This window comes from Triticum aestivum, chromosome 3B (assembly GCF_018294505.1).
Source record: "Triticum aestivum cultivar Chinese Spring chromosome 3B, IWGSC CS RefSeq v2.1, whole genome shotgun sequence".
Classification (NCBI taxonomy): domain Eukaryota; kingdom Viridiplantae; phylum Streptophyta; class Magnoliopsida; order Poales; family Poaceae; genus Triticum; species Triticum aestivum.
In genome coordinates this window covers 144,581,020-144,653,108 of record NC_057801.1, presented here as the reverse complement: position 1 = coordinate 144,653,108, position 72,089 = coordinate 144,581,020, and the positions used below count along the sequence as shown (strand labels likewise).

Here is a 72,089-nt window from a genome sequence, read left to right as displayed (position 1 = left end):
ATCGACATGAACCAAAGCACCTAGCCTTACGCGAGGATAGGTAAGGGAGATTAGATGGCTTTGGCGGAATCGTCATGAACCAAAGCAGCTGGCCTTACTGTGGTTGCGATCCGGATCTTGGTGGTGTGGTGACTTGACCTCTTTCATTGGAGGTCATGGGCAGCAGCTAGACGGAGGGAGGGAGAGCGAGGATGCAGCAGGCGTCACCCTTGTAGATGCAGGTAGACCGGAGGCAGCCGGACCGGCGATCATGCCGGAGGAGCTCCCTGATGCAGAGATCAGTTCCTAGCCGCTGCACCCTCTTGTAAACAGGGGAAACGACTGATTTATTTATTTTTCTTTCGAAAAGGAGGAATACCCCCGGCCTCTGCATCTGGTCGATGCATACGGCCACTTTATTAATTATTAGCATAAAACCTTACAAAGTCGTACAACAGTAAGACCAAAGCCACCATCTTCGCAACCTCTGTCGCTACTCCTATCTAACTGATGAAGGGGCGCTGATGGTCCGGGCCTAATACCAAACAGACCTCGCAGCCAAACCTAACATCTAAGACCTGAGGTCCCAACCTGGACGCCTACCGGGTATGGGCACCCACCAGTCCGGCGTGCTCCTCAACCAGGCCGCCCGCCGGGTATGAGGCCGCCACAACCACCTACCACATATCCATCTTCAGAGCTGTACTGTTGTAACGGCCTTGCCCGGTCTCGCTGCCGCCGACGCCACCACGACGCCAGATAGCGTCGACCTCCTGCGCGTGTCCGTCACCACACATCTGACGCCAAGCCTCCGCTGCTCCATGCCGCCAAGAGCCGCCGCCAAGAATATGTAGAACGAAACACCGCTCCACCGAAGGGAGGCAGCACACCCCCACCCCTCACCTGCAGACCCTTCCATCCGATCCCAATGTCCTTGGCGTCGCCTCCAGGAAGGTTACGGTGCACAGGGCGCCACCGACGCCCGATCCGCATCGGATCTTGGGCTTTCACCCGGACATGGGTTGGAGAGGAGAGATGGTGCCCTCAGCAACGCCCCCAAGAAGGAAAGCGGCGCCAAAAATCGGCGTCGCCGCTGCCGGTCAGCCTAAGGCAGCCAAGGTTTCCCCCGGACACCGATCTGCTCCACCAGAACACACCGGAGGTGGATCCGGCAAGATCCAAACCGAACCGGGGACTGGGAAGGGATGCATGGAAGGGGGAGGGAGCAATACCTCCAGATCTGGCACGCCTACGGCTCGCCGTCCTCACGGCCGAACCCACAGGCACGCCGCACGCCACCAGATGCGCCGCACAAGATCGATGATGGCCAGCCTCAGCGCCGCCCCCACTCTCCCGACGAGGGAGAGGAGGAAACAACGCCGCCTCCGAGCCCGGGGCCGCCGCCCCGGCTTGCCCGTGCCTGGCCAGACGCAGCCGCCGCCGGATGCAAGCCTTCGTCCAGGGCCGAAGACTTGCGGCGCGCGACGAGGGTGCCTCGCCACCGCCGTCCGCCGAGTGGGCTTTGCTCGTCGGCCTCCTCCGGCGGTGGCGGGCGGAGCGAGGGAGGAAAGGGGAGCGGGGGCGGCGGCGGCTAGGTCGCGCGAGCCGCCCCCCAGGGAGCGACGCGAGCGATAAAAATATCAAACTTCAACGACTGATTTATTTGTGGGGAAGGGTGTTGTGATTCATTAAGACAGAGGGCTGGATCGGTTCGTTTCTTATTTATTTTTAGGGAGAAGGGGGAGGGTCCATGCTTTTACGGAGACGAAGAGATTGTTTTCGGTCCATTCCCTGCGCTGGTAACAAAACGTTAGAAGATGAAGAACAAATGAAATAAAAATGTATCCAATGATTTGTTGGAAAAAATTATGAAGTGACATGTGTGGGACATGGTGGTGATGTGGATAGCCTGCATGTCAAGAGAAATAAGATAGTGGGGATGAATTATTTATGTATTATAGATGATGTGATTGACTTGACCCATTCTGTTAGCTTAGCACTTGATTGTTTAGTATGTTGCTATTGCTTTCTTCATGACTTATACATGTTCCTATGACTATGAGATTATGCAACTCCCGTTTACCGGAGGAACACTTTGTGTGCTACCAAACGTCACAACGTAACTGGGTGATTATAAAGGAGCTCCACAGGTGTCTCCAAAGGTACATGTTGGGTTGGCGTATTTCGAGATTAGGATTTGTCACTCCGATTGTCGGAGAGGTATCTCTGGGCCCTCTCGGTAATGCACATCACTATAAGCCTTGCAAGCAATGTAGCTAATGAGTTAGTTATGGGATGATGCATTACATAACGAGTAAAGAGACTTGCCGGTAACGAGATTGAACTAGGTATTGAGATACCGACGATCGAATCTCGGGCAAGTAACATACCGATGACAAAGGGAACAACGTATGTTGTTATGCGGTTTGACCGATAAAGATCTTCATAGAATATGTAGGAGTCAATATGAGCATCCAGGTTCCGCTATTGGTTATTGACCGAAAATGGTTGTCGGTCATGTCTACATAGTTCTTAAACCCGTAGGGTCCGCACGCTTAAAGTTTCGGTGACAGTTATATTATGAATTTATGAGTTTTGATGTACCGAAGGAGTTCGGAGTCCCGAATGAGATCGGGGACATGACGAGGAGTCTCGAAATTGTCGAGACGTAAAGATCGATATATTGGACGACTATATTCGTAGTTCGGAAAGGTTCCGAGTGATTCGGATATTTTTCAGAGTACCGGAGAGTTAGGGGAATTCACCGGGGAGTATATGGGCCTTATTGGGCTTTAGGGGAAAGAGAGAGGAGAGGCTGGGCGCCCCCCCCAAGGCCTAGTCCGAATTGGACTAGAGGGAGGGGCTGCGCCCCCTCCTTCCTTCTCTTCTCTTCCCCCTTTTCTTGACTCCTACTCCTACTACTTGGAAGGGGGGAATCCTACTCCCGGCGGGAGTAGGACTCCTCCTTGGCGCACCTCCTCCTGGCCGGCCGCCCCCTCCCCCTTGATCCTTTATATACGGGGGCAGGGGGGCACCTCTAGGCACAACAACAATTGATCCCTTGGATCTCTTAGCCGTGTGCGGTGCCCCCCTCCACCATAGTCCACCTCGATAATATCGTAGCGGTGCTTAGGCGAAGCCCTGCGATGGTAGAACATCAAGATCGTCACCACGCCATCGTGCTGATGGAACTCTCCCTCGACACTCGGCCGGATCGGAGTTCAAGGGACGTCATCGAGCTGAACGTGTGCTAGAACTCGAAGGTGTCGTAATTTCGGTACTTGATCGGTCGGGCCGTGAAGACGTATGACTACATCAACCGCATTGTTCTAACGCTTCTGCTTTCGGTCTACGAGGGTACGTGGACACACTCTCCCCTCTCGTTGCTATGCATCACCATGATCTTGCATGTGCGTAGGAATTTTTTTGAAATTACTACGTTCCCCAACAGTGGCATCCGAGCCTAGGTTTTATGCGTTGATGTTATATGCACGAGTAGAACACAAGTGAGTTGTGGGTGATACAAGTCATACTGCTTACTAGCATGTCATACTTTGGTTCAGCGGTAATGTTGGATGAAGCGGCCCGGACCGACATTACGCGTACGCTTACGCGAGACTAGTTTTACCGCCGTGTTTTGCACACAGGTGACTAGCGGGTGTCTGTTTCTCCAACTTTAGTTGAACCGAGTGTGGCTACGCCCAGTCCTTGTGAAGGTTAAAACAACACTAACTTGACGAACTATCGTTGTGGTTTTGATGCGTAGGTAAGAATGGTTCTTGCTCAGCCCGTAGGAGCCACGTAAAATTTGCAACAACAAAGTAGAGGACGTCTAACTTGTTTTTGCAGGGCATGTTGTGATGTGATATGGTCAAGATGTGATGCTATATTTTATTGTATGAGATGATCATGTTTTGTAACCGAAGTTATCGGCAACTGGCAGGAGCCATATGGTTGTCGCTTTATTGTATGAAATGCAAACGCCCTGTAATTGCTTTACTTTATTATTAAGCGGTAGCTTTAGTCATAGAAGCAATAGATGGCGTAACGACAATGATGCTACGATGGAGATCAAGGTGTCGCGCCGGTGACGATGGTGATCATGGAGGTTGATGGAGATCACAAGCACAAGATGATGATGGCCATATCATATCACTTATATTGATTGCATGTGATGTTTATCCTTTATGCATCTTATATTGCTTTGATTGACGGTAGCATTTTAAGGTGATCTCTCACTAATTATCAAGAAGTGTTCTCCCTGAGTATGCACCGTTGCGAAAGTTCTTCGTGCTGAGACACTACGTGATGATCGGGTGTGATAGGCTCTATGTTCAAATACAACGGGTGCAAAACAGTTGCACACGCGGAATACTCAGGTTAAAACTTGACGAGCCTAGCATATACAGATATGGCCTCGGAACACGATGACCGAAAGGTCAAACGTGAATCATATAGTAGATATGATCAACATAGTGATGTTCACCATTGAAACTACTCCATCTCACGTGATGATCGGACATGGTTTAGTTGATTTGGATCACGTGATCATTTAGATGACTAGAGAGATGTCTGTCTAAGTGGGAGTTCTTAAGTAATATGATTAATTGAACTTAAATTTATCATGAACTTAGTCCTGGTAGTATTTTGCAAATTATGTTGTATATCAATAGCTTGCATTGTTGCTTTCATATGTTTATTTTGATAGGTTCCTAGAGAAAATTGTGTTGAAAGATGTTAGTAGCAATGATGCGGATTGGATCCGTGATCTGAGGTTTATCCTCATTGCTGCACAGAAGAATTATGTCCTTAATGCACCGCTAGGTGACAGACCTATTGCAGGAGCAGATGCAGACGTTATGAACGTTTGGCTAGCTCAATATGATGACTACTTGATAGTTTAGTGCACCATGCTTAACGGCTTAGAATCTGGACTTCAAAGACGTTTTGAACGTCATGGACCATATGAGATGTTCCAGGAGTTGAAGTTAATTTTTCAAGCAAATACCCGAGTTGAGAGATATCAAGTCTCCAACAAGTTCTATGGCTAAAAGATGGAGGAGAATCGCTCAACTAGTGAGCATGTGCTCAGATTGTCTGGGTACTACAATCGCTTGAATCAAGTGGGAGTTAATCTTCCAGATAAGATAGTGATTGACAGAATTCTCTAGTCACCATCACCAAGTTAGTAGAACTTTGTGATGAACTATAGTATGCAAGGGATGACGAAAACGATTCCCAAGCTCTTCGTGATGTTGAAATCGACGAAGGTAGAAATCAAGAAAGAGCATCAAGTGTTGATGGTTGACAAGATCACTAGTTTCAAGAAAAGGGCAAAGGGAAAGAAAGGGAACTTCAACTAGAATGACAAGCAAGTTGTCACTCCCACGAAGAAGCCCAAAGCTGAACCAAAGCCTGAAACTGAGTGCTTACACTGCAAAGGAAATGGTCACTGGAAACGGAAATACCCTGAATATTTGGTGGATAAGAAGGATGGCAAAGTGAACAAGGGTATATTTGATATACAGGTTATTGATGTGTACCTTACTAGTGTTTATAGTAGCCCCTGAGTATTTGATACTTGTTCGGTTGCTAAGATTAGTAACTCGAAACAGGAGTTACAGAATAAACAGAGACTAGTTGAGGGTGAAGTGACGATGTGTGTTGGAAGTGGTTCCAAGATTGATATGATCATCATCGCACACTCCCTATACTTTCGAGATTAGTGTTGAACCTAAATAAATGTTATTTGGCGTTTGCGTTGAGCATGAATATGATTTGATCATGTTTATTGCAATACGTTATTCTTTAAATCAGAGAATAATTGTTGTTCTGTTTACATGAATAAAACCTTTGATGGTCATACACCCAATGAAAATAGTTTGTTGGATCTCGATCGTAGTGATACACATATTCATAATATTGATGCCAAAAGATGCAAAGTTGATAATGATAGTGCAACTTATTTGTGGCACTGCCGTTTGGGTCATATCGGTGTAAAGCGCATGAAGAAACTCCATAAAGATGGATTTTTGGAATCTCTTGGTTATGAATCATTTGATGCTTGCGAACCATGCCTTTTGGGCAAGATGACTAAAACTCCATTCTCCGGAACAATGGAATGAGCTAGTGACTTATTGGAAATAATACATACCGATGTATGCGGTCCAATGAGTGTTGATGCTCGTGGCGGGTATTGTTATTTTCTGACCTTCACAAGATGAATTGAGTAGATATGAGTATATCTACTTAATGAAGCACAAGTCTGAAACATTTGAAAAGTTCAAAGAATTTCAGAGTGAAGTGGAGAATCATCGTAACAAGAAAATAAAGTTTCTGCAATTTGATCGCGGAGACAAATATTTGAGTTACGAGTTTGGTCTTCAATTAAAACAATGTGGAATAGTTTCACAAACTCATGCCACCTGGAACACCACAGCTTAATGGTGTGTCTAAACGTCATAACAATACGTTATTGGATATAGTGCAATCTATGATGTCTCTTACCGATTTACCACTATCGTTTTGGGGTTATGCATTAGAGACAACTGCATTCACGTTTAATAGGGCACCATCTAAATCCGTTGAGACGACACCGTATGAACTATGGTTTAGCAGTAAACCTAAGCTGTTGTTTCTTAAAGTTTGGAGTTGCGATGCTTATATGAAAAAGGTTTTCAACCTGATAAGCTCAAACCCAAATCGAAGAAGTGCGTCTTCATAGAATACCCAAAGGTAACTATTGGGTACACCTTCTATCACAGATCCAAAGGCAAGTTATTCGTTGCTAAGATGGATCCTTTCTAGAGAAGAAGTTTCTCTCGAAAGAAGTGAGTGGGAGGAAAGTAGAGCTTGATAAGGTAATTGTACCTTCTCCCGAATTGGAAAGTAGTTCATCACATAAATCAGTTCCAGTGACCACTACACCAATTAGTCAGGAAGCTAATGATATTGATCATGAAACTTCAGATCAAGTTACTACCGAACCTCGTAGGTCAACCAGAATAAGATCCGCACCAGAGTGGTACGGTAATCCTGTTCTGGAATTCATGTAACTAGACCATGATGAACCTACGAACTATGAGGAAGCGATGATGAGCCCAGATTCCACGAAATGGCTGGAGGCCATGAAATCTGAGATAGGATCCTTGTATGAGAACAAAGTGTGGACTTTGGTGGACTTGCCCGATGATCGGCAATCCATAGAAAATAAATGGATCTTCAAGAGGAAGACGGACATTGATAGTAGTGTTACTATCTACAAAGCTCAAATTATCGCAAAAGGTTTTTGACAAGTTCAAGGTGTTAAATACAATGAGATTTTCTCACTCGTATCGATGCTCAAAAGTCTGTCCGAATCATGTTAGAAAATTGCCGCATTTTATGAAATCTGGCAAATGGATAAATAAAACTGCATTCCTTAATGGATTTATTAAAGAAGAGTTGTATATGATACAACCATAAGGTTTTGTCAATCCTAAAGGTGCTAACAAAATATGCAAGCTCCAGCGATCCATCTATGGACTGGTGCAAGCATCTCGGAGTTGGAATATACGCTTTGATAAGTTGATCAAAGCTTATAGTTTTAATACAGACTTGGGGAAAAGCCTGTATTTACAAGAAAGTGAGTGGGAGCACTGTAGCATTTCTAATATTATATGTGGATGACATATTGTTGATTGGAAATGATATAGAAATTCTGGATAGCATGAAAGGATACTTGAATAAGAGTTCTTCAAAGCAAGACTCGGTGAAGCTGCTTACACATTGAGCATCAAGATCTATATAGATAGATCAAGACGCTTGATAAGATTTTTCAATGAGTACATACCTTGATAAATTTTTGAAATAGTTCAAAATGGAACAGTCAAAGAAGGAGTTCTTGCCTGTGATGCAAAGGTGTGAAGTTGAGTAAGACTCAAGACCCGACCATGGCAGAAAATAGAAAGAGAATGAAAAGTCATTCCCTATGCCTCAGTCATAGGTTCTATAAAGTAGGCTATGATGTGAACCAGACCTATTGTATACCTTGCTCTGAGTTTGACAAAAGAATACAATTTTGATCTAAGAGTAGATCACTGGACAGCGGTCAAGAACATCCTTAGTGAGGACTAAGGAGATGTTTCTCGATTATGGAGGTGATAAAAGAGCCCATCGTAAAAAGTTACAACGATGCAAGCTTTTACACTGATCCAGATGAGTCTAAGTCTAAATCTGGAAACATATTGAAAGTGGGAGCAATTAGCTAGAGTAGCTCCATGCGGAGCATTGAAGACATAGAATATTTGCAAAATACATACGGCTCTGAATGTGACAGACCCGTTGACTAAACTTCTCTCACAAGCAAAACATGATCATACCTTAGTACTCTTTGGGTGTTGATCACATAGCAATGTGAACTAGATTATTGACTCTAGTAAACCCTGTGGGTGTTGATCACATGACGATGTGAACTATTGGGTATTAATCACATACAGATGTGAATATTGGTGTTAAATCACATGGCCATGTGAACTAGATTATTGACTCTAGTGCAAGCGGGAGACTGAAGGAAATATGCCCTAGAGGCAATAATAAAGTTATTATTTATTTCCTTATATCATGATGAATGTTTATTATTCATGCTAGAATTGTATTAACCGGAAACATGATACATGTGTGAATACATAGACAAACTAAGTGTCACTAGTATGCCTCTACTTGACTAGCTCGTTTATCAAAGATGGTTATGTTTCCTAGCCATGGACAAAGAGTTGTCATTTGATTAACGGGATCACATCATTAGGAGAATGATGTGATTGACTTGACCCATTCCTTTAGCTTAGCACTTGATTGTTTAGTATGTTGCCATTGCTTTCTTCATGACTTATACATGTTCCTATGACTATGAGATTATGCAACTCCCGTTTCCCGGAGGAACACTTTGTTGTTGGAAATATGCCCTAGAGGCAATAATAAAATGATTATTATTATATTTCCTTGTTCATGATAATTGTATTTTATTCATGCTATAATCGTATTATCCGTAAATCGTAATACACGTGTGAATACATAGACCACAACACGTCCCTAGTGAGCCTCTAGTTGACTAGCTCGTTAATCAACAGAAAGTCATGGTTTCCTGACTATGGACATTGGATGTCATTGATAACAAGATCACATCATTAGGAGAATGATGTGATGGACAAGACCCAATCCTAAGCATAGCACAAGATCGTGTAGTTCGTTTGCTAGAGATTTTCCAATGTCAAGTATTTTTTCCTTAGACCATGAGATCGTGTAACTCCCGGATACCGTAGGAGTGCTTTGGGTGTACCAAACGTCACAACGTAACTGGGTGACTATAAAGGTATACTACGGGTATCTCTGAAAGTGTCTGTTGGATTGACACAGATCAAGACTGGGATTTGTCACTCCGTATGACAGAGAGGTATCTCTGGGCCCACTCGGTAATGCATCATCATAATGAGCTCAAAGTGACCAAGTGTCTGGTCATGGGATCATGCATTACGGTACGAGTAAAGTGATTTGCCGGTAACGATATTGAACGAGGTATTGGGATACCGACGATCGAATCTCGGGCAAGTAACATACCGATTGACGAAGGGAATTGTATACGGGGTTGCTTGAATCCTCGACATCGTGGTTCATCCGATGAGATCATCGAGGAGCATGTGGGAGCCAACATGGGTATCTAGATCCCACTATTGGTTATTGACCGGAGAGCCATCTCGGTCATGTCTACGTGTCTCCCGAACCCGTAGGGTCTACACACTTAAGGTTCGGTGACGCTAGGGTTGTAGAGATATTAGTATGCAGCAAACCGAAAGTTGTTCAGACTCCCGGATGAGATCCCGGACGTCACGAGGAGTTCCGGAATGGTCTGGAGGTAAATAATTATATATGGGAAGTTGAGTTTCGGCCATCGGGAAAGTTTCGGGGATCACCGGTATTGTACCGACACTACTAGGAAAAGGCCTACTAATGGCGCACCGGTTTTGCCTACTAATGGCGCACTACCGGTGCGCCATTAGTAGCATGCCACTAGATTTTTTTACTAATGGCGCACCACTGGTGCGCCATTAGTATCTGGTATACTAATGGCGCACCAAGCAGTGCGCCATTAGTATGTAACACCATGCGCCATTAGTATGCCTCCCGGGGGGCCATATGTAACCATGTGCTTTGTCATACTAATGGCGCACTCTGCCTTGATGCTCCATTAGTATCCTTTGGCATACTAATGGCGCACTCTGCCTTGATGCGCCATTAGTATGAATATTTGGTTTTTTTTGCTTTTCTGATTTTTTCACACGTTACAAAATATATTATTGGACAGAATATAGACAGCAGCACACAGCAACAGCAGATTCATTGAATACAATAGAAGATTAGTCTCCGAATACAATTCATCATATTAGTCTCCGAATCCAAAAGACCAGACAAAGATAAAACATTACAAGTCTCAAGACCGCGAGTATCGAGTTTATCTTCACATTACAAGTCGATATCGATCATCTAAACTACCATCACATAAAAGAGAGCTGCGGTCATCACGATGAGCATCATCGCGATCAAACTGGTCTTCATCCGGTTCCTCCAACGCTCCCTCCTCTCTCCCGCTAGATAGCGGGCGTATCTAGATTCGGCCTCCGCCCTAGTGGTGTACCCTTTGTAACTGTTACCGCTGAAACGGTGAACCTGTCTCCGACACTCCTCCCAGTCGTCGTAGACTCCGGGAACCTTACCCTTGTACACGACATACGACGACATCTCTATGCACAAGCCAAACAACAGACAACAGAAATACATAAGCAATATGTAAGTATGCAACAAAAGGATCGGAAGAGAAAAGCAAGACATTAATAGCACGATTCATGATCCTACTAATAAATAGCATCGATTACATCTAAGTTGAATGACTGTCCAAACCAAAGAGACATACGAATTCATTAAAGTTTAATTACAACATGAGCCAATCAATGTTTCAGAACTACACATCACTACTTTCGACTCGACTCATCGGACAGGAGCGTGGATGAAGCCGTCGTCTGTCGTGATGGTCATGAAATCGCGGTCGTTGTCACCCTGCATTTGTAGCGTTCCATCTATCTCATTGTTGGACGGTTGATATCTGAGGTAGAACTGCCCCGAGGTATGAAGGACATCTTGATGGATGATGTCCGCAAACTCCGACTGGATGCGAAAGAATTCTTGTCTGAGGTCCGCGTCCTGGGTTGCCGACAACCTCGCGGCCCAATCTTTGAGACTATCTGGTAGCAGAAGTTGATGATGGTCCCTTACGATCGCCCGCATGTGATGGAGGGCGTAGTAGGCATCCTTCTGACCGCCAGGCGGCTGCTTGACGCAGCAGAAATTCGTATTGTGTGAGAAGGTGTGCTTGCCGTACTTACGAACTGCCCTGGTGAAGGTGCCTCCAGATTTGGCGTAGCCGGGGAGAACATCATCAAGAACTTTCTTGACATTTGTGTAGTCTATCTTGGAGTTACGGTTCGGGTCGAAATACGTGGCCATGGAATATTTCGGGCTTAAGAGGATGAGTGTGCAATGTGTGTCACTGCACAGAACACGGAATGTTAGAAAAAAAAGAACGATCGAAATCTAAGAAATCATATGTTACGGGGCGGTTAAGGGATGACTTACTCGGGAAAGTAAGCCACAAGGAAGTTATCCTTATCTGGGTTTGCCAGAATGACGCCTTCGAGGTGTGAACTCGCAACTTGGCGGTCCCCAGCGCTGCTCAAGTGCTTGGCACGCATGTAGAAGGGGTCGACTATCACGATGTCCGGGGTCTTGTCTCTAATGATCCGCATCTCCATACTCAGCGAAAACAGCCGAACGAAGGTGTAGTGCAGCGGATGAAGGTTAAACATAGCAAAGATGTCATCAAACCGCAGGACGATCGTACCCCCGATGTCGCCATCCACAAAGCCCTTGCCCTCTGGCACCTTGGCCACGAAAACCGGGTATGCCACATCATTCTCTCTGAGACGCCGCTTCTCCAAAGAAAGAACACTGTCGTGCAGACTCCGCATAGCACCGGTTGCAGCATTCAGCATATTTGGCGGTAGCATCGCCCTACCCGCCACATGCACCCTCCTCGAGATATCCTTAGGTGAAGGTGGCCCGTCCTGAGCACGGATCGAACTCGGTGCCGGCTGGCTCGCACCGGCGCCCTTGTTAGTCTTTCGCTTCCGTCCCTTCTTCTTGATCTCCTGTAATGGGACCGAGTTCTGCTCACAGACCGCCTTCTTGAGCGTGTTGGGGCTGATAATATTTCGCGCCTCAGCTATCTGAGGCTCGGTGAAGGCGGGAGCTGGAGGCGTGTCCTGAGAACTGAACGCCAGGCGACGCCTGTTGCAATTGGATTTCTCTGCCGTACTAGCTAGACCGCGGTCGTCTTGGTTGGGTTCTTGAGAAAGAGGCCCACAGAACTCGTCAGCGTACCCATGTTCGGCAAAGTACTTATCAACTTTGGTAAATGTACCATCGTCGTTGTCGTCGCCGTCCTGATCCTGTGCCATAGGGCTATCCAGATCCTGTGCCATAGGGATGTCCGGCAGGTCCGGTAGCGTTGCGGCGTTCTTGTCATGGCTTGGCGCCGGCACGACTGGCGGTCTTGTCTGTGGGGTGGTGTCCCCCGCCCCCAAACGAATCTGGCTCTTCGGCCAAAGCAGGGGCCGGTTTACGCAGGCGCTGAGGGTCATCTCATCTTCTTCATCGGCCCCAGCGGGTCGAATCGGAGGTAACAGCTCGTCGCAGCCTGGCAGCACCCGAACCACTTCAACCCTATACACTATGGGTGCCATCGGATTACTGTGGAACATGCGGTTGCCCGGTTGAACGATTCTGCCCTTGGCGACATCGACCAACTCGGCGCCCATGAAGTGCAGAAGAGTGCAAGGAACGTCGGCGGCGCCCTGCGAAAACATGTACAGGGTGTTAGGGATGCCCAGTCAAAGGCAAGGAGATGAAGTCATCGGCCGAGAGGCTTAGTTACTGTGATGCCGTCGAGCTCAGCTAATGTCGAGGCACCGCTAACAGCGGGCGTGCAACTGACGGAGGGGGCTCTTGCTGGCGAGGTGCCGGCCGGCGTACACCCGGGTGCATTAAGCTCCAATGCCCGTGCCGGCGCCGGAGACACGAATACCGCCTCCACCGGAGACACCAATGGCGCCGCCGGAGACACCAATGGCACCGCCACCGGAGACACCAATGGCGCCGCCGGAGACATCAATGGCGCCGCCTGCATGCTGTGCGAGTTGCTGGCCGTGAAGCTGGGAACCGGGGGAGGCCCCTGTTGGCCGCCCGCAATCCACGTCGTCAGCCCATGAATCAACGTAGGAACCATGGCGTTGAGCTTAGTTCCCAGTTGTTGTTCCACTTGCTCTTGGACAAGCTCCGGAATCTGTGCCACTTGTGCCTTGAGTTCTTCAACCTCGCGCGTCTAGCTTTCCGAGCTGGTCTTTTTCTCCTTCCGCACACCAGCGGTATAGTATGACCCCCATTTTGTGGACAAGCCTTTGCCAGCCACACGACCAGCTGACGCCGGCTTAGTGAGCTTATCCTTGTTTTTCATTATGTTCAACGCCCTATTTAAAGGGTTGTCGAAAGGGGAGCTCTAAGACGACCCCGCGCTACTGCTTTCAGTGTCCTGCGAAAGGAACGTGAACCATTTAGAAATATTGGGGATTAATTAGAGTGCAACCATATGGAGCTAATTACGCGGGGGTGTATTCCTTACCAGAACAAGCTCAAGCGCCCTGGTCTTCGGATCCGTGGTAAGCTCCTTTGTTATCGGGTCCTCCTTGTACCGGGCCCTGACATAGTTCCTGGTCTGCTTGTTACCGCTGTATTTCTCGAAGCGGGGCGGTAGGCCTTGCTCGGCACGCTCCGCGTCCTCCTTGTCCCATATAGGCTCCGCCACTCTGTAACCGCCGGGACCGAGTTTGTGTTCCCCTAAGTTCAACTCCCGCATTTCTTTCCCCCACTGACTTGATTCGGAGGTTGCACTGCTCTCGCACTTGATCTTGAACTCCTTGTACTCATCTTCGCTCATCAAAGGATATTTCGCCTTGATCTTCTCATAACTATCACCTTTATCAATCATTCTCTTCACCGCGCTTCTCCAAGTAGACAGGGCCGTGCTCATCTTCGTGAGGGCGGCACTGTTCACTTTATTCCCTGAGAGGCGTGTGTTTTCAAATTCGGCGGGGAACTTGTATCGTTCGTGCAGCTTCGTGAAGAGGAGGTTGCGCAAATTCCCTCGGTCCTTATGCCTAAGGTTCTCGGTGTTGATCGAGACGGTGCTCCGGAGAATGCACCCGAGCTGAACCGAGTACCCCTTGACTATATGTTTGGGCTCCGTTGGATTCCCGTCGGAGTCCACTTGAGTGAATTCCTCCTTGAGGGTGCGGAGCGCATTCGGGCGCCGGTCCTTCCTTTGCTTCTTCGGTTGGCTGCCATCTGTGTGTGCGCCGCCATCATCAGTGGTGGCATCCTCGGCGGCACCATCAGTGGTGTCATCCCCGACGCCACTAGGGGTTGTGTAATCAGGATCGGTGTCTTCCGCGGCGTCCTCATAGCGGTGAGGTTGTTCCTCCATCTCCTGGGACAGCTCCCAGAATTGCTTGCCGCCCGAACCACCGGCCTCATCGTTGTGGGCCATGTTTCGCTCTAAATAGGAAAAAAGTTTGGTCAAAAAGTTGGTTATTGTCAAGGAACAAGATCATGGTCTCATCATTTAGGGTTTGTCGACACCGAGGCACCCTAAAAGCCTAAGCTTTCATCATTTAGGGTTTGTCGACGCCGAGGCACCCTAAAAGCCTAAGCATACATCATTTAGGTTCTCATCGACACCGAGGCATCCGGGGCAGCCAAGTTAAGTTTTCATCATTTAGGGTTTATCGATGCCGAGGCACCCTAGGTTGGGCCTAATCACTTGGCACTAATCACTTGGCTCTATTGCCACCTATGTTGGGTTTATCATCTAGGGTTTATCGATGCTAAGGAGAATTCTAAGTTGGGCCTAATCACTTGGCTCTATTGCCACCTATGGTTTAATGCAGCAAGAATAAAGGGGCAGTTGATCCTACTTAATTAAGTACTAAGATACCCCGGCCCATGCATTAGTCGCAAGTACCCCATATGTCCTATTTTTAGCAAAGTCATGCTAAAATTCACGGAAAATTTCAGCATGACCTTTGCTGAAAATAGGACATATGGAGTACCCGAATTTGCCGGAACGGAAGTTAATCAACATTCCGGCAAACTCAAGGGCCTCTCGGGGTACCTGCAAATTCATCACGACACGATGGTCGGAGACAAAACCCAGCAAACTAGCACCACAATGTGCCTCTACTTTCATATGGATGAAAAGGCCACAGACCATATGGTCCTCTGCTTTCATATGGACAAAAATCAGCTCAACTTATGTGAGCTTCCATTCCAGATCTAATAGCAGCAAGTTGTTCACTTGTAGCTGAACTTATGTGAGCTGCCTTCAAGAAAAGAAATCTGCAGTGGCACATCTGCTCTCTGAATACATTGGCAAGAAACAAAACAACACCTAGTACCATCCATCTGCTATGGCCGTATCATGCAGTTTAACTAAGCACTAACAGGTAATTATATAACTGAAAACTTGGCGCGTACGTGTCACTTAGCTTGGGCAAGCAACATACCTCGTCCTCTTGGTTAGTCCAAACAAGCTGTATGCTGAGCCTCAACTCACCACCTGCACATTTTACAGCACCCATGAAATGAAAAACTAAACATAATTGTCAACCAACAAAACCAAAACACAAACAGGACTTCAAATTTTCACGATCAGGAAGAAAAACAGGGTTTTCAACTACTATATTCAGTTTCATGGCATCAGTTGAACAGTTGAAAAAGAACAAGCTTCATTTAAATATCTTGCTGCTAACAAACATAACTAATGTCAGTACTCAAAAAATAGAGTGACCACACAGGGAACAAACAAACTATTCACTTTTTATTTCTTCAGAATTGGACCAGACAGAGAACAACTCCTTGGAAGCAAACTGAAACCATGCTGAAACTATACTGAAACCATGCTGAAACTTTACTGAAACTACTCCTTGCAATCAAACTGAAACTACTCCTTGGAAGCAAATTGTCTTGGAAGGAGTATTGTGTGCACAAATCTACTCCAACTAGTTGCTTTCACTTAGAAATTGTTAGCACAAACAGCATGAGTCATTCTTCAGACCGTTACAAATAGAAACAATGGCAACCAAGGTTAAAAACCAACAATCCTATATATTATTCTGAAACTTGATATATTGAAATCACTTAGCACTCTCTTTATGTGTTCATTCAACACTTAAAATTGAGGAAAATAATACCAACTAGGATCGGTATGACCTTCGTTTTTCATTTTCTGTATGATCAATTAAATCTTCTGCAAGCTTATATGAAAAGGTTCAGCAACTTGAAACGTAACTCTTGCTTGGTGTTCCAAATCATTTCATTTATATTTTAAATAACAGTAGGAATTATTTCATAATAGAATTTACCCGATGGGGGCGACGGGTGCATGCGACAGAGGGGGGAACGGGTGGGGGTGGAGGAGGCTCACCACTATTGCAAACCAAACAAGTAAGCAGAGCACATGTATATACCTGTATCACTGTCTTGGAGCCAACAAACGCCTCAATTTTTCTCCAACCGTGATCGAACCTGTTACGCAGAAACACAAACAGAGAGATACATGTAACTAACGAGGACAGACAGACAAGGTAACAAGAACTCCACAGCTCAATTAAGCCTATGCTTCTTCTTTCACTCTCCTGCATAAAGTTATTGTTACTACCTGGGAGGGATTATATGCTTGTTTACCACTACTAATACCATTTTTTAATATAATCTTCATTCTCCTGCTTTTTCTTTTCTTACAAGTGTTGATGCCAAAACATTGCAACCCTGTAGTTCAAGATCAGAGTCAAAATTGACCTACACGATTGTTTACCACTACTAAGACATGGATCTAATAGACATGAATTCAGAGAAGAGAGAGCTCAGATCCTAGAACAGGGATCTCTCTGGAAGATATGTGTTAACCAATTTCGGCCAGTATAACCAACACAAAGCTCCTGCTCTCTCAAATTGCAGATAAAACAACTTAATCTACAATTTGCTAACATGTTTAAACCAAAACATTTGCTCATGAAAAATATTCAACCTACAATTTGTAAACATTTGCCCTTAGAGGCATTATCACAAACACCTATCAAGCACAATCCTCTAAAATCACGCAGCAAGCAAGAAATAACTATCATTATATTCCCACAGTATCGAATCTACATCAAGTACTCATCCACTAAAAAAATCAGGAAAAAAATTGAACAGAGGATGCAAGAGGAAGGAGGGAGGGGGGATGAGGGAAGAGGGAGGAAGGACGAAGGAGTGGTGGCTACCTGCCTACGGACTGGTCGCCGGCGTAGCTCCGGGCGGCAGCGTTGCTGGGCAGGAGCGCCTGCTCCAGGGAGGGGGGCGCCGCTGGTGGGAGCGGCTGCTTGATGGGGGGAGGCGCTGCTGGGGTCCTGTACCGGAGGCGGGGCAGCGGAGGGTTCGGCCGGCTGGGCGCGCCGCGGCGGCGGGCCGGCAGCGGTGGCGGCGGCTAGGAAACCTAGCTGTCGCGCTCGGGAGGGAGGTTGACGCAGGCGGGGCCGCGGGGGGAGGGGGACGGCGAGGGCGCGGGCGCGGGCGGAGGGGGGACGGTGAGGGAGGTGGCGCTCGGCTCGAGGAGGGGGCGTTGGAAGCGAGCACGGCCGGGGACGGCGAGCACGGGGGAAGTGGTGGTCGGTGGTGGTCAGGCGCGGGTGAGATGAGGCAGGGGAGGGATTGGGGATTTTAGTGTGGGGGGAGGCTTAGCAATGGCGCACCACCCAGGGGTGCGCCATAAGTACATCCATAGCAATGGCGCACCACCGAGGGGTGCGCCATAAGTAATTTAATCTAGCCCGACTTGTCAGGTTATATACCACCTAACCCTATCTACAACAGAACCCGCCCACTAGCCCGAGTGGTCAGTACGCAGCACACACACCAGGAGGTCCTGGGTTCGATTCCCAGGCTCCCCAATATTTTTTATGCATTTTAAATCCTGTTTGATATTTATTTGTGTTTAAATATGTTCTAACTTGTTTAAATCATAACAGTAATATTTTTTTATAAAAACAGTAATATTTTTTTAAAAATATGTTCAAATTTGTTACTTGAAAATATCATCGGCGGCGGCGGAGGAGCGGGGGAGGGTGCGGGGGGGCGGGTGCTCGTCGGCGGCGGTGGAGCTAGCAGGGGAGGGTGCGGGTGGGATCGAGATCGAGATGGAGGGGGAATCGAGATCAAGATGGAGGGGGATCGAGATCAAGTGTCCTCATGAATTCAAAAAGTGCCCATGAAATTTAAAAATATTCATGATATCAAAAAGTGCCCATGAAATACAATCGAGAAATGAAGACTACGATTTAAATACAATCGATCTTAGCTAGCTATCTGTTCACAATCTTCTTGCCCTTCCTTTTCGCAAATGGAGTTCTTTTGTGGAACGGACGTCCTTTAGGTAGGGTGGTCTTGCTTCTTCTTGTGGTGTGTGCTGCTACTTCATCGTCGTCATCATGTTCGATCTTCAGGTCGCCGTACTTATCGAAGTCTTTCTCATTGGCTACTCCATCCATTCCGATGATCTTCCTTTTGCCTCTCCTCACGACAACACGACTGGGCTTTGACGGGTCGGTAATGAAGAAACATTGGTCCACTTGGGAAGCCAGTACCCATGGCTCATTTTTCGCGGTGACGTTTGCGCCCGCGGTCTTGGATTTGGCTTCGGGTATAACCATGGTGGTGAAATACCGGTATTCTTTTAGGACACTCTTGGCCCATCTGACACGGAACATCGGGACCTTCTCTCCAGCATAGCTTAGCTCCCAGATCTCCTCGATCCTTCCGTAGTATCTGTCCTTGTCGTTGCCGGTGTAGGATTCCATCGTTACCCCGGAGTTCTGATAACCATCGCTCTTCATGTCCTTGTTCTCGGTGTAGAATGTGTAGCCGTTGATATCGTACGCCTCATAGGTCATCAGGTTGTGCTCGGCGCCCTGTGACAAGGCGAATATGAGTTGTTCTTCCGCGGAAGAATCCTCATGTAAAGGGTACGACAGAAGCTTCTGCTTGAACCAACGCGTGAAACATGAGTTGTGCTCTTTGATTATATCTCCGTCCGTCCTCTGTTGGCCTCGGTCATTGTACGTCTTCTCAATAAAGGTTTTGTGCTCTACCACCCAAGGATCGACCACGTCTATGTGTTGTAGCGCGACTAGGTTTGCTCTTTCAAAGTCGGCGAGTCGACCCTCGAAGTCGACATGCATTTCGCGGCGACCCTCACGGTGACCCCATCCAGCGAGCCTGCCGAGGTGCCTGTTGACGGGCAGACCAACGGGGTTCTCGATGCCTAGATAATTCATGCAGTAGGAGATGCACTCTTCGGTCAGAAAGCCCCTGGCTATACTTCCCTCTGGACGTGACATGTTTCGAACGTATCCTTTGATGACACCATTCATCCTTTCGAACGGCATCATGCTGTGCAGGAACATCGGCCCGAGTTGGATGATATCCTCCACGATATGGACCAGCAGATGCACCATAACGTCGAAGAATGCGGGCGGGAAGTACATCTCAAGCTCGCATAGTATCACCACGATCTCTTCCTGTAGCCTTCTGAGTTGCCTCACGCCAATGGACTTCCGAGAGATGACGTCGAAAAAGTTGCATAGGCCAAATAGCGTTTCACGGACGTGCGCGTCCATGATCCCACGGATTGCAACTGGAAGTATCTGCGTCATCAGCACGTGACAGTCGTGAGACTTCATCCCGCTGAACTTCTGCTTCGCTGGGTCTAGGTATCTGCTTATCTTCCCCGCGTAACCGTAAGGAAGTTTTACTCCTAGGAGGCAGGTGAAAAACTGCTCGATCTCCTCCTGACTTAGAGTGAAGCACGCGGGAGGGTAGTCATTTCCGGTCTTCTTGGCCTTTTTGCCTTTGCGACGACTTTCTGTGTCCTGCTTCGCCTCATCATCATCATCATCATCATCATCATCATCATTAGCGTGAAGCTCCTGCCTGATGCCCATTGATTTCAAGTCTGCCCTTGCTTTCGGCCCATCTTTGGTCCTCTCTGGCATGTTGAGCAGGGTACCAAGCAGACTCTCGCACACGTTCTTCGTGATATGCATGACATCAAGGCTGTGAGGCACACGGTGGATCTTCCAGTACGGCAAGTCCCAGAAAACAGACCTCGTTTTCCATACCTTCAGCAGCGGCTCTGGCGCCTTTCGCTTCTTTCCCGGCTCTGGCGCCTTTTGCTTCTTTCCCGGCAGTGGGCAGTCTTTCCAATTTTTCAACAGCTCGTCTATTTCCTCGCCGCTCCTCGTACACGGGCGTTTTCGGGGTTCGGTTTCACCATCGAACAGATCCTTGCGTTTCCTCCACGGGTCATCGTCGCGAAGCCACCTTCGATGTCCCATGAACACGGTTTTCGAAGACCCGGGATCTCTATCTAGCTGGCGATACGTTGTGTCATCCATGCACCTTACGCATCCAGAAAATCCGTGGACTACCTGCCCCGCGAGATATCCGTAACCGAGATAGTCGTGCACCGTCGTGAGCAGTGCGGCTCTCATAGGGAAATATTCTTTCTCTGCGGCGTCCCACGTATTGGCTGGCGTTTTCCACAGCGTGTCTAGCTCCTCCTTCAGCAGCCCCAGATACAGATTGATGTCGTTCCCTGGTTGTTTCGGCCCTTCAATTAGCATACTCATGTGAATGTACTTCCTCTTCATGCACAACCAGGGGGGAAGGTTGTACATCCACACAAACACAGGCCAGGTGCTATGTGTGCTTCTCTGGCTGCCAAACGGATTGACTCCATCGGTGCTCGCGCCCAGCACGATGTTCCTTGGATCCTTCCCAAATTCTGGGTATTCGAAGTTCAACGCTTGCCACTGGCTCGCATCCTTAGGGTGACTCAGCATCTTGTCTTTTTTATTTATCTCCGGATCATTTCCGTCATCTTCCCGCTTCTTCTCCTCCCTATCCGCGTGCCAACGCAGGAGCTTTGCTACCTTAGGGTCCGCGAAATACCGCTGCAGACGAGGAGTGATCGGAAAGTACCACACCGATTTTCGAGGAGCTTTCTTCCTCTTCTTGTATCGAGTGACGCCGCACACCGGACATATGGTAGACTCCGCGTGCTCGTCCCGATAAATGATGCAATTGTTCATGCACACATGGTATTTCACGTGCGGTAAATCCAGAGGACACACGATTTTCTTCGCCTCCTCGAAACTGGTCGGGCACTTGTTCCCCTTGGGAAGACGTTCGTGCCAGAATGACATGTTCTCGTCGAAGCATGCGTCGGTCATTTTGTGTTTTACCTTCATCTCCAGAGCCATGAGCGTTACTTTCAGGCGGGTATCCTCGGGCCTGCATCCTTCATACAATGGAGTAACCGCGTCTATCTCCAGTTGATCCAGCTTGGCTTTCTCTCGGGCGGCAGCTCTTGCGTTATCCGTCTGCTTGAGAAGCAGCTCTTGAATATGAGGGTCCTGCACCCAGCCTCCATCGTCGTCTGCTCCGGCATCTTCATCTTCATGATCATGCCCTTCGTCTTGATCTTCCTCATCATCATGTACGACATCTTCTACATGATGACTGTGTACAGCATCACCGCCGTGATCATGTCCTGGAGATTCTTCGTCTTCTCGCCCGCCCTCGCCGCGGTGGTACTTGTCTTGTTGCCCTTCCTCATTTCTTGCCCGCCCCCCATGGACGACTTCATAGTCATCTTCATCACCTTGCCACCGATAGCCATCCATGAAACCACGCAAGAGCAGGTGGTCCCGCACCTGCCCGGAATCCGGGTCCGCAATAAGGCTCTTCAGCTTGCATCTTCGACACGGACATCTTATCTCCGTCTCGTTCTTTTGAAGCATCTCGGCCTTCGCGGAGCTCAAAAACCTATTCACGATGCCTTCGGTCATCGTGCGGACCATGGTGGCCTGCGGGGTAGAGCAAAACGATATTTTAGAACCAAGAAAAAATTTGGCATGACCTTCCCTAAAAATAGGACCAAAAAGAATGCATAGTGCCAAAATTCTCGCCGAAACGGAAATGAATCAACATTCCGGCAAAATATTGGCAACTATCGCATTTCAAATACCGGTACCTGCAAACACAAACATATATGCAACACCACAAACACATGCAACACCACAAACATACATAGATCTAGCTAGGCAACAAAAAGTGCATGTGCACGTTGTTGGAGCGAGCTAGGGAGAAAAAAAGTAGATCTACATCATGAAGATAGCTTTCCCCTTACTTACCTATCAAAAAAGGTAATTTCACCACTTAATTTTGATGAATCTATGGTGGAAATGAGGTGAGGAGGAGGAGGCAGCCGAAAGCTTGGAGAAGGAGGTGGAGGGAATGAAGTGGGGAAAGTGAGTGGGTGGGTATGTGGCTGTCCAAAATATCTAGTTGGGGTCCCAGGTTACTAATGGCGCACCACCAGCAAATGCGCCATTAGTAACCCAGGTTACTAATGGTGCACCTGCAGGTGGTTACTAATGGCGCACTGCAGGTGTGCCATTAGTAGTTTTGCAGAAAAGTAAAAAAAAAATACTAATGGCGCACTATGGAAAAGTGCGTCATTAGTAGTTTAAACTAGTAATGGCGCACTGTGAAACGGTGCGCCATTAGTAGTTTTGCAAAAAAGTAAAAAAAAAGTATATACTAATGGCGCACTGCCTGCCAGGTGCGCCATTACTAGTTAGAACTAGTAATGGCGCACTCCGACCCGATGCGCCATTAGTATGTATGGAAAAATGGAAAAAAATATAATACTAGTGGCGCACCGAGTGTACGGTGCGCCATTAGTGTCTTCCACACTAATGGCGCATCAACAACCGGTGCGCCATTAGTATATAGTAGTGGCGCACTGCTTACCTGGTGCGCCATTATTATCAATCTTATCTATAGCCCTTTTCCTAGTAGTGCGGGACCACCAGAAGGGTCCCGAGGGTCCACCGGGTGGGGCCACCTATCCCGGAGGGTCCCATGGGCTGAAGTGGGAGGGGAACCAGCCCCTGGTGGGCTGGTGCGCCCCCCCCTTGGGCCCCCCCTTGCGCCTAGGGTTGGGAACCCTAGGGGAGGGGGCGCCTCCACTTGCCTTGGGGGGCAAGGCACCCCCTTGGCCGCCGCCCCCCAGGAGATCCCATCTCCTAGGGCCGGTGCCCCCCTTGGGGACCCTATATAAAGAGGGGGGAGGGAGGGCAGCCGCACCCTTGCACTTGGCGCCTCCCTTCCCCCTTGCTACACCTCTCTCTCCCGCAAACGCTTGGCGAAGCCCTGCCGGGATCCCTGCTGCATCCACCACCACGCCGTCGTGCTGCTAGATCTTCATCAACCTATCCTTCCCCCTTGCTGGATCAAGAAGGAGGATACGTCACGCTGACCGTACGTGTGTGGAACGCGGAGGTGCCGTCCGTTCGGCGCTAGGATCTCCGGTGATTTGGATCACGACGAGTATGACTTCCTCAACCTCGTTCTCTTGAACGCTTCCGCTCGCGATCTACAAGGGTATGTAGATGCACTTCCCTCTCTCGTTGCTAGATGAACTCATAGATTGATCTTGGTGAACGTAGGAATTTTTTTATTTTATGCAACATTCCCAAAAAGTGGCATCATGAGCTAGGTCTATGCATAGTTCTCTTTGCACGAGTAGAACACAAATCTGTTGTGGGTGTAGATGTTGTCAACTTTCTTGCCACTACTAGTCTTATTTTGCTTCAGCGATATTGTGGGATGAAGCGGCCCGGACCGACCTTACACGTATGCTTACGTGAGACAGGTTCCACCGACTGACATTCACTAGTTGCATAAGGTGGCTAGCGGGTGTCTGTCTCTCCCACTTTAGTTGGAGCGGATTCGATGAAAAGGGTCCTTATGAAGGGTAAATAGAAGTTGACAAATCACGTTGTGGCTTTTTCGTAGGTGAGAAAACGTTCTTACTAGAACCCTATTGCAGCCACATAAAAGATGCAACAACAATTAGAGGACGTCTAACTTGTTTTTGCAGCAATTGCTTTGTGATGTGATATGGCCAAAAGTTGTGATGAATGATGAATGATATATTGTGATGTATGAGATCATGTTCTTGTAATAGGAATCACGACTTGCATGTCGATGAGTATGACAACCGGCAGGAGCCATAGGAGTTGTCTTAATTATTGTATGACCTGCGTGTCAATGACTTAACGCCATGTAATTACTTTACTTTATTGCTAAATCGTTAGCTATAGTAGTAGAAGTAATAGTTGGCGAGCAACTTCATGGAGACATGATGATGGAGATCATGATGATGGAGATCATGGTGTCATGCCGGTGACGAAGATGATCATGGAGCCCCGAAGATGGAGATCAAAGGAGCTATATGATATTGGCCATATCATGTCACTACTATTTGATTGCATGTGATGTTTATCATGTTTTTGCATCTTGTTTACTTAGAACGACGGTACTAAATAAGATGATCCCTCATAATAATTTCAAGAAAGTATTCCCCGTAACTGTGCGCCGTTGCGACAATTCGGTGTTTCGAAGCACCACGTGATGGTCGGGTGTGATAGATTCTAACGTTCACATACAACGGGTGTAAGACAGATTTACACATGCAAAACACTTAGATTAACTTGACGATCCTAGCATGTACAGACATGGCCTCGGAACACAAGAGACCGAAAGGTCGAACATGAGTCGTATGAAAGATACGATCAACATGGAGATGTTCACCGATGATGACTAGTCCGTCTCACGTGATGATCGGACACGGCTTAGTCGACTCGGATCAGGTAACACTTAGATGACTAGAGGGATGTCTAATCCGAGTGGGAGTTCATTAAATAAATTGATTAGATGAACTTAATTATCATGAACTTAGTCTAAAATCTTTGCAAAAATGTCTTGTAGATCAAATGGCCAACGCTCATGTCAACATGAACTTCAACGCGTTCCTAGAGAAAACCAAGCTGAAAGATGATGGCAGCAACTATACGGACTGGGTCCGGAACCTGAGGATCATCCTCATAGCTGCCAAGAAAGCATATGTCCTAGAAGCACCGCTAGGTGACCCACCTACTCTCCCAGCACTGCAAGACGATTTGAACGTTTGGCAGACACGTGCTGATGATTACTCCCTTGTTCAGTGCGGCATGCTTTACAGCTTAGAACCGGGGCTCCAAAAGCCTTTTGAGCAACACGGAGCATATGAGATGTTCGAGGAGCTGAAAATGGTTTTCCAAGCTCACGCCTGGATATGAAGTCTCCGACAAGTTCTATAGTTGTAAGATGGAGGAAAATAGTTCTGTCAGTGAGCGCATACTCAAAATGTCTGGGTTGCACAACCGCCTGTCCCAGCTGGACATTAACCTCCCGGACGAGGCGGTCATTGACAGAATCCTTCAGTCACTCCCACCGAGCTACAAGAGCTTTGTGATGAACTACAATATGCAGGGGATGGTGAAAACTATTCCTGAAGTATTTTCAATGCTGAAGTCAGCAGAGGTAGAAATCAGAAAGGAACATCAAGTGTTGATGGTCAATAAAACCACCAAGTTCAAGAAAGGCAAGGGCAACAAGAACTTCAAGAAGGACGGCAAGGATGTTGCCGCACCCAGTAAGCCAGTTGTTGGGAAGAAGTCAAAGAGTGGACCCAAGCCTGAAACTGAGTGCTTTTATTGCAAAGAGAAGGGTCACTGGAAGCGGAACTGCCCCCAAATACTTAGCGGACAAGAAGGGCAGCAACACTAAAGGTATATGTGATATACATGTAATTGATGTGTACCTTACTAGTGCTCGTATTAGCTCCTGGGTATCTGATACCGGTGTCGTTGCTCATATTTGTAACTCAAAGTAGGAGCTGCGGAATAAGTGGATACTGGCGAAGGACGAGGTGACGATGCACGTCGGGAATGGTTCCAAGGTCGATGTGATCACCGTCGGCACGCTACCTCTACGTTTACCTACGGGATTAGTTTTAAACCTTAATAATTGTTATTTAGTGCCAAGTTTGAGCATGAACATTGTATCTGGATCTCGTTTAATACGAGATGGCTACTCATTTAAATCCGAGAATAATGGTTGTTCTATTTATATGAGAGATATGTTTTATGGTCATGCCCCGATGGTTAATGGTTTATTCTTAATGAATCTCGAACGTAATGTTACACATATTCATAGTGTGAATACCAAAAGATGTAAAGTTGATAACGATAGTCCCACATACTTGTGGCACTGCCGCCTTGGTCACATTGGTGTCAAGCGCATGAAGAAGCTCCATGCTGATGGACTTTTAGAGTCTCTCGATTATGAATCATTTGACACATGTGAACCATGCCTCATGGGCAAAATGACCCAGACTCCATTCTCCGGAGCAATGGAGCGAGCAACCAACTTATTGGAAATCATACATACCGATGTGTGCGGTCCAATGAGCGTTGAGGCTCGTGGAGGATATCGTTATGTTCTCACTCTCACTGATGACTTGAGTAGATATGGGTATGTCTACTTGATGAAACACAAGTCTGAGACCTTTGAAAAGTTCAAGGAATTTCAGAATGAGGTAGAGAATCAATGTGACCGAAAGATAAAGTTCTTACGATCAGATCGTGGAGGAGAATATTTAAGTCACGAATTTGATACGCACTTAAGGAAATGAGGAATCGTTTCACAACTCACGCTGCTTGGAACACCTTAGCGTAACGGTGTGTCCGAACGTCGTAATCGCACTTTATTGGATATGGTGCGATCTATGATGTCTCTTATTGATTTACCGCTATCATTTTGGGGATACGCTCTAGAGACAACTACATTCACTTTAAATAGGGCTCCGTCTAAATCCGTTGAGACGACACCGTATGAATTATGGTTTGGGAAGAAACCTAAGCTGTCGTTTCTAAAAGTTTGGGGATGCGATGCTTATGTCAAGAAACTTCAACCTGAAAAGCTCGAACCCAAGTCGGAAAAATGCGTCTTCATAGGATACCCTAAGGAAACCATTGGGTCTACCTTCTACTTAAGATCCAAGGGCAAGATCTTTGTTGCCAAGAACGGATCCTTTCTGGAAAAAGAGTTACTCTCGAAAGGAGTAAGTGGGAGGAAAGTAGAACTCGATGAAGTACTACCTCTAGAACCAGAAAGTAGTGTAGCTCAAGAAAATGTTCCTGTGGTGCCTACATCGACTGGAGAGGAAATTAATGATGATGATCAAGGTACTTCGGATCAAGTTGCTACTGAACTTCGTAGGTCCACGAGGACACGTTCCACACCAGAGTGGTATGGCAACCCTGTCCTGGAAATCATGTTGTTAGACAACAGTGAACCTTCGAACTATGAAGAAGCAATGGCGGGCCCAGATTCCAACAAATGGCTTGAATCCATGCAATCCGAGATAGGATCCATGTATGAAAACGAAGTATGGACTTTGACAGACTTGCCCGATGATCGGCGAGCGTTAGAAAACAAATGGATCTTTAAGAAGAAGACGGACGCGGATGGTAATGTTACCATCTATAAAGCTCGACTTGTCGCTAAGGGTTATCGACAAGTTCAAGGGGTTGACTACGATGAGACATTCTCTCTTGTAGCGAAGCTAAAGTCCTTTCGGATCATGTTAGCAATTGCCGCATACTATGATTATGAGATATGGCAGATGGACGTCAAAATGGCATTCCTTAACGGACATCTTAAGGAAGAACTGTATATGACGCAGCCGTAAGGTTTTATCGATCCTAAGAATGCTAACAAGGTGTGCAAGCTCTAGCGGTCCATTTATGGGCTGGTGCAAGCATCTCGGAGTTGGAACATTCGCTTTGATGAGATGATCAAAGCGTTTGGGTTTATGCAGACTTATGGAGAAGCCTGCGTTTACAAGAAAGTGAGTGGGAGCTCTGTAGCATTTCTCATATTATATGTAGATGAAATACTTTTGATGGGAAATGATATAGAACTTTTGGACCGCATTAAGGCCTACTTGAATAAGTGTTTTTCAATGAAGGACCTTGGAGAAGCTGCTTACATATTAGGCATCAAGATCTATAGGGATAGATCAAGACGCCTCATAGGTCTTTCACAAAGCACATACCTTGATAAGATATTGAAGAAGTTCAATATGGATTAGTCCAAGAAAGGGTTCTTGCCTGTATTGCAAGGTGTGAGATTGAGCTCGGCTCAATGCCCGACCACGGTAGAAGATAAAGAAGAGATGAGTGTCATCCCCTATGCCTCAGCCATAGGATCTATTATGTATGCCATGTTGTGTACCAGACCTGATGTAAACCTTGCCGTAAGTTTGGTAGGAAGGTACCAAAGTAATCCCGGCAAGGAACACTGGACAGTGGTCAAGAATATCCTGAAGTACCTGAAAAGAACAAAGGACATGTTTCTCGTCTCTGGAGGTGACGAAGAGCTTGTCATAAAGGGTTACGTCGACGCTAGCTTCGACACAGATCTGGATGACTCTAAGTCACAAACCGGATACGTGTATATGTTGAATCGTGGAGTAGTAAGCTGGTGCAGTTGCAAGCAGAGCGTCGTGGCGGGATCTACATGTGAAGCGGAGTACATGGCAGCCTCGGAGGCAGCGCATGAAGCAATATGGATGAAGGAGTTCATCGCCGACCTAGGAGTCATACCCAATGCGTCGGGGCCGATCACTCTCTTCTGTGACAACACTGGAGCTATTGCCCTTGCCAAGGAGCCCAGGTTTCACAAGAAGACCAGGCACATCAAGCGTCGTTTCAACTCCATCCGTGAAAATGTTCAAGATGGAGACATAGATATTTGCAAAGTACATACGGATCTGAATGTCGCAGATTCGTTGACTAAACCTCTTCCGCGAGCAAAACATGATCAACACCAGAACTCTATGGGTGTTCGATTCATCACAATGTAACTAGATTATTGACTCTAGTGCAAGTGGGAGACTGTTGGAAATATGCCCTAGAGGCAATAATAAAAGGATTATTATTATATTTCCTTGTTCATGATAATTGTCTTTTATTCATGCTATAATTGTATTATCCGGAAATCATAATACATGTGTGAATAGATAGACCACAACATGTCCCTAGTGAGTCTCTAGTTGACTAGCTCGTTAATCAACAGACAGTCATGGTTTCCTGACTATGGACATTGGATGTCATTGATAACAAGATCACATTATTAGGAGAATGATGTGATGGACAAGACCCAATCCTAAGCATAGCACAAGGTCGTGTAGTTCGTTTGCTAGAGCTTTTCCAATTTCAAGTATTTTTTCCTTAGACCATGAGATCGTGTAACTCCCGGATACCGTAGGAGTGCTTTGGGTGTACCAAACGTCACAACGTAACTAGGTGACTATAAAGGTATACTACGGGTATCTTCGAAAGTGTCTGTTGGGTTGACACGGATCGAGACTGGGATTTGTCACTCCGTATGACGGAGAGGTATCTCTGGGCCCACTCGGTAATGCATCATCATAATGAGCTCAAAGTGACCAAGTGTCTGGTCACGGGATCATGCATTACGGTACGAGTAAAGTGACTTGCCGGTAACGAGATTGAACGTGGTATTGGGATACCGACGATCGAATCTCGGGCAAGTAACATACCGATTGACGAAGGGAATTGTATACGGGAATGCTTGAATCCTTGACATCGTGGTTCATCCGATGAGATCAACGAGGAGCATGTGGGAGCCGACATGGGTATCCAGATCCCGTGTTGGTTATTGACCGGAGAGCCGTCTCGATCATGTCTACGTGTCTCCCGAACCCGTAGGGTCTACACACTTGAGGTTTGGTGACGCTAGGGTTGTAGAGATATTAGTATGCAGCAAACCGAAAGTTGTTCTGAGTCCCAGATGAGATCCCGGACATCACGAGGAGTTCCAGAATGGTCCGGAGGTAAAGAATTATATATGGGAAGTCGAGTTTCGACCATCGGGAAAGTTTTGGGGGTCACCGGTATTGTATCATGACCACCGGAAGGGTCCCGGGGGTCCACCGGGTGGGGCCACCAATCCCGGAGGGCCCCATGGGCTGAAGTGGGAGGGGAACCAGCCCCTGGTGGGCTAGTGCACCCCCCTTGCGCCTAGGGTTGGGAACCCTAGGGGAGGGGGCGCCTCCACTTGCCTTGGGGGGCAAGGCACCCCCTTGGCCGCCGCCCCCCCTAGGAGATCCCATATCCTAGGGCCGGTGCGCCCCCTTGAGGACCCTATATAAAGAGGGGGGGAGGTAGGGCAGCCGCACCCTTGCACTTGGCACCTCCCTTCCCCCTTGCTACACCTCCCTCTCCCGCAGACGCTTGGCGAAGCCCTGCCGGGATCCCTGCTGCATCCACCACCACACCGTCGTGCTGCTGGATCTTCATCAACCTCTCCTTCCCCCTTGCTAGATCAAGAAGGAGGAGACGTCACCCTGACCATACGTGTGTTGAACGCGGAGGTGCCATCCGTTCGACGCTAGGATCTCCGGTGATTTGGATCACGACGAGTACGACTTCCTCAACCTCGTTCTCTTGAACGCTTCCGCTCGCGATCTACAAGGGTATGTAGATGCACTTCCCTCTCTCGTTGCTAGATGAACTCATAGATTGATCTTGGTGAACGTAGGAAATTTTTTATTTTATGCAATGTTCCCCAACATTTGTGTGCTACCAAATGTTACAACGTAACTGGGTGATTATAAAGGAGCTCTACAGGTGTCTCCAAAGGTACATGTTGGCTTGGCGTATTTCGAGATTAGGATTTGTCACTCCGATTGTCGGAGAGGTATCTCTGGGCCCTCTCGGTAATGCACATAACTATAAGCCTTGCAAGCAATGTAGCTAATGAGTTAGTTACGGGATGATGCATTATATAACGAGTAAAGAGACTTACCGGTAACGGGATTGAACTAGGTATTGACATACCGACAATCGAATCTCGGGCAAGTAACATACCGATGACAAAGGGAACAATGTATGTTGTTATGCGGTTTGACCGATAAAGATCTTCGTAGAATATGTAGGAGCCAATATGAGCATCCAGGTTCCGCTATTGGTTATTTACCGGAAACGGTTGTCGGTCATGTCTACATAGTTCTCGAACCCGTAGGGTCCGCACGCTTAAGGTTTCGATGACAGTTATATTATGAGTTTATGAGTTTTGATGTACCAAAGGAGTTCAGAGTCCTGAATGAGATCGGGGACATGACGAGGAGTCTCGAAATGGTTGAGACGTAAAGATCGATATATTGGACGACTATATTTGGAGTTCGGAAAGGTTCCGAGTGATTCGGGTATTTTTCGGAGTACCGGAGAGTTACGGGAATTCACCGGGGAGTATATGGGCCTTATTGGGCTTTACGGGAAAGAGAGAGGAGAGGCTGGGCGCCCCCCCAAGGCCTAGTCCGAATTGGACTAGGGGGAGGGGCTGCGCCCCCTCCTTCCTTCTCTTCTCTTCCGCCTTTCCTTGACTCCTACTCCTACTACTTGGAAGGGGGGATCCTACTCCCGGTGGGAGTAGGACTCCTCCTTGGCGCACCTCCTCCTAGCCGGCCGCCCCCTCCCCTTGATCCTTTATATACGAGGGCAGGGGGCACCTCTAGGCACAACAACAATTGATCCCTTGGATCTCTTAGCCGTGTGCGGTGGCCCCCTCCACCATAGTCCACCTCGATAATATCGTAGCGGTGCTTAGGCGAAGCCCTACGACGGTAGAACATCAAGATCGTCACCACGCCATCGTGCTGATGGAACTCTCCCTCGACACTCGGCTGGATCGGAGTTCGAGGGACGTCATCGAGCTGAACGTGTGCTAGAACTCGGAGGTGCCGTAGTTTCGGTACTTGATCGGTCGGGCCATGAAGACATACGACTACATCAACCGCGTTGTTCTAACGCTTCTGCTTTCGGTCCACGAGGTTACGTGGACACACTCTCCCCTTTCTTTGCTATGCATCACCATGATCTTGCGTGTGCGTAGGAATTTTTTTGAAATTACTACGTTCCCCAACAATTCTCTCGTCTGATGAACTATATATTCATGGAATACCTCGACAAGTTCGTCGTGGTTTATCTGGATGATATCCTGGTATATTCGAAGAATAAAGAAGAACATGCTGAACACTTTCGACTTGTTCTGGAAAAGCTTAGAGAACATCAACTATATTCTAAGTATTCCAACTCTGAATTCTGGCTACCTGAAGTGACCTACCTGGGGCATGTCATCTCCAAGGATGGTATTGCCGTCAACCCCGAGCGAGTTCAGGCTATTCTTGATTGGACTCCTCTGAAGAATGTCAAACAAGTCAGAAGTTTTCTCGGACTCGCTAGCTATTGCCGTCGATTTGTCGAGAACTTCTCAAAGATCGCCAAGCCCCTGACTGGTCTGCTTCACAAAGGCGTCAAGTTCGATTGGACAGAAAAGTGTCAGGAAAGTTTCCAAGAACTCAAACACAAGCTGACTTCTGCCCCAGTGCTTGCTCCTCCCGATACTAAGAAGGACTTCGTCATTTACTGCGACGCCTCACGTCAAGGATTAGGCTATGTTCTAATGCAAGAGCGCATAGTGATTGCCTACGCATCTCGCCAGTTGCGCCCTCAAGAAGAGAACTACCCAGTTCATGACCTCGAGCTTGCTGCTGTCATACATGCACTGAAATAGTAGCGACATTACCTTTTTGGTAATCGTTGCGAGATCTTCACCGACCACCAAAGTCTGAAGTACCTGTTTACTCAGCCAGATTTGAACCTCCGTCAGCAGAGATGGATGGAGATAGTATGTCACATCCCTAATTCTGGTCTGATCTATGCCAGCTTCCATGTGTGCATCATGTTTAAATTCAAATGAAATTTGAATTGAGGAATTTTCAAAGCCTCAGAATACCCCTAAAAATAACCAAAATTTAAATCTCATCAAATGAGTCCAAGAAATGTTCCTCTTAGTCTCTGGAAATATTGGCAAAATGTAAAAGTCAAACCAATATTTTTGGTATCTCGGAAACATTTATTTTGGGCCTTTGAATGAATTCAATAACTATTTGCATTGGATATATATTTCTTATATAATTAATATATGTCCAATAATTTTGGAACATTTTATGTGGTTTGGTATATTTTAGTTCTAGCCACATAATTAATTTCAGCATTTTATCAAGTGGTTTAGTATTTTTACTAAATCAAATCAAAATTGAACAAAATAGAAAACTAAAACAAAAAAAAGAAAGAGAGAGAAAGAAAACCTCACCTGACTTACCGCAGCCCACCTGGCCGGCCCAGTCGGCCAGCCCAGCCACCTGGCCCAGCCCACCTCTTCCTGTCGTCTTCCTCCCCTCGCCCCGAAGCAGCTCGGTGGCGAGCGCTGGCGACACCGTGGCCTCCTCCCTGCCTGCCTCATGCCCTCGAGGCCCTTCCGACGCCATGGAGACAGCCACACAACCCCCCAGGCCCTCTCACTCTCTCCCCGGGCTCCTCTCCTCCTCCGGCTCTCTCGCACACAACCACCGAGCGCTGTCGCTGCCGCCGACGAACACCACCACGGCCATCGCCTCTCCCTCGCCTCTCTGTGCTGTCCCGAGGCTCCGCCTCGATGCCACGGAGCCCCAAGACGAAGCACGCGCTCGCGGGACGCCCGAAGCGACGCCATCATCCTCATCCATGTTGTCGGCCACCGGAGATCCCCCTCGCCGCCCCGCTTGCTCCGACCCCTCCCTGAGCCCGCCGAGTCCTCCATTGAGATCACTGTGAGCTCCGCCACCATTACCCCTCCTCCCCACGCTCGTTCCCGCACTCTAGCCGCCCTTTTCACCGGGGCCGTGAGCTCCTCGCCGCCGGCGATGACGCAGACGAGGCCAGAGCCACCATAGCTCACTCCCGAGCACGGCAACATGCTCCACACCTCACCAGGAGCCTAACAAACACACCAGCTCCCCTTCCCGTGTACTACAACGCCAAACCCGCAGGTGCCCGAACTCCGGCCGCTGCGGAAATGCTCGCCGCTGTCAACTCCAGCCATCCCAGCTGCTGCCGCCACCACCACTAGATGCGCGAGAGCTCCAGCAAGCCGTAGCAGCAAACCGCGCTCAAAATGGAGCCCCATAGTGAAATCCCAACTCCCTCCGCCACGGTTTTGGTCGCCGCCGGCAGAACTCCAGCGAAGCTGATGTGGCGCTGTCATTAGCCACTAATGATGCCCTAACTAACCCACCTAGCTCACTGACACATGGGCCCCACGCCCTAAATAATCTAGGTTTTATTTCTGTTTAGATTAGTTTATAATCACGCGGGACCCACCAGTCAGAGTTGACTGGGCTGACGTGTCTGTTGACCCGGACCCACCTGCCATTGACACTGAACAGCACTGGGTCACTGACCAGTGGACCCCACTGGTCAGGTTTGACCTGGAGGCGCCCAGTTGACCTGCTGACATCAGGGTGATGTCATGCTGACGCAACATGTATTTTCTGGATTTATTTTAATTCAGGAAATTCCAGAAAATGTCCTAAACTTCTAAAAATCATATAAAATCAACCGTAGCTCCAAATCAAATAATTTATATATGAAAAATGATCAGAAAAATCCAATCTATCCATCTGTACCATTTTCATGCATGTTTGAACAACTTAGATCTGCTGTATACAACAATTTGAATAAATGGCATTTGAAATGCCTCATGTGGAGTTTGAATTTGAACCTAGGGTTCAAACCAACTTCATTTAACTTGCTGCTAGTTGCATTAGCTAAAACCACAGCATATTTCCATGTCATGATCATGCATCATATTGTGCATTGCATTGATTGTGCTTTTTCTTTGTTTGTCGGTGCTTGTCCCCTCTCAATAAGATGTGTACCGACGATGTGATCGATGACACCAATGAAGAAATATACTATCCTCAGAAGTGCCAGGCAAGCAAAACCCCTTTGTTCATTCCGATATAATCCCACTCTCTCGCTCCTGCTCTCTTTTACTGCATTAGGACAACAACGATTCATCTGTTACTTGCTACGGTAGCTGAACCCCTTTATCCTCTGCATGACCTGTCATTGCCACAGTAAATAGATGAAACCCACTAGCATGAGTAGGAGTTGTTTGAGCCCTGTTGTGCCTACTCATTCATGCTTGTTTGTCATGCCTGCTACTGCTTAGAGTTGAGTCAGGTCTGATTCATCGGGGATGAATCAGAGGTGTGTGAACATGTCCTACTGTGTGTGAGCTAAGTGTGTGAACACGATTTGGTAAAGGTAGCGGTGAGAGGCCATGTAGGAGTACATGGTGGGTTGTCTCATTGCAACCGTCCTCAGGAACTGAGTTCTGTGTTTGTGATCCATGAAACAGTTACTACCACGCATTGGGCCTGAAACCAATGGACCCTCTCGGCTTCTTAATCACCCTTGTCCTCTGTCCAGGAGTTGCAAGTAGTTTTTGGTGTTTGTAGTATGCTGGAGGCCGTGGGCAGCGCTGACTGGAGGGGTGGGCTGTGATGCGGTAGGCACGTGGCACGGTGTACCGGGTGCCCGTTTGGTGTCTCGGGAACCCTGCACACATCGTTTGGGGCTGTGAGCGAAACTCCGGCCAGATCTCCTCGCGGATGGAACCCGAATAGGCGATAAACCTGGACTAGAGACTTGAGTGTTTAGGTAGGTTGTGGCCGACACCCTCGTTGGGCTTCCGCTTGAAGGTTGTCGAGTACATGTCGTGTAAACGGCGGTAAGTGGTGAGAGCGTGTGTGAAGAAGTACACCCCTGCAGGGTTAACATCATCTATTCGAATAGCCGTGTCCGCGGAAAAGGACTTCTGGGTTGCCTGTACAGTTCATAGACAAGTGAAAGTGGATACTCTAAAATATGCAAGATAAGTGTGAGTGCTATGGATGGCGTTCTCGTAGGGAGATGGGAGTGGATCCATAGTGGTGTATTGGTTGGTGAATATGTGGACTCGTGTGTGCCACCTCAAAAGTTACTTGCAGTCGTAGTTCAGGATAGCCACCGAGTCAAAGCTGGCTTGCTGCAGTAAAACCCCACCATCCTCTTTGTTGATAATGATGCATATGTAGTTAGTTCTGATGTAAGTCTTGCTGGGTACATTTGTACTCACGTTTGCCTATTTTATGTTTTTACAGAGAGACTTCAGTCTCACAAGTAGTTCCGTGTGGACTTCGACGTTTAGCTTGTTACCTCAGCTACGATCTTGTGGCCCCGACAGGATCTAGTAGATAGTCAGGCTTCTTAGCCTTTTTCATTTGTCGATGTCTGTACTCAGACATGATAAGCTTTCGCTTGTGCTTGACTTGTATGCTCTGAATGTTGGGTCGTGAGACCCATGTTTGTAATATCTCGCTCCTCGAAGCCTATTGATAAAATACTTGAGTCATAGAGTTATGCTGTGATGCCATGTTGTATTTACACATATCGAGCATATTGTGTGTATGTTATTGAAATGCTTGGTATGTGTGGGATCTGACTATCTAGTTGTTTATCCTTGGTAGCCTCTCTTACCGGGAAATGTCTCCTAGTGCTTCCACTGAGCCATGGTAGCTTGCTACTGCTCCGGAACACTTAGGCTGGCCGGCATGTGTCCTTCTTCGTTCATGTGTCTGTCCCTTTGGGGAAATGTCACATGATGAACACCGGAGTCCTGTTAGCCCGCTATAGCCCGGTTCACCGGAGTCCTGCTAGCCAGTGCTACAGCCTGGATTCACTCACTGATGACCGACACGTTCGATGTTGGGTCATGGATGCCTGTCCCTGTAAGTTTGTGCCACTTTGGGTTTACGACTAGCCATGTCAGCCCGGGTTCCTTATCATATGGATGCTAGCGACACTATCATATACGTGTGCCAAAAGGCGCAAACGGTCCCGGACAAAGGTAAGGCGACACCCATGGGAATACCGTGCGTGAGGCCGCAAAGTGATATGAGGTGTTACATGCTAGATCGATGTGGCATTGAGTCGGGGTCCTGACATCGTAACAGACTTTGATTTCGGTATTTCCTATACACCTGGCAAGGCTAATATAATGGCTAATGCTTTGAGCCGCAAGTCATATTGCAATCACCTCGAGGTTCGAAAAGTTCACCCCTTGCTTGTTGAAGAATTCAGAAAGCTGAACCTTCCTCCTGGTGCACTTGCACCCCCTCCTCCAGATTTCCGCAAGATGAACCTTCATGTTGTTTCCCAGGGTTCCCTCAATACTCTATCTGTCGAACCAGATCTCTTGGACTCCATCAAGAGAATTCAGGGATATGACTCTCAATTTGAGAAGATTAAACGCTACCTCGCAGAAGGAAAGCCCTCATTCTTCACTATTACTGATGATGGCGCTTTGTACTTCAAAGGCCGCCTAGTGGTGTCGTGTAAAGAGGAAAAACCTGGATATGACTAAGGAAGTTATGAAAGAAGCTCACGATACGCCTTTGTCTATTCATCCCGATAGCACCAAGATGTACCAAGACATTCGTCAGAGATTCTGGTGGTCAAATATGAAGTAAGACATTGCTCGTTATGTTGCTGAATGTGATGTTTGCCGTCGTATCAAAGCTGAACATCAAAGGCCTGCTGGAACTCTACAACCTATCTCTATTCCTGAATGAAAATGGGACCATGTTGAAATGGACTTTGTCACTGGTTTTCCCAAATCGCAGAAAGGTAATGATGCTATTCTTGTCGTCATTGACCGGCTTTCCAAGGTTGCACACTTTCTGGTCGTCAAAGAAATGATCACTGCTAGTCAGCTGGCAACTCTCTATATGTCCAGAATTGTTTCACTTCACGGTATTCTGCTGGTAATCAGCTCATACCGTGGCAACTTATTCACTTCAAGATTCTGGGCAAGTTTTCAAGAAGCTATGGGAACTCATCTGTCATTCAGCACCGCTTTTCACCCTCAGTCTCAGGGACAAGTTGAACGCGTCAACCAAGTTCTCGAAGACATGCTTCGAGCTTGTGTTATTTCCTTCGGCAAGAAATGGGAGGAATCTCTCCCGTATGCTGAGTTCTCCTACAACAATAGCTATCAAGCTAGTCTGAAGATGGCTCCCTTCAAAGTGTTATATGGACGAAAGTGCCGAACTAGTCAGAAAATGGGGAACGTCCACTCTTTGATCTGGATATTATCCAACACGCCGAAGAACAAGTCCGCGTCATTCGCGAGAATCTCAAGACTGCTCAGTCACGTGAAAAGAGTCTGTATGACCGTCATCATAAAAAGACATGGTCTATCAACCTGGCAAAAAGGATTATCTTCGAGTTACACCAATGAAGGGTGCACACCGCTTCGGGATCAAGGGCAAGCTAGCTCCTCGCTATATTGGTCCTTTCACTATTCTCAAAAGAGGTGGAAAAATGGCATACCAGTTGGATCTTCCGTCGAACCTTTCTCAGGTTCACGATGTGTTCCATGTGTCACAACTCCGCCGCTGCTTCAAGGACCCAATCCGAGCAGTGGATCATGAAGTGCTCGAGTTGCAACAGGACCTCTCCTATAAAGAGCATCTGGTCGGCATTCTCGACCAACCTGAACGCCGCACACGTCAGAAGGCGATAAAGTTCCTCAAGGTCCAGTGGTCGCACCATTCTGAAGATGAAGCCACTTGGGAACGCGAGGATCGCTTGCGTGATGAATACCCTGAACTGTTTCCTTCTACCTCCTAAATCTCGGGACGAGATTTCTTGTAGTGGGGGAGAATTGTAACGTCCGGATAATTATGCTACAGTAAACCCGTGTTAATGGTACCATGTCATCATGTTACTGTTGCTAATATTTGCTTGATCCAAATCACAATACAAATTCAAAATCAAGTTAAAGTCAAAATTCAAATTTTGTCAAACGGGCAAGCTAAAATGCTCAAGTTGTTACAAATAATCATTTGGTAATAATGCTGGAGAAATCATCTTTTTACAAATTTTTTAAGTGCCTTAAAATAAAAGAAAACATAAATGTTTTTTAAAGGAAAACAAACAAAAATAAGAAAAAGGCCAACCCCCTGGCCCAACTGGGCCAACCAGCTGGCCAACTGGCCACCCACGCGGCCCACCCCCGCTACCCCTGGCCTATTAGGCCACACCCCAAACCCTAACCACCAGACCCCCCCCCCCACTTCCCCCACGCACCCACGTTCCTCTCCTCCCCCCTCCCTCAATTCGGGATCTGGATCATGAATCCCCCCTAGCGCTCGCCCCGCATGACCCCGGCGCACCCCGGCCCCGCCGCCCGCCTCTGACCACGTCGGATCTCCTCCCCGCCGCCGCTGCGGCTCACGGCCTTAACGTGCCGGGCCTCGTCACCGTCGCCTCCCCGCCTCACCCCTGACACCCGCGGCGCCCCGAGGCCAACGTCGCCACCCATCGTCGTCGCCTCGCCTCCTCATCTCTCCCTCGTCGGCTTCGTCAAGCCTCGCCGGCCTCCTGTTCATTTACAAGGGGATGAGAACCCCTCCTGTCTCTCCCTTACCCCTGTCACCGCCCTGCATGCCCCGCGGTCCCCGCTGTCGCTGCTCGTCGTGGTCACCCCACGCCTTCCCTCGCGTGCCCGCGCTCAACGTTGCACTGACGTGCCCGCGGCGCGCGCTAGGCGCCCTTCCCTGCACCCGTGGTCGTCTCGCGCGCCGCTCGCCCGTGCCTCTGTGGCACTCGCCGCGCCGCCCTACTCCGGCCAGCTGCCGTGGTCGGCGCCCCCCTGGTGGCCTCGTGCACCAAACGGGCGCCCACAACCGCGTCGTCAGCCCGCACCCGCTATGGCCCCCTGGGCAGATGACAGATGGGGCCACGCCCCTGTCTTGTCAAAAATGTATTTTTAAAATAAGAATAAGTAATTAGTTAATTAATTAAATAGGTAATTAATTAACATAATTAACTCTGTTTAGTACCTAATTAACTTGATTAGTTAATTAAAACTGTTAATTAGGTGTTAGACTATGACAGAACGGCCCCACACGTCAGGGTTGACTTTGGTCAACTCTGTTGACTACTGACGTCTTGATGATGTCATGCTGATGCAATAACCCCATTTTAGATTTAATAATAATTTTAGAATATTGCTAAAACTTTATCAATTCATAGAAAAATGACCGTAACTCGGATGAAAATACTTTGTACATGAAAGTTGCTCAGAACAACGAGACAAGTCCGAGTATGCGGTCCGTTCGTTCACCACACATCCCTAGCATAGCGAACATGCAAATTTCCCCCTCCGTTTCATCTGTCCGAAAATGCCAAACTTCGGGAAAGCTTTTCCGGATGTTTTCCCCCTTCGTCGGTATTGTGTAGCACCACATTAGAACACGTCTACCTCTGCCTGTTGTCCTGTTATGCTCTTGCTTGCTATGTATTTACTATTTCTGCCCCCTCTTCTCTTAGGTAGACCCCGAGACTGTTGCTGGTGCCACTATGATCGACTACGTCGACGGCGACCCCTTCTTCCCTTTCAGCGGAGCTTCCAGGCAAGCCCCCCCTTTGTTCATCCCGATATCGCGCATTCTATACTCTCATGCTTGCATTAGATTTTGCTACTGTTATTGTTTGCTCTTATTCTGATGCATAGCCTGCTTTTGTACCTACTATTGTTACCTACCTGCTTATCCTAAACTGCTTAGTATAGGTTGGTTAGTGATCCATCAGTGACCCCCACATGTCTGTTAGGGAACGTAGCAGAAATTCAAAATTTTCCTACGTGTCACCAAGATCTATCTATGGAGAAACCAGCAACGAGGGGAAGGAGAGTGCATCTACATACCCTTGTAGATTGCTAAGCGGAAGAGTTCAAGAGAACGGGGTTGAAGGAGTCGTACTCGTCGTGATCCAAATCACCGGAGATCCTAGTGCCGAACGGACGGCACCTCCGCGTTCAACACACGTACAGCCCGGTGACGTCTCCCATGCCTTGATCCAGCAAGGAGAGAGGGAGAGGTTGAGGAAGACTCCATCCAGCAGCAGCACAACGGCGTGGTGGTGATGGAGGAGCGTGGTAGTCCTGCAGGGCTTCGCCAAGCACCTACGGGAGAGGAGGAGGTGTCACGGGAGGGAGGGAGGCGCTAGGGCTTTAGGTATGGATGCCCTCCCTCCCCTCCACTATATATAGGGGCAAGGGAGAGGGGGGAGGCGCAGCCTTGCCCCTTCCTCCAAGGAAGGGGTGCGGCCAAGAGGGGGGAGGAGTCCATCCTCCCCAAGGCACCTCGGAGGTGCCTTCCCCCTTGAGGACTCTTCCCTCCCCAAGTTTCCTTGGCGCATGGGCCTCTTGGGGCTGGTGCCCTTGGCCCATATAGGCCAAGGCGCACCCCCTACAGCCCATGTGGCCCCACGGGGCAGGTGGACCCCCCCCCCGGTGGACCCCCGGACCCCTTTCGGCACTCCCGGTACAATACCGATAAAGTGCGAAACCTTTCCGGCGACCAAAACAGGACTTCCCATATATAAATCTTTACCTCCGGACCATTCCGGAACTCCTCGTGACGTCCGGGATCTCATCCGGGACTCCGAACAACATTCGTTAACCACATACAAACTTCCTTTATAACCCTAGCGTCATCGAACCTTAAGTGTGTAGACCCTACGGGTTCGGGAGACATGTAGTCATGACCGAGACGTTCTCCGGTCAAAAACCAACAGCGGGATCTGGATACCCATGTTGGCTCCCACATGTTCCACGATGATCTCATCGGATGAACCACGATGTCAAGGACTCAATCAATCCCGTATACAATTCCCTTTGTCTAGCGGTATTATACTTGCCCGAGATTCGATCGTCGGTATACCGATACCTTGTTCAATCTCGTTACCGGCAAGTCTCTTTACTCGTTCCGTAACACATCATCCCGTGATCAACCCCTTGGTCACATTGTGCACATTATAATGATGTCCTACCGAGTGGGCCCAGAGATACCTCTCCGTTTACACGGAGTGACAAATCCCAGTCTCGATTCATGCCAACCCAACAGACACTTTCGGAGATACCTGTAGTGCACCTTTATAGCCACCCAGTTACGTTGTGACGTTTGGTACACCCAAAGCATTCCTACGGTATCCGGGAGTTGCACAATCTTATGGTCTAAGGAAATGATACTTGACATTAGAAAAGCTTTAGCATACGAACTACACGATCTTTGTGCTAGGCTTAGGATTGGGTCTTGTCCATCACATCATTCTCCTAATGATGTGATCCCGTTATCAATGACATCCAATGTCCATGGTCAGGAAACTGTAACCAACTATTGATCAACGAGCTAGTCAACTAGAGGCTTACTAGGGACATGGTGTTGTCTATGTACCCACACATGTATCTGAGTTTCCTATCAATACAATTATAGCATGGATAATAAACGATTATCATGAACAAGGAAATATAATAATAACTAATTTATTATTGCCTCTAGGGCATATTTCCAACAGTCTCCCACTTGCACTAGAGTCAATAATCTAGTTCACATCGCCATGTGATTAACACTCACAGGTCACATCACCATGTGACCAACATCCAAAGAGTTTACTAGTGTCACTAAACTAGTTCACATCATCATGTGATTAAGACTCAATGAGTTCTGGGGTTTGATCATGTTCTGCTTGTGAGAGAGGTTTTAGTCAACGGGTCTGCAACATTCAGATCCGTGTGTACTTCGCAAATCTCTAGGTCATATTGTAAATGCTGCTTCCACGCTCCACTTGGAGTTATTCCAAATGGAGGTTCCACTATATGTATCCGGTTTGCTACTCAGAGTCATTCGGATAGGTGTTAAAGCTTGCATCAACGTAACCCTTTACGTCGAACTCTTTATCACCTCCATAATCGAGAAACATATCCTTATTCCTCTAAGGATAATTTTGACCGCTGTCCAATGATCCATTCCTGGATTATTCTTGTACCCCTTGACTGACTCATGGCAAGGCACACTTCCGATGCGGTACACAGCATAGCATACTATAGAGCCTACGTCTGAAGCATAGGGGACGGCCTTCGTCCTTTCTCTCTTTTCTGTTGTGGTCGAGCTTTAAGTCTTAACTTCATACCTTACATCTCAGGCAAGAACTCCTTCTTTGACTGATCCATCTTGAACACCTTCAAGATCATGTCAAGGTATATGCTCATTTGAAAGTACCATTAAGCGTTTTGATCTATCCTCATAGATCTTGATGCTCAATGTTCAAGTAGCTTAATCCAGGTTTTCTATTGAAAAACACCTTTCAAATAACCCTATATGCTTTCTAGAAATTCTACATCATTTCTGATCATCAATATGTCAACAACATATACTCATCAGAAATTCTATAGTGCTCCCACTCACTTCTTTGGAAATACAAGTTTCTCATAAACTTTGTATAAACCCAAAATCTTTGATCATCTTATCAAAGTGTATATTCCAACTCCGAGATGCTTACTCCAGTCCTTAGAAGGATCGCTGGTGCTAGCATACCTTTTAGCATCCTTAGGATCGACAAAACCTTTCTGATTGTATCACATACAACCTTTCCTTACGAAAACTGGTAAGGAAACTCGTCTTGACATCCATCTGCCAGATTTCATAAATGCAGCTAATGCTAACATGATTCCGACGGACTTAAGCATCGCTACGGATGAGAAAATCTCATCGTAGTCAACTCCTTGAACTTGTGAAAAAACTCTTCGCCACAAGTCGAGCTTCATAGATGGTGACATTACCATCCACGTCCGTCTTCTTCTTAAAGATCCATTTATCTCAATGGCTTGCCGATCATCGGGCAAGTCCACCAAAGTCCATGCTTTGTTCTGATACATGGATCCTATCTCGGATTTCATGGCTTCTAACCATTTGTTGGAATTTGGGCCCACCATCGCTTCTCCATAGCTCGTAGGTTCATTGTTGTCTAGCAACATGACCTTCAAGACAGGATTACTGTACCACTCTGAAGTAGTACGCATCCTTGTCACCCTACGAGGTACGGTAGTGACTTGATCCGAAACTTCATGATCACTATCATAAGCTTTTACTTCAATTGGTGTAGGTGCCACAGGAACAACTTCCTGTGCCCTGCTACACACTTGTTGAAGTGACGGTTCAATAACCTCATCAAGTCTCCACCATCCTCCCAATCAACTTTCTGAGACAAACTTTTCCTCGAGAAAGGACCCGATTCAAGAAACAATCCTTATTGCTTTCGGATCTGAATTAGGAGGTATACCCAACTGTTTTGGGTGTCCTATGAAGATGCATTTTATCCGCTTTGGGTTCGAGCTTATCAACCTGAAACTTTTTCACATAAGCGTCGCAGCCACAAACCTTTAAGAAACGACGACTTAGGTTTCTCCAAACCATAATTCAAACGTTGTCGTCTCAACGGAATTACGTGGTACCCGATTAAAGTGAGTGTGGTTGTCTCTAATGCCTAACCCATGAACAATAGTGGTAATTCGATAAGAGACATCATGGTACGCACCATATCTAATAGGGTGCAACTATGATGTTCGGACACACCATCACACTATGGTGTTCCAGGCGGTATTAATTGTGAAACAATTTCCACAATGTCTTAATTGCGTGCCAAAGCTCGTAACTCAGATACTCATCTCTATGATCATATCATAGACATTTTATCCTCTTGTCACGATGATCTTCAACTTCACTCTGAAATTACTTGAACCATTCAATAATTCAGACTTGTGTTTCATCAAGTAAATATACTCAGTATCTACTCAAATCATCTGTGAAGTAAGAACATAATGATATTCACTACATGCCTCAGCACTCATTGGACTGCACACATCAAAATGTGTTACTTCCAACAAGTTGCTATCTTGTTCCATTTTACTGAAAACGAGGCTTTCAGTCATCTTGCCCATGTGGTATAATTTGCATATCTCAAGTGATTCAAAATCAAGTGAGTCCAAACGATCCATCTGCATGGAGTTTCTTCATGCGTATACACCAATAGACATGGTTCGCATGTCTCAAACTTTTCAAAAACGAGTGAGTCCAAAGATCCATCAACATGGAGCTTCTTCATGCGTTTTATACCAATATGACTTACATGGCAGTGCCACAAGTAAGTGGTACTATCATTACTATCTTATATCTTTTGGCATGAAAATGTGTATCACTACGATCGAGATTCAATAAACCATTCCTTTAGGTGCAAGACCATTGAAGGTATTATTCAAATAAACAGAGTAACCATTATTCTCCTTAAATGAATAATCGTATTGTGATAGACATAATCCAATCATGTCTATGCTCAACGCAAACACCAAATGACAATTATTCAGGTTTAATACTAATCTTGATGGTAGAGGGAGCGTGCGATGTTTGATCACATCAAACTTGGAAACACTTCCAACACATATCGTCAGCTCACCTTTAGCTAGTCTCCGTTTATTCCGTAGCTCTTTTATTTCGAGTTACTAACACTTAGCAACCGAACCGGTATCTTAATACCCTGGTGCTACTAGGAGTACTAGTAAAGTACACATTAACATAATGTATATCCAATATACTTCTATCGACCTTGCCAGCCTTCTCATCTACCAAGTATCTAGGGTAATTCCGCTCTAGTGACTATTCCCCTTATCACAGAAGCACTTAGTCTCGGGTTTGGGTTCAACCTTGGGTTTCTTCACTGGAGCAGCAGCTGATTTGCCGTTTCATGAAGTATCCCTTCTTGCCCTTGCCCTTCTTGAAACTAGTGGTTTCTCCAACCATCAACAATTGATGCTCCTTCTTGATTTCTAATTTCGCGGTGTTAAACATCGTGAATACCTCAAGGATCATCATATCTATCCCTGATATGTTATAGTTCATCATGAAGCTCTAGCAGCTTGGTGGCAATGACTTTGGAGAAACATCACTATCTCATCTGGAAGATCAACTCCCACTCGATTCAAGTGATTGTCGCACTCAGACAATCTGAGCACAAGCTCAACGATTGAGCTTTTCTCCCTTAGTTTGCAGGCTAAGAAAATCGTCGGAGGTCTCATACCTCTTGACGTGGGCACGAGCCTGAAATCCCAATTTCAGCCCTGGAAACATCTCATATGTTCCGCGATGTTTTGAAAAACGTCTTTAGTGCCTCAACTCTAAACCGTTTAACTGAACTATCACGTAGTTATCAAAACGTGTATGTCCGATGTTCGCAACATCCACAAACGACGTTTGGGGTTCAGCACACTGAGCAGTGCATTAAGGACATAAGCTTTCTACTGTCCGCATAATTGCTACTATCAACTTTCAACTATATTTTCTCTAGGAACATATCTAAATAGTGGAACTAAAGCGCGAGCCTACGACATAATTTGCAAAGATCTTTTGACTATGTTCAGGATAATTAAGTTCATCTTATGAACTCCCACTCAGATAGACATCCCTCTGGTCATCTAAGTGATTACATGATCCGAGTCAACTAGGCCGTGTCCGATCATCACGTGAGACGGACTAGTCATCATCGGTGAACATCTTCATGTTGATCGTATCTACTATACGACTCATGCTCGACCTTTCGGTCTCCGTGTTCCGAGGCCATGTCTGTACATGCTAGGCTCGTCAAGTTAACCCTAAGTGTTTCGCGTGTGTAAATCTGTCTTACACCCGTTGTATGTGAATGTAAGGATCTATCACACCCGATCATCACGTGGTGCTTCGAAACGACGAACTGTAGCAATGGTGCACAGTTAGGGGAGAACACTTCTTGAAATTGTTGTAAGGGATCATCTTATTTACTACCGTCGTTCTAAGTAAACAAGATGCATACACATGATAAACATCACATGCAATTATATAGTAGTGACATGATATGGGCAATATCATATAGCTCCATTGATCTCCATCTTCGGGGCTCCATGATCATCATCGTCACCGGCATGACACCATGATCTCCATCATCATGATCTCCATGAAGTTGTCTCGCCAACTATTACTTCTACTACTATGGCTACCGGTTAGCAATAAACTAAAGTAATTACATGGCGTTGTTCCATGACACGCAGGTCATACAATAAATAAAGACAACTCCTATGGCTCCTGCCGGTTGTCAAACTCATTGACATGCAAGTCGTGATTCCTATTACAAGAACATGATCAATCTCATACATCACATATCATTCATCACATTCTTCTTGGCCATATCACATCACATAGCATACCCTGCAAAAACAAGTTAGACGTCCTCTAATTGTTGTTTGCATGTTTTACGTGGCTGCTATGGGTTTCTAGCAAGAACGTTTCTTACCTACGCAAAACCACAACGTGATATGCCAGTTGCTATTTACCCTTCATAAGGACCCTTTTCATCGAATCCGTTCCGACTAAAGTGGGAGAGACTGGCACCCGCTAGCCACCTTATGCACCAAGTGCATGTCAATCGGTGGAACCTGTCTCACGTAAGAGTACGTGTAAGGTCGGTCTGGGCCGCTTCATCCCACAACACCGTCGAAACAAGATTGGACTAGTAACGGTAAGCATATTGAACAAAATCAACGTCCACAACTACTTTGTGTTCTACTCGTGCAAAGAATCTACGTAATAGACCTAGCTCATGATGCCACTGTTGGGGAACATAGCAGAAATTCAAAATTTTCCTACGTGTCACCAAGATCTATCTATGGAGAAACCAACAATGAGGGGAAGGAGAGTGCATCTACATACCCTTGTAGATTTCTAAGCGGAAGCGTTCAAGAGAACGGGGTTGAAGGAGTCGTACTCGTCGTGATCCAAATCACCGGAGATCCTAGTGCCGAACGGACGGCACCTCCGCGTTCAACACACGTACAGCCCGGTGACGTCTCCCATGCCTTGATCCAGCAAGGAGAGAGGGAGAGGTTGAGGAAGACACCATACAGCAGCAGCACAATGGCGTGGTGGTGATGGAGGAGCGTGGTAGTCCTGCAGGGCTTCGCCAAGCACCTACGGGAGAGGAGGAGGTGTCACGGGAGGGAGGGAGGCGCCAGGGCTTTAGGTATGGATGCCCTCCCTCCCCTCCACTATATATAGGGGCAAGGGAGAGGGGGGAGGCGCAGCCTTGCCCCTTCCTCCAAGGAAGGGGTGCGGCCAAGAGGGGGGAGGAGTCCATCCTCCCCAAGGCACCTCGGAGGTGCCTTCCCCCTTGAGGACTCTTCCCTCCCCAAGTTTCCTTGGCGCATGGGCCTCTTGGGGCTGGTGCCCTTGGCCCATATAGGCCAAGGCACACCCCCTACAGCCCATGTGGCCCCCCGGGGCAGGTGGACCCCCCGGTGGACCCCCGGACCCCTTTCGGCACTCCCGGTACAATACCGATAAAGTGCGAAACCTTTCCGGCGACCAAAACAGGACTTCCCATATATAAATCTTTACCTCCGGACCATTCTGGAACTCCTCATGACGTCCGGGGTCTCGTCCGGGACTCCGAACAACATTCGGTAACCACATACAAACTTCCTTTATAACCCCAGCGTCATCGAACCTTAAGTGTGTAGACCCTACAGGTTCGGGAGACATGTAGTCATGACCGAGACGTTCTCCGGTCAATAACCAACAGCGGGATCTAGATACCCATGTTGGCTCCCACATGTTCCACGATGATCTCATCGGATGAACCACGATGTCAAGGACTCAATCGATCCCGTATACAATTCCCTTTGTCTAGCGGTATTATACTTGCCCGAGATTCGATCGTCGGTATACCGATACCTTGTTCAATCTCGTTACCGGCAAGTCTCTTTACTCGTTCCGTAACACATCATCCCGTGATCAACCCCTTGGTCACATTGTGCACATTATGATGATGTCCTAGCGAGTGGGCCCAGAGATACCTCTCCGTTTACACGGAGTGACAAATCCCAGTCTCGATTCGTGCCAACCCAACAGACACTTTCGGAGATACCTGTAGTGCACCTTTATAGCCACCCAGTTACGTTGTGACGTTTGGTACACCCAAAGCATTCCTACGGTATCCGGGAGTTGCACAATCTCATGGTCTAAGGAAATGATACTTGACATTAGAAAAGCTTTAGCATACGAACTACACGATCTTTGTGCTAGGCTTAGGATTGGGTCTTGTCCATCACATCATTCTCCTAATGATGTGATCCCATTATCAATGACATCCAATGTCCATGGTCAAGAAACTGTAACCAACTATTGATCAACGAGCTAGTCAACTAGAGGCTTACTAGGGACATGGTGTTGTCTATGTACCCACACATGTATCTGAGTTTCCTATCAATACAATTATAGCATGGATAATAAACGATTATCATGAACAAGGAAATATGATAATAACTAATTTATTATTGCCTCTAGGGCATATTTCCAACACTGTCCTTGTTGCCCCTGCTTCATCTTCGACGACTCGATCAACGTGATCGACGACCAGAGCCCAACACCTCACATCACATCACGCCCCTTTAGTTGCTCGGCTCTGCAGAGCTACTATCGAGTGCCGAGGGTGATCCCTCATAACGCACTCCTGATGATAATTATGTAGAGTAGCTATTTGGTCGTGGTCAACAAGGGTGGTTCCTTGTTCACCATTCCCGATACGGCTCTGTCGTGCAACACCTCAAGTGTGAACCTCGAGGGTGGTCCCTCTTATGTTCACCTTGATGATTACATTTAGTGGAATCCACCGGGGGTGATTCCTCGTGTTTTCCCCTTGATGTTTGGATGGTTACCTTGACTTTACTTGAGACCTTGGTGAAAGTCGGGCAGGCCCGGAGAGCACCTGCAAGATGGTTACGTGGCACGGCCGGGCATTCTGGGCCCTTGTCGTAAGTCCACGAGACGGGGCGATGGGGTCACTTCGATCGTGAGTCTCTACTCGTCTCCGCGAGCTAATAATACACTATGGTTTGGGTATTTGTTCTGAGTTGGCCTCTGGCCTTTTCGCACCAACCACCATGCGAGAATAGTTACGGGCCTCGGGGTCGTGGTATCAGCCGAAGCTTTGTCAGACGTCCAATTCAACAGTGCGGCATGCTGGGCCGGAACCATCCATGTAGAGGTGGAGCCTGGACCCGCCCTGCGTGCAATGACCCGGAGTGCAACGGGCGATGGGCCTAGACCCCGGAGTGCTTAGGATGTAGACCGGCGGGGACCTCTCTGCTGAGTCTAGGTAGGGCTACAATGTGTTGATCTTCCGAGGCCGTGCATTGACTCAGAAAAGTGTGTCCGTCCAGAGTAATCAAGCATGTTGGAAAACGTGGTGCACCCCTGTAGGGAAGATTATCTATTAAGAGCCGTGTCCACAGTAATGGACGTTCAGACTTATATCCTGATCTTATACAACTACAAATGGATACTTGAGATGTGGCTCCGGGATTTCTTTCTCGCAGGGAGTCGAGGAAGGATCTCTGGACATTAATGTTACAACATGCTTGTTAATTATAAACTGCTATTCTTTACTCTTTACATGTTGCAAGATGCTTGGAGCTGCTTGAAGATGCTAGTCTTCGATAGGCTAGGCCTTCCCCCTCTATTCTGGCATTCTGCAGTTCAGTCCACAGATACAAACCTTCCATTTGATACCAATGCATACTTAGTATAGATCTGATGCTTGCGGGTACTTTGGATGAGTACTCACGGTTGCTTTGCCACCCCTTTTTCCCCTTCTTTCTTCTTTCCGGTTGATGCAACCAGATGGTGGATCCTTGGAGCCAGATGCCACCCCCGTCAACTACTACTACATGGAGACCGTCGACGACCAGGAGTAGTTAGGAGGTCCCAGGCAGGAGGCCTTGCCTCTTCGATCGTTGATGTTTGTGCTAGCCTTCTTAAGGCAAAACTTGTTTAACTTATGTCTGTACTCAGATATTGTTGCTTCCGCTGACTCTTGTGTATCGAGCTTGTATTCGAGCCCTCGAGGCCCCTAGCTTGTATTATTTTAATTTGTGCCTAGAGTTGTGTTGTGATATCTTCCTGTGAGTCCCTGATCTTGATTGTACACATTTGCATGTATGACTAGTGTACAGTCGAATTGGGGGCGTCACACACCGCCATCCGCTATTTGGGACGCTTTTGGTCTGCTGCCGGTCTCATCTCCATTGGCTGAGTTGTGGAACTCCTCATGCCATCTAGGGCTGCCCAAATCAGTCTGGCCTTTTGTTCTTCTATTAATATTGTGGAAAATTTTGGAGCTCGTAATGCTGCGAGTTTTATTTATGAGCACCTCTCTCCCAATGATGTAACCCCCTCCATAATCTCGGACCTCACTCTTTGGTTTCAACGTCTTAAAAAGATGAACCAAAAAATCCACGCCAGATTGTGGCAGGATTTTTTCTCCTCTCGCCTCACCTAAATAACTTTTATTTCGTAAATATCCAGGTGGGGAGTCCCCCCCCCCCCCTTGACAGTTTAAAAAACTTACAATTTTGTCGATCGCAAGTTCTATTTTTTTTGATTTTGTCGGTCTCTTGTACCAGGTTTCAAAAGTTGAAACTTAACAAAGTTTTAAAAACTCATCAAAAACGTCTTCAAAATGAATCTCTTGAAAGCCCTCCTCATCAGAAACCCAAATATGCAAATGATACTGAATAGAAAGATTGAGATCAAAAGCAAAAAGAAAAAAGGGGTTGCATATCTTTGCCCCTGCGTGCTACAACCCCCCCCCCCCCCCCCCCCCCCTCCTGTTGAAGAATGAAGGAACCTGCCACTAAAAACAAAAAGAGCTTACTTAATCAGTATATATGACCTCACTGCACATCTCCTTTATTCGTACATAAGAAGCCATATGCTTTGGTAGTTTTCTGAGAGATATAGAAACATGGCTGGAATTTCAGTTTGTTTTAACGGTCTCAACAATAGTAGGTGTCGATAAAAAGCAAGTGTGTATTTTGGTTTAGGTAATGAATATGATTCACCAATATATGAATTTTCCCAAATTATTTGAAGGTACTTTAGTGTACAAATTATTCGGCATATTTGCTTGCATCTCCACTTTTGTGTTGTGCAGCTTTCTGGTGGATGGCATAAAGAAGATTGTGAAGATGTACATCCACGATGAGTACTTGTACGCAAAAGGTTAATTTTCCCCCATGTAGGCCCTTCAAATAAAAAATTCTTTAAAGTTTTCTCCAAAGCAGGGGATGGGGGGGGGGGGGGCAGCGCCCCCCACCCCACTAGCCTCAACATAGCTCCGCCGTTGCGTGTGCTCTTCAATACCGATGTACATGGACAACGTGAACATGATTTGCATCTTGGCGGTCTTCTACAAGGTGATACCTGAGTCGAAAGTGGAGAACTACCTTGTTGATCTGCCGATATTCAACCCACCTTTACCACTGTGATTATTGTTTGGATATTAGGCTTGGTAGTTAATATAATTTCTTGTACATTGAACAACCAACCACTGCTTGGTCTGTTTCATTACATATTCTTGTTTGGATACAGATAATTAAATGATGGAAAGGATTGCAAGAGGATAAATGAGATAGCAGCTGGTGTGTGTGTGTGTGAGAGAGAGCAAAATGAATTTTCTCGTTGAATCACGGCCGTGTGGGCCTGTGTGACTAGGATCACGTGCCAAGGAGGCAACGAACTCCATCGATCAGTTGGCACCCACGATTCAATGAACGGACTGGCCGGGGAGCCCGGCCCGGAGCACGTGCCAGCGAACAAACCTCTGCTCTCCCTTGTGCGATGCAGAACATCTTCAAGAATTACTGCAGAGATTTCTTGAAGTGCATTGACAAATCGAAAACCGCGTAGGGCATGAACAATTGAGCATTTGTGGACACTCCATGGACAATAAATTGGACCATTATTTGAGATTTCAAGCATATGTTTTGTTTACTCTAATCAATTGGACCATATACAGTTTCAAATTTGAATTTGAACTTGAATTTTGAATCTAATTTCATACATTGTGCATTTTAAATAATGTTTGATTATTTGAATCTGAATCTAAAAATATCATTATTTTAATTATTATGTTGATAGAATGGCCAATGTGTATGCAGTTTATGTGCAAGTTTAAAGAAAAATCAATTTTGGGGGAGATTTATTGGGGACTGTTAGAACGTGCATCCCCAATAACCAGAAAAGTGTTATTGGAGCCCTATAGCACCCTTGTGTGCAGGTCCAGTGCGCCACCGGAGCAGCAGGCTATGGCATCAAGAGCGCGGCGATGAGGACCTGCTCATCGTACCCGATGCTCCGATGGGCTTGACCACCACCTGCACTGCGCTACTGATCCTCGTTCGGCACCACCGCGTCTGTGGGTGAAGGCACGGTTCATGGCGGCTATGCGAGGAGGACAGCAGTGGTGAGCTCACCGCCATGATCCCAATGACGAGTTGGACCGCCGTTAGCGCCACCAGCTCTTCCTCCTCACCGCTCCGGGAGCCGGCCATCTGTGTGGCGCCGAAGCTGTCGTCGTGCGCTTGGGTCGTTCCAGTGGCTGTTCGCGGCGGTGTCCACGTATCCCTCGTCGCACTGGATCCGGATGGCGGCGGCGGGAGTCGCTTCCATGGACGGCGACGAGCACGACGTGGGCGGAAGCACGCAGTGGGCGCTCGGGTGGCAGCCGTGGCGCGGCCGCGGAGCGGCTCGGGTCGCGCTGCTCAAGGGGGCAGCAGCGCCGTCTCCGCTGCCCACAGAGAAGCGCAGGTGGTGGGTGGCCTCGGGCGTGTGCTGGGGCGAGTCGTCGGTGAGAAGCAGCAGCAGAGTATGCGTCGGTGGCAAGCAACACGGCGGCAACCCATGGCGGCGGGTGCATGCGGGCAGGAGAGAGGTGCAGCAGGGAAGGAGAGCAGGTGGACAAGGATGGATAAGACCGTGACAGGTGGGCCCTCCTTCTAGTTAATAATGAATACCGTTTATGTTGACCATATAGTGCCACATGGACCTGACCAGTGGGCCCCAGCTGTCAGAAATCAGATTAATTTGGCCTAGAACAATCATCAGTGTTAATTGAGAAATTTAACAAGAAAAGAGGTGGATCTTTGGGGCGCTCAAGAAATGTGGTGGCAATTCTGGATGAGAACTTCAAATGTGGTGGTTTTTTGCAATTCACTTTTTTTTGTGAGCTGTTGGAGATGCTCTTAAGCAATCTACATCTTTTTGTTTTGATCCTACAAGAGCCCCTACAGCCTGAAAAGTCCATCTGAACCACGGTCACTATGAGCCATTTTTTTTCAAGTTAAATAAAAAAGTTTATGACTCAAAAAATTCGGAAATTTTTTGTACATGCACATCTAGAAGTGTAGTATAGTTGTGCGAGATTTCATCAATATACGCGCTTGTATGTGAGATATAAAAAAATACAAATACATGAAAAAATGGACTGTTCAAAAAATGGGTTTGCTTTTTTGAAATATCCTCTCTTCATACATACTCCCTCCGTCCTTGAAAGAGTGTACTTTCAACTTTGTTGGAGGGTCAAACTATCTCAAAGTTTGATCAAGTTTGTGCAAAAATATGTCAATGCTTGTGAAATCAAACAGGTACATGACAAAAATATATTTTATCATAATGAATCTAATGCTACTAATTTGATGGCATAAATGTTGGTCTATTATTGTATAAATACAGTCAAACATAAATTTTTTTGACTTTACAACAAAGTTGGAAGTACACTCTTTCAAGAACGGAGGGAGTATGAAGCCATATGATTTGTTAGTTTTCTGGTAGATATGCAAACATGGCTGGAGTTTTAACAGTCTCAACAATAGCGGGTGGCGATAAAAGCAAGGGTGCATTTTACGAAAAAGGGTTTTCTCCCGCTTTATATTATAAAGCAACGGCACCAAGCATCCAACAACATCCAACAACAATCCAGGTTTAAGTTCAAGAAAAGGTAGAGGGAAGAAAAGTTAACAAGTGTGGCTGGGGGTACAACATAACAAGCCCCAAACAAAGAAGAGACATCTAGATGCTAATCCAGCTCGGGGGTGGTGGTGGGGGTGGCGGCCAACGCGGATGCAGTGGAGCGAAGACCAGTGATGATTGCGTCAATGGCATCTTGGTCGCGCCGCTTGCTAAGCGGTCTCCATAGCTGTAAGAAGCCACACATTTTGTAGATTGCGTCAGTTACACGGCAAGGAATGACGCGTTCGATGACTAATTTATTGCGGCTGTTCCAAAGGGTCCACGCAAGGGTGCCCATGGCAACCCAAAGGGAGGCACGCCTAGAATAGGGGAGACTAAGGATCTACCCGAACATATCCGGGAGATTGTCATGGCATCAATTTCCTCCAACCACTTCCGAGAAGCAGCTCCAAAGGAATCGAGCTGTCGGGCAACGGAAGAAAATATGGTTGGAGTCTTCCGGGACACCACATATAGGGCAAAGCCCGTCTCCAAGGCCGTTACGCTTGCGCACCTCCGTACCCGAAGGTAGGCGGCCACGAACCCACTGCCAAAGGAAGATACAAATCTTCATTGGTAGTTTAATCTCCCATATCACCGTGAGTTCGGTAGGACCGGGAGTGGCCACAATGGCCTGATATAAGGACTTCTTGGAGAACATGCCACTTGGCTCGAGGTGCCATGAAAGGGCGTCAGGTTGGAGGGAGGGGGGGTGCAAGGCGATGCACTCAAGTAGTTCCTCCCACTACGCCTGTTCAATGGCCCCAAAAGTGCGACGGAAGGCTATAGAGCCTAGGTCATCTAAAGCAGCCCCCGTCGTAAGCTGTGGGCGAGTGCAGATCGAGAATAAAGCACGAAACCGTTCCGCGAACGGTCGGGCTCCGGACCATCGATTCATGCAGAATAGGGTATTGGACCCCCGACCCCACACTAATCGAGGTTCCAATACGTAATATCAGCATCAATTGGACAACCGATTGCCAAAACCGGGATCCTCCCGTTGTAGAGGCGAAGGCCAGAAGTTGTCCACGCAAATATTTTGCGCGGATAATAGTCAGCCAAAGTCCACCGTCACCCATTTCAATGCGCCATAGCCACTTGGATAGAAGTGCAATATTCATCTGTTTAGATGAAATTACCCCAAGGCCTCCATGGCCTTTTGCAGATCTCAGACCATCACACCATGTGATACTTCTGTCTATCACCCTCCCCGGCCCAATAGAGTCGGAATAGGTATTTAGCAATTTCGTGATGGAGGGATTCATGCAGGCTATAGAATCCCATAATGCATAGAATCCCATAATGCACATCAGGAGGCAATCTCATGATAGGTATTTAGCAAGGGTGCATTTTTGGTTTAGGTAATGCATGATTCATCAGCACATGAATTATTATTTCAAAATATCTGAGGACACTTTAGTGTACAGATTATTCAGCATGCACTTCACGGTCACAGTCAGCCCCATACATACATACATACATAGATACATACATACATACATAGGATGGATCAGGATGAGTGTATGAACATATCCCTGCTGCTGCTGCTGCTGCATCATATAGAATACTCATGGGCAATGGAGTGAAGCTACAAAACAGGAGTGGAGAAGCTACGGCTTTTCCCGTATCCGAATGGTCCCTTCCACACAACCTGTAACATTACACCTATGTTGCTCATCCGCAACTTGTGCATCACGCCCATGTCGCTCCGGCTCCGGCTCCGCTCAGCTGTGTATATAAGCACAGATGGGTCGGGTCGGGTCAAGTCGAGTAGGCGATGAGCTGCCGTGCTACGTCTACGTGCTCTGGATGATTACCGCAAGTCCTCGGCCTCGTCAGCAGCTCAAGCTCGAGTTTTCTTCATGAGTTAAAAGCACTGGGAGTCCTACAACTTGCGCTGAATGTGATGGTTTGGTCCTAGAACTTGCATTTTGACCCTACCCAGTCCTTGAACTTGCATCAAATGTGCAAATTTGGTCCTGACCAATCACAGAGCGACATGTTAATTCAGGTGTTTTCGTGTCCAGCGGGTAGATTCAAACCAAAGGCAAGGGCCTCTTTGCAAAATGCCGCGCGCTGACCAGGTCGGCACCCACGCGTCCACATGTCGCTCTTGCACAGCCGTGTCCGTAACCTCCAGATCTTCCGGCACAATTCCCAGCATGCGCAGGAGCACATTCTCCGTAGGTGTGGCTCTTGGCGTGTTCTGCGGAGCCGATTTCTTGGTTGCCCGAGTGGTTCTTTTGAGAGTGAATGGTTTTGCCTCAAGCCGTAAGGTAGAAGCCTGGACTTCCTTGAGAATTGGCGGTGCAAGCTTCTTCACAATGCATGAGCAGAAGGCCTTGAGCTTCCCGTACATCTCCACCTCCTTAGATGTTAGTCCATTGGCTGGGTCGTTGGCCACCACCATCTCCATGCACGTCTCCTTGGCGCCCACTTGCACAGGCCTCTCAGCAGGCGTCTCTATTTCTGCATGCACATCCGATGTCGCGGCAACGTGAACGGAGTCACATGCAAAGCTTGCATGAATCCCATCAGGGTGGGGCCCGACCGGCGCGTGGCTAACCGCAGGCTGCGGATCCGGCTTGCCTGCTCCCTTTCCATGCTCCCATCCGTGCTTCCACTTCATCCTACAGATGTCCTTTTTCCTTTTTCTTTTCTAATCTAATCATCTCCCCCCCCTGATTTTTAGGGGGTGGGGCCGGGTCTTATTTTCTTCCAATCAAATCAAGCCACATATGCAGGAGCACGGACGGGAGCATGAGAAGGGAGCAGGCAAGTCTTGTCCCCAGGCTGCATGGCCTCCGCAGCCAGGGCCACGCCGGGTGGCACCAGCGCATGCTCCTCCAACGCGTTGTCAAGCCTTGGATCCGCTGCAACCTGCCTATCCACAAGCGGCGCGCCCAACTCCTGATTGGGTGGATCCCCCCGCGGCATCACCTGCTGATTTTCTGCGCCGATCGATCGCTCAGTTGATTCTCTTCGTTGGGATCCCAGCTCCCCCGCTACGATTGCCATCGGCTCAGGGATTGGCCCCACCTTTTCCAAGGCAACAGGAATCTCTAATTTCTAACAATATCGGTGCTACAACCGAACGGTCGATGTAGCTAGAGTTCCAGAGGTTAACTGCCTCAAGACAGTCGGATTCCAGTCGCACGTGCATGTAGCCTCGAAGCTTCTCGAAGATGATGCCCTCACGCAAGGAGAGTACTTCAGCAATGAATGGATCTGTAACCCCCAAATGGGGTTTGCACCATGCGCCCAAGAAAGCCGAGGGAGAGCGGGCTACACCCCCCATGCCGGCGTTGCCAGCATCGTGATTGATCTCCGCGTCCGTGTTGATCTTTACACAGTCATCTTCAGGGGGACGCCATCCGTGACCCGGCAGCGTATGAAGCTCTGTCGGGGAATGTCCAGCAGTGCCAGGTCTTCGCGAATGCATCTAACCGAGGCCGCTGGATCAATGATCTCCTGGTCATGTGTCCTCCTATTGTGAGACATCCAGATAGCCCACATGACGGTAATAATTGTTGCACGATCATTTTCTGAGAAGCGGGTCTCACAGAGAATATCACGTGCCCAGGTGCTAGGATGGAGCCGAGGCAGGTTGATGTCAAAGAGCAATCTCGCCTCCTCCCAGAACCGTTTTGCATGAGAGCAATGAACAAGCGCATGCATTAAGTCCTCGTCCATGGCAAGGCACAACTTGCATAGTCTTGTGTCTTTGATGTGACTGTGCTGTAGGGTAGATTCATTCGGAATGATCCCTCTGATTACCCTCCACCAGAACACTCTGACTGTTGGAACAACTTTGAGCTTCCAAAGGCGACTCCACATCTGTTCTTCGTCCAATGATGGCCCCGCTACCTGCCCTTCTTCTAGAGCTAAACGCTCGTTCTGATTCACTAGAGCTCGGTAGGCTGTTTTAACAGAGTAGATGCCGGATCTCTCATATGCCCAAGCAAGAAAATCCCCTCCGCCACCTTGACGGAGCGGGATATTGAGGATTGCATCTGCATTAGGTGCAATGAAAGTTGCTCGGATAAGGTCACGTTTCCAGGTCCAGTTCTTCGAGTCGATTAGGTCACTGACCAAAGTGACCGTTGTTGATGGTGGCCTGAACAACGGCCTCATCGATATGGTCGATGGGATCCAACGATCATCCCATACAGATGTAGAAACTCCATCGCCGATGCGCTTGACGAGGCCGGCACTGAGAGCCGCGCGTCCCGCAATGATAGCCCTCCAGATAGCTGATGAAGATTTTGGCGATGGAGCTTGCATAAAATCATAGTTTGGGAAGTATCTTCCCTTCATTACTCTCGTGCACAGAGCGTCAGGGTTTGAAAAGAATCATTACTTGGATATGTAGTTACAGTGATCGGGCCAACCGATAAATATGGCAGAGCCAAACTAGTACCGCCATAGTTGTGTACTGTTAACCTACATGTTTATCTTCAAGATGTTAGTTTATTTTTGAAAAACTTAAACTGCTAACCACGAGAATACATGTTAATGTGTTTTATTTTGTTCAACTTCATTTTACAGGTGGCGAAGTGCTCTTTTATGGAGAGCATTCTTTACAACTGCTGTTGTTGCTGTCGTGTTGAGGACTCTGATTGAGTTCTGTCGCAGTGGAAAGTGTGGTCTCTTTGGGCAAGGTGGATTAATTACGTTTGATCTCAGTTCAACTGTTGCAACCTATAGTAGTCCGGATCTACTTGCAATAATTCTCCTTGGAATAATTGGTGGTATATTTGGAGGCCTCTTCAACTTTCTCTTGGATAAAATTCTTCGTATTTACAGTATTATCAATGAGTAAGTACCAAGGATGAATTGTAATAAATGTGATTGCATAAATTTTCTATTTTTGATACCTAGTTTATGATGTGATATCATCTGACGTTCTTCATCTGCCCGCGGGAGAGGTGCTCCATCCAAGATCCTCCTCACTATAATAGTATCAGTTATCACATCAATGTGCTCCTATGGCCTCCCTTGGCTTGCTTCATGGACTCAATGCCCTGAAGATGCCGTGGAGCAATGTCCTACCGTTGACCGCTCTGGCAATTATAAGAACTTCCAGTGCCCACCAGGGTATTACAATGGTATGGCATCACTTTTCTTCAATACAAACGATGATGCCATACCCATACGCAATCTTTTCAGCACTGGGACAGCGACTGAGGGGGTGTTTGGTTCAGGGACTTTTTAGTCCCAGAGACTAGAAAAAGTCCCTAAAAAGTCCCTAGGAACCAAACGGGAGGGATTTTTTCTACAGGACTAGAAAAAGATTCTACAGGAGAGTCTTCTTTGATTAGTCCCTGGGACTAGAAAAAGTCCTAGGACTTCTGAACCAAACACCCCCTGAGTACCACATGTCTAGTCTTTTCATCTTCTTGTTCGCAATCTATTGCCTTGGACTTGTGACTTACGGAATTGCGGTCCCATCTGATCTCTTCATCCCTGTTATCCTTGCTGGAGCCACATACGGTCGAATAATGGGAGGCCTCTGCATTCAACATATGAAATATGTCAGTAACAGTGAAGAAGATTCTCATCCACATGGCTGACTAGGAGTCCATGACTGACGTGAGAGCACGCGTCACTAGTAAGAGGTGACCAAGTTGAAACGCTGCTGCTGCGCTGCGCCCATTCGCTCGTCAGCTCGTCAGCTCAACTTAGGAAGATATAGCACCAGGTGCTGCTGTAGGTTGCCACTGCACCGCTTCCAAGTCCTCCCAGCTTGACCAACTCCACTAGCACTTTCGCTGCCACAGCCGACCAGCCATGACCCTCTCCCGCAGCGGCGATGGCCAGAGCGGCTCCGCGAGGGCGCACTTCGTGCTGGTACCGATGATGGCTCAGGGCCATACCATTCCCATGACCGACATGGCATGCCTGCTGGCAGAGCATGGCGCGCAGGTCAGCTTCATCACCACGCCGGTCAACGCCGCTAGGTTGGAAGGCTTCGCCGCTGAGGTGGAGGCGGCGGGCCTGGCGGTTCAGCTCGTGGAGCTCCACTTCCCGAGTGTAGAGTTCGGCCTACCAGATGGGTGCGAGAACCTCGACATGATCCAATCAAAGAATGTGTTCTTTAACTTCATGAAGGCATGTGCCATGCTGCATGAGCCGCTCATGGCGTACCTCCGTGAGCAGCAGCGCTCGCCTCCTAGCTGCATCATATCTGACATGGCGCACTGGTGGACCGGTGACATCGCAAGGGAGCTCGGCATCCCGAGGCTCACCTTTAGTGGCTTTTGTGGCTTTTCGTCCCTTGTCAGGTACAACATAAAGAGGCAAACCTTGTGAGTACTGGACATATTTTTGCTGCTATGATTAGGTATTTTACTTCAATAGTACAGGACAGCTTACGAGTATAAATTCCTTCCAGAAAAGAAGAAAGCATACATAGATAATAGAGTACACAAGATAATAAAATCGACGTGTGTGCTACCTTACGTAATGAAACATGTAATTCAAACTACATAAGGAAGTATAGAAAATAAGAATTTTCATCAGATATTTGTTACGCCAGTTACAGCTGGTTGATGTGTCAACGATGTCTGCACTTCAACGTATTTTAAACAACTAATATCATCTTGCAGGTACATCATTTTTCACAACAATGTATTGGAGCATGTCACAGATGACAATGAGCTCATCACGATCCCGGGGTTCCCTACACCGCTAGAGTTGACGAAGGCTAAGTTGCCTGGTGGAACCCTTTGTATTCCGGGTATGGAGCAAATCCGTGAGAAGATGTTTGAGGAGGAGCTGAGATGCGATGGTGAGATCACTAATAGCTTCAAAGAGCTCGAGACATTGTACATTGAATCCTATGAGCAGATAACAAGGAAGAAGGTCTGGACGATCGGGCCAATGTGCCTCTGCCACCGAAACAGCAACAGAACGGCCGCAAGAGGAAACAAGGCGTCAATGGATGAGGCACAGTGCTTGCAATGGCTTGATTCAAGGAAGCCAGGCTCAGTGATCTTTGTGAGTTTTGGAAGCCTCGCTTGCACTACACCTCAACAACTTGTTGAACTGGGACTGGGACTTGAAGCCTCCAAGAAACCATTTGTTTGGGTGATTAAAGCAGGAGCTAAGCTTCCAGAAGTCGAGGAATGGCTCGCAGATGGGTTCGAGGAGCGCGTCAAAGACAGAGGTCTGATCATAAGGGGTTGGGCACCACAGCTCATGATCCTGCAGCACCAAGCCGTTGGAGGATTCGTGACGCACTGCGGGTGGAACTCAACAATAGAGGGCATCTGTGCAGGTGTGCCCATGATCACATGGCCACACTTTGGGGAGCAGTTTTTGAATGAGAAGCTGCTTGTGGATGTGCTGCAAATCGGGATGGAGGTTGGAGTGAAAGGAGCTACACAGTGGGGAAGTGAAAACCAGGAGGTTATGGTTACCAGAGATGCTGTGGAGACAGCAGTGAACACCCTGATGGGTGAAGGGGAGGCTACAGAGGAGTTGAGAATGAGAGCAGAAGACTGCGCCATTAAGGCAAGGAGGGCTTTCGACGAGGAAGGTTCTTCTTACAACAACGTAAGGCTGTTAATTCAAGAAATGGGAAACAAGACGAATGCATGTGGTTGATAGAGATTATGTAAGCTCGCTTTTTCGGTGTAAACATGAAGTGAAACATCCTAGAGTACATATATCATCATATAGAATTTTGTACCAGGCTCACAGGTGATTATTTAGAGATTATAGATGATCCAAATGAAGGGAATATCAATTATCCTCTCTATTATGTACGCTCTTTCATGGCAGTCCACATAACAACTACACAGTCTGCTATTCTAGATGGTTACGCTCTCCCTTACATTTTGCTACCGCTGCACGACTAGCCACGGTTCGTGGAGGCGTAGGACAATGACTCCGAGCAACTAGGGAGGGGCGCCGCCGTGCACCGGACACTGCGCTGTTGCATTACACCAGGCACTGTACATGGCCTAATAACAGACCTTGTTTCATTGCTAATCGCTGCGGTCTTGTATTAAATCCTTTTTTTAGGGGTATTAAATTCTTTCTAGATATGGAGTTTATTAGGTCTGTGTGCATGAAGCAAAATGAAAACAAGGAGCCTCGGTCGTACCTCTTTGCGTCAGGAAGCCACTGTGTTGATTAGGATGCATTGCGTCGCTCCAGAAATGGACTCATATTTTCCATATCACTGGGAGATCCTTTTAGCTTCTCACCAACAAAACCCTGAAAGGATACAGACAAGAAAATTCCACCCACTACCACAGACCCACATTACACTGAATGACCGAATCTCCACACAGAAAATAATGCACTATCATATTATATCGGCTGGCTCGGCCTTCCACAGCCTTGAGAGTTAAGTAGTGTGCATATACGACAAGTCAGCATCAGACATGAGGATCATCCAAATCCTGTAAAAATGACTCCCCTTTGAGCGTGACAGGCGGTAGCTGTGGTTAATCTGAGCCCTCGATGTCTGATCCGATGGCCTGGATTCTGATGATTCAGAACTTAACAAGATTCATCCACATGGCTGACTTCACAAATCCATGACTGACGTGAGAGCATGCGTCACTAGCAAGAGGTCACCAATTTGATATGCTGTTGCATCGTCAGCTCATCATCTTTCCTTAGGAAGACATAGCACCAGGTGCTATATGCATACACTATAGTTGCCATTGCGACCATTATCAGATTGTGCCCAACACATCGTGCTATCTTGCCGGTGTCACTGTCTTCCCAGTTTGACTGACTCCACCACCAGTCCTTTTCCTACAATAGCCGATCAGCCATGACCTTCACCGGCAGCGGTGATGGCCACAGCGGCTCCGCGAGGGCGCACTTTGTGTTGGTACCGATGTTGGCGCAGGGGCACACAATCCCCATGACCGACATGGCGCGCCTGCTGGCAGAGCACGGCGCGCAGGTTAGCTTCATCACCACACCAGTGAATGCCTCCAGGTTGGCAGGCTTTGCAGCCGATGTGGAGGCGGCGGGCCTGGCAGTACGGCTCGTGGAGCTCCATTTCCCGAGTGCCGAGTTCGGCCTACCGGACGGGTGCGAGAACCTGGACATGATCCAATCCATAGATCTGCTCTCCAACTTATGCCATCGCTGCGCTTCAGGAGCCGCTCAAGGCATGCCTCCATGAGCAGCAGCGCTCGCCTCCGAGCTGCATCATATCTGACCTGATTCACTGGTGGACTGGTGACATCGCAAGGGAGCTTGGTATCCCGAGGCTGACCTTTAGTGGCTTTTGTGGCTTCTCGTCCCTCATCAGGTACAATCATAATAAGAGGCAAATCTTGTGAGTAACTAATTTGTACTATGCATATTATTGCTGCTACAATTAAGTGCTTTACTTCATCAGTGGACGGAAAACTAGTGTAAATTGGCTCCAGAGAGAAGAAAGCATTGAACATATAAAAGACTACACCTGAAAGGAAAAAGAATTATCTGAGTACTAGTTTGTGTGATGAAATATGTAATTTACACTGCATAAGGAATCACAGACAGCAAAGTGTTTCATGAGCAAGTTTTTAGGCCAGCTATATCTGGTTGACGTTTGTCGAAGAAGTCTGCTCTTATACGTATTTGAAACAACTACAACCATCTTGCAGGTACATCACTTATCACAACAATGTATTTCAAAATGTCAAAGACGAAAATGAGCTCATCACAATCACAGGGTTCCCTATACCACTAGAGCTGACAAAGGCTAAATGCCCTGGAAATTTTTGTATTCCTGGTATGGAGCAAATCCGTAAGAAGTTCCTTGAAGAGGAGCTGAAAAGTGATGGTGAGGTAATTAACAGCTTCCAGGAGCTGGAGACATTGTACATTGAATCCTTTGAGCAGACGACAAAGAAGAAGGTCTGGGCGGTCGGACCAATGTGCCTCTGCCACCGAGACAACAACACTATGGCCCGCAAGAGGAAACAAGGCGTCAATGGATGAAGCACAGTGCTTGCAATGGCTTGATTCAATGAAGCCAGGCTCAGTGGTCTTTGTCAGCTTTGGCAGCCTCGCTTGCACTACACCTCAACAGCCTGTTGAGTTGGGACTGGGACTTGAAACCTCCAGGAAACCGTTTATTTGGGTGATCAAAGCAGGAGCTAAGCTTCCAGAAGTTGAGGAATGGCTCGCAGACGAGTTCGAGGAGTGTGTCAAAAATAGAGGCATGGTCATAAGGGGTTGGGCACCACAGCTCATGATCCTGCAGCACCAAGCCGTTGGAGGATTCGTGACGCACTGCGGGTGGAACTCAACAGTAGAGGGCATCTGTGCAGGTGTGCCCATGATCACATGGCCGCACTTTGAGGAGCAGTTTTTGAATGAGAAGCTGCTGGTGGATGTGCTGAAAATCGGAATGGAGGTTGGAGTGAAAGGAGTTACACAGTGGGGAAGTGAAAACCAGGAGGTTATGGTTACAAGAGATGAGGTGCAGAAAGCTGTGAACACCCTGATGGATGAGGGGGCGGCTGCAGAAGAGATGAGGGTGAGAGCAAAAGACTGCGCCATTAAAGCAAGGAGGGCTTTCGATGAGGGAGGTTCTTCGTATGACAACATAAGGCTATTAATTCAAGAAATGGAAATCAAGACGAATGCATGTGGTTCAGTGGTTGATACAGATGGTAATAAGCTCTCTTTTTTGGTGTAAACATAAAGTAAAAGAGCCTATAGCATATTTATCGTTATAAAGGATTTCTTTTACAAATAACCGGTAGCCTGTATCAGGATCACTGTCTATTCTGTTGCGCGGGTTTCATATTTTTGGGGAAAGGGGATATCCCCGGCCTCTGCATCATACTGATCCACACAGCCATATTTATTAAAAACAATTCAGAAGTTCAGTAGTTTCATAATGATTACATAGTCTGCTTCTCCAAATGGCATGTTCTCCTTTTCATTTTGCTACCACTTACTCATCAGAGTTGATAAGAGTTCAGAAAGGAGAAAAATGAAATAAAATGTATGCACATTATCAAAACTGAGACTAAAAGCAAGCTATGATTCAAGGTGAATAATCCAAAAGAAGGTAAGGAAGTGAAACCCACATAAAGCACATATGAATTTAGAAACTTATGTTTGACATAGCAGTGTGACAAACATGAAATCTCAAGGATCTCTCCATACTAAAAAGAGGTTCAAGGTTACCTAAAATAAGGTTGTCTTGTACTGTTTACATGAGAAGTAAATGAAGGATCAAACTCAAGACTAGTGAGCAAATCTATTGTTTTAAACGTGCTGGTTGATGCTCCTAGTTGCCAAAATCAATCTAATCCTGCACTTTAGTCTTCTAAACGGATAAAAGTATGTACTCAGTAAAATAAAAAGAGCCTATGGTACAAATAACCTGTTGTCATTAGAAAGAACCTACATATCATTGGAAATAATTTTATTTTACAAATAACCCGTTGCTTGTATTAGGCTCACTGGTGGGGCCATGATTGTTTAGAGATTAAATGAGGGTCCCAAGACAGCAATATCAATTGTCTATGCTGTTGTGCAGGTTTCATGGCAGTCAACATAATGATTACACAGTCTTCTTCTGCAGATGTTATGCTCTCCTTTTCATTTTGCTAGCACTTGCTCATCAGAGTTAAATATGGGTCAGAAAGGGGGGGGGGGGGGGGGGAATGAAATAAACTGTATGCACATTATCAAACTGAAACTAAAATTAAGAGATGATTCGAGGTGAATAATTCAAAGGAAGAGAAGGAAATGGAACCCACATAACGTGCATATGACATTAAAATCTTATGTTTGACTTAGTAGTGTGGCAAACATGAAATTTCAAGGATCTCTCCATACTAGAAGAGATAAGGATCACCTAAAACAAGGTTGTCTTGTACAGTACAGTTTATATGACAAGTAGCTAAAGAGTCAAAGCTCAAGACCAGTGAGCAAATCTATTGTTTTGAACGTGCTGGCTGACGCTCCTAGTTGCCAAAATCAATCTAAACCTGCACTTTCGTCTTCTAAACGGATAAAAGTATGTAGGAGTATTTATCTAGCAACTGGGGGCACAAAGAGGAGTGCATAAGTTCAAAGAAACCATGGTGTAATAGATTGTTTCATAGGAAGTGTCAAGATTTACTGAGCAATTATGAACAGGTATGGTCAAATGTTCTATATTCAAAGTAGGATAGTGCGTTGAGTTCCTTACAAAGTAAAATATGAACTAGGCAATGGGAAAGATGTAGACTGAAGGAAATAGACCAAACCTGGTTTCACTATGCACCGATGAGCGATGACTGTCACTTCATCTGGAGCATTCTGTAAAACATATGGATATCCTCCTCACCGTAAGGACCAGCGAGCTTTGGCAAGTGGGCGTTGAGGTTGAGCTCTAGCCCAAACTTAGCCACGACGTGCGCATGAACGGCGTCCCCGGCAGCCCGCTCCATGGCGCGCGCATTGAGCAACGGCGCGCGTAGGGCCTGGCTCCGCGCGCCAGGATGCCCACGTACACCCGCAACAGCATCCTCGGCGCCAGCAGCCACCGCCGCGAGGCGCCCCGGCGAGGAATTTCATCGAACGGGCCACGGGCGCGCAGCATGTGCTTGCTAGCCTTCCGCACGCGCTCCTCGCCGCGAGATTGTCGCATCAACATTAACCGCGGGTAGTTGCAGTGATGCGCAGGGAACGGGTCGGCAGAGTAGTCCAGGCGGTGGCGCCCGGCGAGCGTCTGATCCACGAGCGACGGCGGTGGCGAACTGTCAGCCCACAGGCGATTGGCCAAGGAAGGAGAGGGGGAGAGAGGGAGGGGAGGGCGACGCCGGCACGGTGGAGCGGGAGGGAAGCCTGTCGCTGGACGTGGGCTCGTCGCAAGCTGCGCTGCGGCAGTCCGGCCGGCAACCGACGGCTTTTGGTCGCGGCAAGCAGGCTCGCGTTCGTCCCCTGTTTTTCCTTCTTTTTGCAAGAATCTCCCCTGTTTTTAGCTGATGATGATGAGATCAGGAGTGAAAAAGATGGCGAAGCTTTTTCTTTTTCCTTTTCATGGGAAGGTCATTGGCTAGCTTTCAGACATCGTCCACTGGATCCGATCCAAGTCATCCAACCATTCGGCCTTGACATCCCTCACTGTTTTCGCTAGGATCGTACTCCCTCAATCTTAAAATAAGTGTCTCAAATTTTATACTCCCTCAATCTCAAAATATAAAGTTGAGACTATTATTTTATTAGGATGGAGGAAGTATATGAGTGATATAAAAACTACGTTCTGGTAACTGTATAACAGCATCCAACTATCACACACACCTCTCCAACTTGATCTTCGATGCAAAAAAGTAAATAAAAACTTGATCCGTCAATTACATGCGCCCCCAACCACGAGCATGATGCAACGAGGACTCTACTCGCGGATACGGCTTCATTCACCACCGCCAAGTACACAATAGCTATAGCAAGAGTCGCGACGATCGATTGGTATGGTTCTTGTGTATTGCAAGTCTCCAGCTCGACAAATCAGTATCGTGTATGGAGGGCTTCTACGCTACCATGCACAATCGTAACAGGAGTTTCTACTCACGCATACACTTCTCCAACTATCGCGCACCACTGCCAAGTACGCGCAAACAAGCCATAGCGAGCAAGAGTCTTTGCATCGTATTCTCTGTGATGTGAAGTCTCCAGACAATATTAGCTATTCAAGCATGCAACAAAGGCCTACAGATGCTACCGCACACGACCATCGATCGATCATGAGCCTCCAACTACCATGAACGAGCATCGACCGGGTTCACTAATGTGAAAGTTTCACATGATAACGCAAACTACCCTGCATCTCGCTGGGGCCTGACCACTCACCGTATACCGTCCAATGCGGAACTCACTCAAGGAATCACTAAAAGTTTCTCGTTCTCATTTCTATCATGATTTTTTACGCCATGGAAGGCCCAAAGAACGTCATCTAGGTGATATCGGCCCGCCCAGGATGAAAATTCCAATTTCAATCATAATTATTTGTCATACAAGTATGTGGGCAACACATCCATGACAATACGTGTTTTCGTCAGTATTATTGTCATAGGAGTGTTACTCTCATGATAGAAAATGGCAAGGATGTGTTTTCTTGTAGTGGCCCCCAATGGCGCCCAGTTACCGTGAAGGAGGAGCCGACCTCCACGCCGTCCGAGCCACGTCCAGTACTACCTCTAAGGTGGTGAAGGAAATATGCCCTAGAGACAATAATAAAATTATCATTTATATTTCTTTATATCATGATAAATGTTTATTATTCATGCTAGAATTGTATTAACCGGAAACTTAGGACATGTGTGAATACATAGACAAAACATATTGTCCATAGTATGCCTCTACTTGACTAGCTCGTTAATCAAAAATAGTTAATGTTTCCTAACCATAGACATGTGTTGTCATTTGATGAACGAGATAACATCATTAGGAGAATGATGTGATGGACATGACCCATCCATTAGCTTAGCATTATGATCGTTACAGTTTCATTGCGACCGCTTTCTTTATGACTTATACATGTTCCTCAGACTATGAGATTATGCAACTCCCGAATACCGGAGGAACACTTTGTGTGCTATCAAACGTCACAACATAAATGGGTGATTATAAAGATGCTCTATAGATGTCTCCGAAGGTGTTTGTTGGGTTGGCATAGATCGAGATTAGGATTTGTCACTCCGTGTTTCGGAGAGGTATCTCTGGGCCCTCTCGGTAATGCTCATCACTATAAGCCTTGCAAGCATTGTAACTAATGAGTTAGTTGCGGGATGAAGTATTACATAACGAGTAAAGAGACTTGCCGGCAACGAGATTGAAGTAGGTATGATGATACCGACGATCGAATCTCAGGCAAGTAACATACCGATGACAAAGGGAACAACGTATATTGTTATGCGGTTTGACCGGTAAAGATCTTCGTGGAATATGTGGGAGCCAATATGAGCATCCAGGTTCCGCTATTGGTTATTGACCGGAGATGTGTCTCGGTCATGTCTACATAGTTCTCGAACCGGTAGGGTCCGCACGCTTAACGTTCGATGACGATTTGTATTATGAGTTATGTGTTTTGATGACAGAAGTTTGTTCGGATTCTTGGATGAGATCACGGACATGACGAGGAGTCTCGAAATGGTCGAGACGTAAAGATTGATATATTGGAAGGTTATATTCGGACATCAAAAAGGTTCCGAGTGATTGGGTATTTTTCGGAGTACCGAAGAGTTATGGGAATTCACCGGGAGAAGTAATGGGCCTTATTGGGCTTTAGTGGAGAGAGGGAAGAAGTGCCACGAGGTGGAGCACGCCTCTCCCCTGCCCAAACCAAATTGGACAAGGGGTGAGGGTGCGGCCCCCCTTTCCTTCTCCCTTTCCCTCCTTTCCTTCTTTCCTACTCCGAAAAGGAAAGGGAATCCTACTAGGACTTGGGAGTCCTAGTAGGACCCCCTACACTTGGCGCACCCCTAGAAGGGCCGGCCTCTCTCCCTCCCTCCTTTATATACGTGGGCAGGGGACACCCCAAAGACACACAAGTTGATCTTTTAGCCGTGTGCGGTGCCCCCCTCCACTGTTACACACCTCGGTCATATCGTCGTAGTGCTTAGGCGATGCCCTGCACCGGTAACATCATGATCACCGTCGCCACGCCGTCGTGCTGACGAAACTCTCCCTCAGCCTCAGCTGGATCAAGAGTACGAGGTACGTCATCGAGCTGAACGTGTGCTGAAGGCAGTGGTGTCGTACGTTCGGTGCTTGGATCGGTTGGATCGTAAAGACGTTCGACTACATCAACCGCGTTATTGAAACGCTTCCGCTTTCGGTCTACGAGGGTATGTGGACACACTCTCCCCTCTCGTTGCTATGCATCTCCTAGATAGATTTTGCGTGATCGTAGGAAAACTTTTGAAATTACTGCGTTCCCCAACAGTGGCATCCGAGCCAGGTCTATGCGTAGATGTTATATGCACGAGTAGAACACAAGTGAGTTGTGGGCGATAATAGTCATACTGCTTACCACCAACGTCTTACTTTGATTCGGTGGTATTGTTGGATGAAGCGGCCCGGACCAACATTACATGACCGCGTTCATGAGACTGGTTCTACCGACGTGCTTTTGCACAGAGGTGGTTGGCGGGTGACTGTTTCTCCAACTTTAGTTGAATCGAGTTTGACTACGACCGGTCCTTGTTGAAGGTTAAAACATCACACTTGACAAAAAATCGTTGTGGTTTTTGATGCGTAGGTAAGAACGGTTCTTGCTAGAAGCCCGTAGCAGCCACGTAAAACTTACAACAACAAAGTAGAGGACGTCTAACTTGTTTTTGCAGGGCTTGCTATGATGTGATATGGTCAAGGCATGATGTGATATAAATTGTTGTATGAGATGATCATGTTTTGTAACAAAGTTATCGGCAACTGGCAGGAGCCATATGGTTGTCGCTTTATTGTATGCAATGCAATCGTCATATAATTGTTTTTACTTTATCACTAAGCGGTAGCGATAGTCGTAGTAACAATAGTTGGTGAGACGACAATGATGCTACGATGGGGATCAAGGTGTCGCGCCGGTGACGATGGAGATCATGACGATGCTTCGGTGATGGAGATCATGAGCACAAGATGATGATGGCCATATCATGTCACATATTTTGATTGCATGTGATGTTTATCTTTTATGCATCTTATTTTGCTTAGTACGGTGGTAGCATTATAAGATGATCCCTTACTAAATTTCAAGGTATAAGTGTTCTCCCTGAGTATGCACCGTTGCTACAGTTCATCGTGTCGAGACACCACGTGATTATCGGGTGTGATAAGCTCTACGTTCACATACAAGGGGTGCAAGCCAGTTTTGCACACGCAGAATACTCGGGTTAAACTTGACGAGCCTAGCATATGCGGATATGGCCTCGGAACAATGGAGACCGAAAGGTCGAGCGTGAATCATATAGTAGATATGATCAACATAGTGATGTTCACCATTGAAAACTACTCCATCTCACGTGATGATCGAACATGGTTTAGTTGATTTGGATCACGTGATCATTTAGATGACTAGAGGGATGTCTATCTAAGTGGGAGTTCTTAAGTAATATGATTAATTGAACTTTAATTTATCATGAACTTAGTCCTGATAGTATTTTGCAAATTATGTTGTAGATCAATAGCTCACATTATAGCTTCCCTATGTTTTTGTATGTTCCTAGAGAAAACTAAGTTGAAAGATGATAGTAGCAATGATGCGGAGTGGGTCCATGATCTGAGGTGTATCCTC

The 72,089-nt window shown here is 47.2% G+C and overlaps 1 protein-coding gene, 1 long non-coding RNA gene and 1 pseudogene across 2 annotated transcripts; 2 read left to right on the top strand and 1 right to left on the bottom strand.

Annotated features, from left to right (window-relative positions):
- The first annotated feature begins 60,625 nt into the window (after positions 1-60,625).
- On the top strand, positions 60,626-62,650 carry LOC123069058 (UDP-glycosyltransferase 73C10). Its single transcript, XM_044491799.1, has 2 exons — positions 60,626-61,119; positions 61,444-62,650. The coding sequence occupies exons 1-2, from the start codon at positions 60,626-60,628 to the stop codon at positions 62,441-62,443; spliced, it is 1,494 nt and encodes a 497-aa protein (XP_044347734.1). The 3' UTR covers positions 62,444-62,650.
- On the bottom strand, positions 60,889-67,784 carry LOC123069062 (uncharacterized). The gene is made up of 3 exons (XR_006432251.1): positions 67,063-67,784; positions 62,946-64,271; positions 60,889-61,111 (listed from the first exon to the last, which is right to left on the bottom strand). It is a non-coding gene; the product is annotated as an uncharacterized lncRNA (long non-coding RNA).
- On the top strand, positions 63,627-65,555 carry LOC123069056 (UDP-glycosyltransferase 73E1-like; annotated as a pseudogene).
- Positions 67,785-72,089: the final 4,305 nt, after the last annotated feature.

Bases quoted from the DNA above. Each gene is read 5' to 3' on its own strand.
- LOC123069058 (XM_044491799.1), top strand. From the start codon at position 60,626: ATGACCCTCTCCCGCAGCGGCGATGGCCAGAGCGGCTCCGCGAGGGCG. The intron at 61,120-61,443 runs GTACAACATAAA...ATCATCTTGCAG, and splicing joins GGCTTTTCGTCCCTTGTCAG to GTACATCATTTTTCACAACA.